The sequence below is a fragment of the Oryctolagus cuniculus genome, chromosome 11 (genome assembly GCF_051225735.1).
Source record: "Oryctolagus cuniculus isolate XC-2025 breed Fujian yellow rabbit chromosome 11, ASM5122573v1, whole genome shotgun sequence".
Lineage (NCBI taxonomy): Eukaryota > Metazoa > Chordata > Mammalia > Lagomorpha > Leporidae > Oryctolagus > Oryctolagus cuniculus.
Window position 1 is genome coordinate 71,771,326 of NC_142877.1, and position 71,268 is coordinate 71,842,593.

General features: G+C 44.7%; 2 protein-coding genes and 1 pseudogene across 3 annotated transcripts; 2 read left to right on the top strand and 1 right to left on the bottom strand.

Moving 5' to 3' along the window:
* Positions 1–19,461: 19,461 nt before the first annotated feature.
* On the bottom strand, positions 19,462–49,282 carry LOC138844492 (uncharacterized). Its single transcript, XM_070053186.2, has 3 exons — positions 49,213–49,282; positions 47,685–48,958; positions 19,462–20,569 (listed from the first exon to the last, which is right to left on the bottom strand). The coding sequence occupies exons 1-2, from the start codon at positions 49,280–49,282 to the stop codon at positions 48,330–48,332; spliced, it is 699 nt and encodes a 232-aa protein (XP_069909287.2). The 3' UTR covers positions 19,462–20,569; positions 47,685–48,329.
* On the top strand, positions 34,317–40,714 carry LOC100341160 (lysozyme C). 2 transcript variants are annotated; one of them, XM_070052616.2, is made up of 4 exons: positions 34,317–34,480; positions 35,033–35,197; positions 37,780–37,858; positions 39,971–40,714. In XM_070052616.2, exons 1-4 carry the CDS (start codon positions 34,345–34,347, stop codon positions 40,035–40,037), a joined length of 447 nt encoding a protein of 148 aa, XP_069908717.1. In that variant the 5' UTR covers positions 34,317–34,344; the 3' UTR covers positions 40,038–40,714. The 2 variants fall into 2 exon arrangements, with proteins under 2 accessions (XP_069908717.1, XP_089164788.1); XM_089308662.1 differs by lacking the exon at positions 39,971–40,714 and adding an exon at positions 38,996–39,240.
* LOC138844501 (small nucleolar RNA SNORA40) lies at positions 41,096–41,206 on the top strand (annotated as a pseudogene).
* Positions 49,283–71,268: the final 21,986 nt, after the last annotated feature.

The window sequence follows — 71,268 nt, forward strand, 5'->3', positions numbered from 1 at the left end:
GTCTTTTGGGTTCCCTATTTATAGAATCAGGGTAGTTTTTCTTCTTCCTTCCTAATTTTTATCCCTTTGATTTCTTTTTCTTGCCTAATGGCTCTGGCTAAAACTTCCAAGACTGTATTGAATAGCAGTGGTGAGAGTGGGCATCCTTGTCTGGTTCTGGATCTTAGTGGGAGTGCTTCCAACTTTTCCCCATTCAGTAGGACACTGGCCATGGGTTTGTCATAAATTGCCTTGATTTTGTGTTGAGGAATGTTCCTTCTATACTCAATTTGCATAAAGTTTTTATCATGAAAGGATGTTGTATTTTGACAGATGTTTTCTCTGCATCTCTTGAGATAATCATGTGGTTTTTGTCCTTCAATTTGTTAATGTGATGTTAATTGATTTACAAATATTAAACCATCCTTGTGTACCAGGGGTAAATCCCAGTTGATCTGGGCGAATTATCTTTCTGATAGGTTGTTGGCTTCAGTTGGCTAGTATTTTGCTGAGGATTTTTGCATCTATGTTCATCAGGGTAATTGGCCTGTAGTTCTCTTTCTCTGTTGAATCTGTTTCAGTTTTCAGAATTAAGGTGATGCTGAAAGTTTAGGAGGATTCCTTTCCTGTCAATTGTTTGGAATAGCTTGAGAAGAATTGGAGCTAATTCTTCTTTCAATGTCTGGTAGTATTGAGCAGTGAAGCCATCTGGTCCTGGGCTTTTCTTTGCTAGGAGGGTCTTTATTACTGATTCAGTTTCCATCTTGATTATTGTTCTGTTCAGGTTTTCTGTGTCTTCATGGTTCAATTTAGCTAGGTTATAAGTGTCCAGGAATCTGTCCATTTCTTCCAGGTGTCCTGAATTGTTGATACACAACTCTTTGTAGTAACTTCTGATTATTCTCTTTATTTCTGTGGTATCAGTTGTTACCTTGACTTTTTCATCTGTAATTTTATTGATTTAGGTCTTTGTCCTCTTTTTTTTTTTTTTTCATTTTTTTGGGCAGTGGTGTATCAGTTTTGTTTAAAAACCAGTTCTTCATTTTGCTGATCTTTTATTTTTTTGTTTCAGTTTTGCTTGTTCTCTAATTTTAGATATTTTTTCTCCAACTAATTTTGGGTTTAATTTCCTGTTTTTCTAGATCCTTGAGATGCATGGATAAATCAATTTTTTGTGCCTTTCCAGTTCCTTGATATAGGCCCCAATTACTATAAACTTTCCTCTTAACACTTCTTTTGCTGTATCTCATAAATTTTGATATGTTGTTGTTGTCTTCATTCATTTCCAGAATTTTTTTTATTTCTCTTTTGATTTCTTCTGTGAGCCACTTTCTTTCAGGAGCATGTTGTTCAGTCTCCATGAGTTTGCATATGTTCCAGAGATTCTTTTTTATTATTATTATTGATAATCTGTGTCTGTCTTTAAGTTGGTCTGGAATCATTTTGTGTCAAATTAGAATGTTTGGCATGGGGTTAAGTTCCTTTTCTTTTTTTAAAAAACAGGCAGAGTTAGACAATGAGAGAGAGACAGAGAGAAAGGTTTTCCTTCCGTTGGTTCACCCCCAAAATGGCCGCTATGGGCAGCGCACTGCGCCGATCCGAAGCCAGGAACCAGGTGCTTCCTCCTGGTCCCCCATGCAGGTGCAGGGCCCAAGCACTTGGGCCATCCTCCACTGCCCTCCTGAGCCACAGCAGAGAGCTGGACTGGAAGAGGAGCAACCGGGACAGAACCGGCGCCCCAACTGGGACTAGAACCCGGGGAGCTGGCACTGCAGGTGGAGGCTTAGCCAAGTGAGCTGTTGCCCTGGCCCCAGAGATTCTTGAGTTGTTGATTTCCAGTTTCATTCCTTTTGGTTAGAGAAGATGCATGGTATAATTTTGATTTTTTTTGAATTTGCTGAGACTTTCTTTATGGTCTAGCATATGTTCTATCCTAGAGAAAGTTCCATGTGCTTGTAAGAAGAATGTTTATTCTGTGACTGTAGGATGAAAGTTCAGTAAATATCTGTTAGGTCCATTTGGTCTATAGTGTCAATTAACTTGTTTCCTTGCTGATTTTCTGTCTGGTTGATCTATCTGTTGTTGAAAGTGGGGTATTGAAGTCCACCGTTACTATTGTGTTGGAGTCTTTGTCTCCCTTTAGATCCATTAGCATTTCTTTTAAATAGCCAGGTGCCCTGTAATTAGGTACATATATGTTTATAGTCACATCTTCCTGATGAATTGATCCCTTTAATCATTACGTAGTACCCTTCTTTGTCTGTTTTAAAGTTTTTGTGTTAAAGTCTATTTTGTCTGATATTGGGATGGCTACACTGGCTTTTTTTTTTAATTTTTAAAACAAAAGCATCATAAGTAATTATAGCCTTATGTTCATGGGTACTCATAGAAACACATGATTTGTGTCATCAGTAACAAAGTGAAGAGTGGGCAGAGGTATAAGGGAGTGGTTTTATACACAAATGAAGTTTAAATTGCTACCAGTTTAATATTGATTTGTTATAACTTTAAGATGCTTAATGTAATTGCAGTGGTAACTGCAGAATAAGGAAAGGAAAATTAATGGGAAACCAAAGCATGGCTTCTGTTGTGTTTTGTGTAGTGACAGCAAGGGAAGAAAGGAGGAACACAAAAGCTACCACACATACAGAACAGAACAAAATTGCAATAGTCCACTGTCAGTATTTTAAATGTACATGGTTTATGTGAACCAACTGGAACTCAAAAATTGGTTAATGAAAAAAAATCTGAGTATTCATAATTGCGTGCCTGGGGGATAAGTTTTGAGAAATACATCATTAGGCGGTTTTGTAGTTGTGCAAACATAGAGTATGTTCATGAATTAAGGTACAGTATAACTAAGTGATAGAAATAATCTTATGAGACTACTGTCACTTATGCATTTGTTAACCAAAACATTATGTAGGGGGCCAGTGCTATGGCTCACTTGGTTAATCCTCCACCTGCAGCGCTAGCATCCCAAATGGGCACCGGGTTCTAGTCCCGGTTGCTCCTCTTCCAGTCCAGCTCTCTGCTGTGGCCCGGGAGGGCAGTGGAGGATGGCCTAAGTGCTTGGTCCCTGCACCTGCATGGAAGACCAGGAGGAAGCACCTGGCTCCCATCTTTAGATAGGCGCATCGCCAGCTGTAGCGGCCATTTGGGGGGTGAACCAACGGAAGGAAAACCTTTCTCTCTGTCTCTCTCCCTCTCACTGTCTCTCTCCCACTCACTGTAGCTTTACCTGTCAAATAAAAAAAAATCTGTTAAAAAAAAAAAGCATTATGTAGTGGATGACTAAATATGCTGTCTAGAAGACCACCTGTATCTAAGGACATAATTAAGCTAATTGTGAGAAGTTGGAAAAACAGGCCATGTAAATGGAAACCTAAATAAAGCAAGAGTGGCCGTTCTTAATATCAGATACAATAGAATTTAAGACTGCAACTGACATTATGTAATGATAAAAGGGCCAATTCACTAGAAACACGTTTAGCAATTATATATGCACTTAGCATTAGAGCTCTCAAACATATAAAGGAAATGAAATCAGAAATTAGCTGCAACACCATTGTAGGAGGCATCAGTGCTCCTCTGGGTGTGTACAGAACCAGACAGGATCATTAAGGAATAGAGGACTCCATATGGACCAGTTGGCCATAACAAGCATTTTCACACACACAACACTGCACCTAACAACAGCAGAATCCACATACTGCATATGGAGCATTCTCCAAGATAGACCACGTGTTAGGCCATAAGGAAAGGCCTCACAAATTTAAGAAGATTGAAATCAGAATTTTAGCAGCCAGGACTCAAACTGGTGCCCATATGGCATGCCAACACTGAAGACTGCGGCTTTACTCATTATGCCACTGTGCCAGCCCCTAAACAGTGCACTTTTTTTTTTTTAATTTATTTGACAGGTAGAGTTATAGAGGGAGAGAGAGAGAGAGAAAGGTCTTCCTGCCGTTGGTTCACTCCCCAAATGGCCGCCACGGCCAGTGCTGCGCCAATCCGAAGAGGGGACCTGGTGCTTCCTCCTGGTCTCCTATGCAGGTACAGGGGCCCAAGCACTTGGGCCATCCTCCACTGCCCTCCTGGGCCACAGCAGAGCTGGACTGGAAGAGCAGCAACCGGGACTAGAACCCGGCGTTCATATGGGATGCTGGCGCCACAGGTGGAGGATTAACCAAGTGAGCCATGGTGTCGGCCCAGCAGTGCCCTTTTAAACAACCAATGAGTCAAAGGAAAAACCACAAAAGAGAATTGAGAAAATACCTGGAAACAAAAGAAAATAGAACCACAACATACCAAACTTGTGGAATGCATTGAAAGTACAATTCAGGGGGATGTTAATTTAAATAAAAGTTGTTTTTTTTTTTTTTTTCAAATCAGCAACCTAGCTTCACACCTCAAAGAACTAGAAAAGAACAAACCACACTCAACTTCTGAACTAGCTCCTACTATGCCCTGGGAGGCAGCAGATGATGGTTCAAATAGTTGAGTCCCTGTCATATCCTTGGGAGACTTGGATTGAGTTCTTGTCTCCAGGCTTTGGCTTGACCTAGCCCTGGCTATTGCAGGTGTTTAGGGAGTGAAATGCAGATGAAAGATTCTTTCTCTTCGTCTGTGTTTGACTTTCAAATAAAATTAGTAAGACTCCTCCTCAGACTTTTTCACAGAATTGCAGAGGAGGAAACACTACCAAGTGCATTTTACGAGGCCAGCATTACCCTGATCCAAAACCGAAAACATAAGAAAACTATAGACCAGTCTCTCTGATGAATATGGATGCAACAAATTGGGTATTTGAGGGATTTACTCTAACATAATAAGGGTCAGAACAGTAGAATCATAATCGCGAATAATATACAGTTGTGTATACAAGTGGGTATACGGTTTCAGTTTTGCAAGATAAATGTTTTAGAGATCTATTTCACAACTATGTGAATATACTTAACACTACTGAGCAGTTAAAATTGATTCAGATGATAAAATGCGTTGTGTTCTTACCTGAATGATACGAGTATTATTGTAAAGAAAAACAAGATCAGACGGGGATGTCCCTGTTAAACAATGGATGTTTGGGACATTGCACAAGCCAGCTGTCATGATGTTGTAGTCAGAATGACTAAGCCACATTTCAAAGGCCATCTTCCCACCTTTACTGATACAAAGTTGAAGCCCTAGGTGGTCATTTGGCCTAGTGGTTACAATGCCTGTGTCCCATATCGTAGTACCCTGAGTTTGATTCCCAGCTCTGCCTCCAAATTCCAGACACTGCAGATGCAGACCCTGGGAAGCAGTGGTGACGGCCCAGGCGACTGGGTACCTGCCATCTAGGTGGGAGATCTGGAATTAGGTCTCATCTCCAAGGTCCAGCCTCCAAAGCTTTGCAGGCATTTGAGCAAATGAGCTTGCCAAATTACCTCTGTGTTTCAAATTTTAAAAAACTGAAGCCTCAAAAAGTACATATCATTAAAAGATGTTCATCCTCCAGTGAGCCCTTTAGGCAGGGAATTGTAAAAATATAGAGAGTTCTGGAATAGTGACTACATTGAGGTCTTCATGCTTAACAATGTAGAGCCCCATTTTTGTGATACAGTCAGTTTGTGTCCTCATATGGAAAGGGAAGGTGTAATGAACTTTTACTATAGCTTGGTATGTATCTGTTTACAGTGCCCATTTCTAAGATGCAAACAGACTCACAGTAACTCAAAGGCTGTATATATTGAAGAAACAGTGGTGATTTGGAGACATTCATTTGGCCGCTTGTGTGAAAATACTCTTTGAATATACTTATCTGTTCGGAATCCTTTGTGTGCAGATGGAATCCTTTGTGTGCAGATGAAATGGAAACCTGTTCCTTATGCGCAATCATGTAGGCGATTCCACTGATAGAATTCTGTTGTCAACATGGGAAATAGTGAACAGTGTGAACTTGGTGAGTGTTCAGATCCAAGGTCTCACCTCCCAGAAACCGCATGAAAGCAATAAGGACAGTAAAACACCTTGTAGATTAGTTTCCTAGTGCTGCCATAACAAAGTACCCCCCCCACACAACAAGAAGTCCTGGTTTCTCAGATCTGGGACCTAGAAGTTCAAAATCAATATATAAGCAGCAGGTGTTCCCTGTGAAAACTGTAATGAAGTCCTTCCTGTCCTCTTCCTATCTTCGAATGATTGGCTGGCAGTCTTCATATTCTTTGGCTTGAAGTCACCCAATTCCAGTTCTGCCTTTGTCATCAAATGCCCCTCTTGGTCTGTCTCTGACTTCCCATGACTACTACTTAGAAGGACACTATTCGTACAGCATGAGGGTCCCAGTCCAGTATGACCTCATCCTAAACCAGTTACATCCGCCATGAACCTGGTTCCAAATAAGAGATACTAGGTGGTTAGGATGTGAACATGTCTTCCATAGAACTCAAACAAGATTAGGTTTCAAATCAAAATCCTCAAGTGCCCAGATATGTGAGTAGTGTGGAAACCAGGTGTGGACAGAGAGCTGCTGGAGCTGTAGGGAAGGAGAGTTGGGTAGCCGTTCCTGGAAAGACTGTATGGTCTGAAATGCACTGTACCTATACAAAGGCACCAAAGGAAATATGTGTAAGAGCAGTAAAACTTGACATCAAAGTAACCAGAAAAACATTTCGCAGGAAAGATGAGAAGTGTAAGCAAATATCAATGCCCCCTTTTGACCCAGACAAAATGGGGAACTGCTCTGGGTTCTATATTTCAGAGGGATCCAGCTGTGTATTACAAACATAGAAACTGATTAACGAGGACTTAGGTGATTCTGTCACTTCTGATCTGCTGTTCAGTGCCAGCACAGGGCAAGTCATAGCTGTAAACGTCTGTCGTAACACCATTCAGGCCCAGGGAAATCCTCCTTAAATCCTTTGTGTGTCTTCAGAATGAAGGGTAATTATGTCCCAATACCACTCAGCTTTGTAGGTGGTACTTTCACTGACTCAATGTTATGTTTGAGTAGAGCTTGTCTCCCTGAAACTCATGTGGATGTTTAATGTCTTAACAGTTGATAGGTGAAGAGTGGAGACTTGATCTAGTTACGGCATCTAAGAGGTGGCTCTGATGAGAGGCCTTTTGGTCACTGAGGTCGTACCTGCAGAGGGTGGTTCTCACAACAAGGCTGATGACTTGGGTTCAAGTCTAGTTGCTCGCTGGGCTTCCTGGCTCACCATGTCATCACTCCTCCACACTGCCATGGCTAGCTTCCACCAGAGATGCTCTATGGGACCACCCCGTCCTGACCTTAATATCCAAACTTGGCTGAAGTAAACCTTTTCCTTCCCAGGAAGCCCCTCTTGGGTATTTTAGGTAAAGTAGTGAAAAAAATGGATGAATACACATGGCTACATAGAGCAAGGAGAATTTAATCTTTATGTTTTAAGAAATGGAAATGGCATTAATTTTTTATTAATTTGAAAGGCTGAATTACAGAGGGAGGGAGAGGAAGGGAGAGAGGTGTCTGCCATCTGCTGGCAGAATAATACCAATTGCAAAAAAACCTTTTAGAGACTAGAATAGGGTTCCCTACCTCGCCTAAAGAAAATGTAGAGGAAGTCCACGCGGGAAGCTAGCCCAGCACGTGGTGGAAGGGTCCACACCTGGTGATGAGGCTGCCTTCACAGGACAGTCATACCAAAGCTGTCAGAGCCCAAAGGGGATGAGGAGGGTCCATGAGGAAGGGTAGCCTCGGCTGGGAGTGAAGTCAGAGTCCAAGTGGGCAGGAGCCCCCGGTATGGACGGAGAACTAGTCTTGTGGTGTAGTGCAGCCCACGTGTCTGGGATTGGGTGCAGGTTGGCATGGATGTCAGAGCCTGGGGAAGGGGAAGAATGAGTGTGAGTTGCCATAGTCTGTTGGGCAAGGAGGGCATCATTGCAGGGGGCTGGCCTGGTGTGGGCTGTTAGAGCCCAAGCACGGAGAGAAGGAAGATGATGGTGTTGCAAATGGAGATGACCAAATATGAAAGAGGAAAGTGGAAGTCTGGTTCCTCATTGCCTAACAATGAGAAAAATACAGAAAGGGTGGAAATTAGAATGAGCCCCATAGTTTGAGTTGGGGTTGTAGATATATCAGGGGGCTTCAAAAAGATCTGGAAATGTGTACTACAAAAACTGCACATGGCTTTAACATAATTGGCACCAAGATAAACTACCTTTAATTCCATTTTCCCATGAACTTCTTGGAGTATAATTTTGAAGATAATTTTCCATTTCTTTTTTTTAAAACGATTGATGTATTTATTTGAGAGGCAGCGTTACAGAGGGAGAGACAGCGATTTTTGCATCCGCTGGTTCTCTCCCCAAATGGCCGCAACGGCCACTACTGGGCCAATCTGAAGCCTGGAGCTGGGGGCTTCTTTGGGTCTTGCATGTGGGTGCAGGGACCCAAGAACTTCAGCCATCTTCTTCTGCTTTCCCAGGCCATCTGAAGTGGAGCAGCTGAGACATGAACCAGAGCCCACATGGGATGCCAGCACCACAGGTGGAGGCTTGACCTACTATCCCACAGCACTGGCCCTGATAATTTTCCATTTCTTTCCACTTAGACTTAAGGGACCAGTGAAATTTCAAAATCATGCATTTACCTAGCAACAGATCTTGGCTTCTTAATGTCATATCCACTAAAAGGAATCAGGGATCTCTAGAAAAATGGCTGGTTTTGAGGCTCCTTGAGGGAAAGTGAGGGATGAGAATGTAGCATCTTGTGCCAGAAGGCACAGAGTGGGGGAGCAACATCCACAGGACCAGAACTAGCCACATGGGTACTCCCCTAACCAAATTAAGGGTATTTAGCTAATAAAGATGTGATCACACACACATACCGATGGATCAGAATACACAGCCCCCAGAAAACCCTAGCAGACATGGGCAGATGATCTTCCACACTGCCTACACCAGCCTCTTCAACAAGTGGTGTTGGGAGGGGCCAGTGATCTTTGCAATGCTGGCATTCCCCATTGGAGCCCTGGTTCAAATCTCTGCTGCTCTGCTTTCAATCCAGCTTCCTGCTAATCAGCCTGAGAAGGCAGCAGAAGGTGTCCCAAGTGTTTGGGTCCTTTCTAGCCATCTGGGAGACCAGGATGGGGTTCCTGACTCCTGGATTCAGGCTGTCTCAGACCTGGCTATAACAGCCATTTAGGGAATGAACCAATGGTTGGAAGATTTCTCTCCCACTGTCACTCTGCCTTTCAAATAAGTAAATACCAAATGGTATTGGAAAGACAATATCCACATGCGAAAAATGAAGTTTGTTTCTTAACACCACATAGAAAAATTAATTCAAAAGATTAAAGGCCTGACTGTAAGAGGTAGATCTATAAAGTACCTAAAGAAAAATAGGAAGGAAAAGTTTCAGGACACTCAGCGTGGTAAAGACTTTTTGAATGTGGCAAAAGACTCGAACAGACATTATTCCCCAAGAAGGTATCCAAATGGCCAATAAGCACATGGAAAGATGTGCGACATCACCAATCATAAAAGAAATGTGGGTCAAATCCACGGTGAGATATCACCGCACAGCCATCAGCCATCAGTTTTATAAAATGAAGTGTTCTGGAGATGGATGGTGGTATGGTTGTACAATATTCGATACCAGCGAGCTGTGCACTTAAAAATGGTTAATTGGGGCCGGTGCTGAACTAGACAACTACTTTCATTTTTTAATTTTTATTTATTTGAAAGGTACAGAGACGGAGAGAACAGGCAGATGGAGAGAGGGCTTTACCCACAACAGCCAGAATTGGACCAGAGCTGAAGCAAGGAGCCAGAAACAAAGCCCAGGTTTCTCATTGGGTATCAAGAAACCAGTCACTTGGGTCATTGCTGTTGCTTCCTAGGGTCTACATAGGCAAGCAGCTGGACTCAGAAGCTGGAGCTAGGAATCAAACCCAGGTGAAGGCATCTTAACTGCAAGGCTAAGTACCCACTCCCTAAGAGACCTGCTGTATCTATTTACCAAGCATATACCAGTTATTCCTCTGATCTGCATATTGTACAGGAATAGAGTCAGGATATGTGGTCTTTTGTGACTGGCTTCTTTATCACTTAGCATAAGGTTTTCAAGGTTTATCTATCTATTTTTTTAAGAAACTTTTTTGACAGGCAGATATATATTTTAAGATTTACTTATTTATTTACTTATTTGAAATGCAGGGTGACAGAGAGATAGACATCTCCCATTTGCTGAATCACTCTCCAAATGGCCGCAACAGCTAAGGCTGTTTGTTCTAAACAAAACCAGTAGCCAAGAACTCCATCCTGGTCTCCCACCTGGGTGGCAGGGGTCCTAGTAGATTAGCAAGAAGCTGGCCTGGAAGTGGAGCACAGGATCTCAAGCTGGCACTCCTGTATGGGATGCCAGCATTGCAAGTGGCAGCTTCACCCACTGCACCACAAGGCTGGCCCTCAAGGTTTATAGCATGTATCAGCACTTAGTGATTTGTGTCTTCCCTCTTGCTCCTGATTAACCTAGTAGAGGTTTGTCGATCATAGGATCTTTTTCAAGACTAGGTTCTGTTTTCAGTGATTTCTCTCCACTGCTTCGCATTTCCAGTTTCATACATTTAGGCTCTTAGTTTTATTATTTCTTTTCTTCTATTTGCTTTCAACTTAAATTATTCCTGTTACTCTAGTTTCCAAAGGGGAAAGCTTAGATTCCTGATTTTAAAGCTTCTTTTCTTTGAATTTATATATTTAATGCTATGTATTTCTAAATACTGCTTTTGCTAACTCCCACAAAATTTGATGTCGATTTTTAATTTTCATGTCATTCAAAGTATTTTTTCATTGCTCTTGAGATATTATCTTTGATGCAAGTGTTCTGTAGAAGTGTGTTTCATGATCATCTTGAGAGACATTTTTCCAGGTATTGAGTACTAGGTTGGCAGGTTTTGCCTTTAAACATTTTAAAGATGTTGCTCCAGTGTCTTTATGTTTGTACTGTTTCTGAAAAGAATGCCACTGTCCTCTTTTGTTCCTCTGTATGCATTTTTCTTGGCTGTTTGGAAAAATGTAATAGCTTTATTGAAATTTAATTACTCTGTCACGCAATAGACCCACTTAAACTGTACAGCTCAGTAGAAGTTAATATCTACACAGATGGTAGGTGCAGCCATCACAACTTTAGAACATTTCATCACACTTTAGCAGCCCCTTCCCATTTCTCTCCAACATCCCTAATCTTGGGCAATCGCTAATGTATTTCTGTCCCTATAGAATTTCCTGTTTGGCAGGTCATATCAACAGAATCATACAATATGTGATATTTTGTGATTGGCTTCTGTAACTCAGCATAATGTTTCTTTATTTATTTGAAGGGCAGAGTTATAGAGCATCAGAGAGAGAGGGAGCGAGGTCTATCTTCCATCTGCTGGTTCACTCCTCAGATGACTGCAATAGCCGGAGCTGTGCCAATCTGAAGCCAGGAGCCAGGAGCTTCCTTTAGGTCTCCCACGTGGGTGCAGGGGCCTAAACATTTGGCCCATCCTCTACTGCCCTCCCAGGTTACTGCAGAGAGCTGGATCAGAAGTGGAGCAGCCGGGACTTGAACCGGTGCCCATATGGGATGCCGGCACTGCAGGCAGCAGCTTTACCCACTATGCCACAGCTCCAGCCCCCAGCATAATGTTTTCAAGCTTTTTTCACACATTGTAGCATGTATCAGTTCTTTGGTTTTTTAATTTTTTTTTTTTTTGACAGGCAGAGTGGACAGTGAGAGAGAGACAGAAAGGTCTTCCTTTGCCGTTGGTTCACCCTCCAATGGCCACCGTGGCCGGCGCGCTGCAACCAGCGCACCACGCTGATCCGATGGCAGGAGCCAGGAGCCAGGTGCTTTTCATGGTCTCCCATGGGGTGCAGGGCCCAAGCACCTGGGTCATCCTCCACTGCACTCCCTGGCCACGGCAGAGAGCTGGCCTGGAAGAGGGGCAACCGGGACAGAATCCGGCGCCCCGACCGGGACTAGAACCCGGTGTGCCAGCGCCGCTAGGCGGAGGATTAGCCTAGTGAGCCGCGGCGCCGGGCTGGTTTTTTAATTTTTAAGAGGTAAATAATCTTCCATTGTATGTATTCCATTAAATGCATATACAACATTTTATTTATCCATTTTATTTCCCTCTTAAATCCATTTTTGTTTTCAGTTGATGGATGTTTGAGTTGTTATGGATATTGCTTCTGTGAACATTTGTATGCAAGTTTTTGCGTGACTGTGTTTTCATTTCTCTTTTGAAGTAAAATTTCTGGATCAGGCAATAACTCAGGACCTGACTATTTTCTGAAATAACTGTACCATTGTACATGTGGCCCAGCAGCATACAAGATTCCAGTTTCTCTACACCCTTACCAGTGCTTGTTAATATCTTTTTAATTCTATGCATCCTAGCCAGTACCTTGATTACTGTTGCACTGTAGAAAGTTTTGAAATTGAGGAGTGTGAATCCTTCAACTTACTCTTTTCCAGGTCCTTTACAATTGCAGGTTCTTGACAATTCCTTCGGGTTTTAGAATTAGCTTGTCAGTTTCCACAAGGAAGCTAGCTGGGATTCTGATTGCAGTTTGGTTGAGTCTGTAGATCAGTTTGGAGAGTATTGCTATTTTTTAAAAAACATGTATTTATTTATTTGAGAGCAGAGTAACAGAGAGACCTTCCATCCACTGGTTCACTCCCCAAATGGCTGCAACAGCTGGAGCTGGGCCAGTCTGAAGCCAGGAGCCAGGAGCTTCTTCTGGGTCTCCCACATGGGTGCAGGGGCCTAAGCACATGGGCCATCTTCTGCTTTCCTAGAACATCAGCCGGGAGGTGGATCAGAAGTGGAGCAGTGGGACTTGAACTGGTGCCCATATGGGATGCTGGCACTGTAGGTGGAGGCTTAACCTGCTATGCCACAGCACCAGCCCTGAGAGAATATTGTTATCTTAATGATGGAAATGACCTATGAACATGTGACAATTTTTAACTATGTATTTTAATTCTACCTATTATGGGCCATTGATGTTTTGATATATATACACATTGTATAATGTTCAAATCAGGGTAAGTATATCTATCTAATCAAACTTTTATCACTTCTTTGTGGTGAAAACATTGAGAATCCAGCCTCCAGCCTCCTACTTTTTTTTTGCTCAAGACTGTTGGCTACTCAGAGTTTTTTGTTAGGTTTTGTTTTCTTTGGGGGGTGGCTTAGTGCTTTTTTTTTTTTTTTTTTTTTTTTTTTTTTTTTTTTTTTTAACAGACAGAGTGGACAGTGAGAGAGAGAGACAGAGAGAAAGCTCTTCCTTTTGCCGTTGGTTCACCCTCCAATGGCCGCCGTAGCTGGCGCTCTGCGGCTGGCGCACTGCAATGATCCGAAGCCAGGAGCCAGGTGCTTCTCCTGGTCTCCCATGCGGGTGCAGGGCCCAAGCACTTGGGCCATCCTCCACTGCACTCCCGGGCCACAGCAGAGAGCTGGACTGGAAGAGGGGCAACCAGGACAGAATCCGGCGCCCCGACCGGGACCAGAACCCGGTGTGCCGTCACTGCAAGGTGGAGGATTAGCCTATTGAGCCGCGGCGCTGGCTGCTTAGTGCTTTTTAAAAATGTATTTATTTACTTCTTTAAAAGACTGAGACAGATATTTCCCATTCACTGGTTTACTTCCCAAATGCCAACAAGAGTTAAGGCTGAGCCAAGCCAAATTCAGGAAGTCAAAACTCAAATCTGGGGGCTGGCACTGTGGCTTAGCAAGTAAGGCCACTGCCTGCAGTGCTGGCATCCCATGTGGGTGCCAGTTTAAGTCCCAGCTGCTCTACTTCCAAACCAGCTCTCTGCTATGGCCTGGGAAAGCAGTAGAAGATGGCTCAAGTGCATGGGCCCCTAGAGCCACATGGGAGACCTAGAGGAAGCGCCTGGCTCCTGGCTTCGGATTGGCACAGCTTCTACCATGTGGTCAATTGGGAAGTGAACCAGTGGATGGAGGACCCCTCTCTCCCTCTGCCTTTCCTTCTCTCTAAGTGTAACTCTGACTTCCAAATAAATGGGTAAATCTTAAAAAAAAAAAAAAAAAAACAAAAAAAAAACACCTCAGTCTGGTCTCCCACACTGGGGTATGGATCCAGCTACTTAACCGTCACCTGCTGCCAGCCAGAACAGAGTAGGAAGCTGCAATGGAGAGTGGATCAGGGACTTGAACCCAAGACTGCGCTATGGGATGTGGACGTCTCAAGCGGTTGCTTCAACCCACTGCAGCTAATGCCTGCCTCAGGGTAGTAGCATTTTTTCTACTCCTGTGAAGAATGTCATTGGGATTTGGATAAGGATTGTACTGAATGTGTAGATGGCTTGGCTTAGTATGGACATTTTTTTTATTTATTTTTTTACAGGCAGAGTGGACAGTGAGAGAAAGAGAGAGACAGAGAGAAAGGTCTTCCTTTACCGTTGGTTCACCCTCCAATGGCTGCCGCGGCCGGAGCGCTGCAGCCGGCACACCCCGCTGATCCGAAGCCAGGAGCCAGGTGCTTATCCTGGTCTCCCATGGTGTGCAGGGTCCAAGCACTTGGGCCATCCTCCACTGCACTCCCTGGCCATAGCAGAGAGTGGCCTGGAAGAGGGGCAACCGGGACAGAATCCGGCGCCCCAACCGGGACTAGAACCCCGTGTGCCGGTGCCTGTATTGAGCCGCGGCGCCGGCCCAGTATGGACATTTTAATATTGATTCTTCCAATATGTGACACACGATGTCTCCATTTTTGTGCTTTAATTTTTTTCAGCAATGTTTTAGAGTTTTCAGTTATTTAGATATTTAACTTATTTCAACAATAGTTGTAGTTTTCAGAGGGTAAGTTTTGAGCTTTTTTAAAAAAAATTATTTTTTTTTATTTGAAAGAATTACAGAGAGGGAGAGAGGAAGATATATATAGAGAGGTTTCCCATCCACTGGCAATGGGCAGGGCTGAGCCAGGCTGAAGCCAGGAGCCAGGAGCTTCTTCCAGGTCTCCCACACAGGTGGCAGGGCCCAAGCACTTGGGCCAACCTCCGCTGCTTTCCCAGGTACATTAGCAGGGAGGTGGATAAGAAGTGGAGTAGCCAGGACTTGAACTGTTCCAGTATGGGATGCTGGCATTGCAGGCAGCAGCTTTACCCACTGCACCAACAATGCAAACTCCTGAGCTTTTTTGGTTAACTTATTCCTAAGTGTTTTATTCTTTCTTGTGCTATTGTAAAAGGAATTATTTTCTCATATTTGCTTTTGAATTGCTCATTGGAAATGTATAGAATACAATTGAATTTTATATATTGATTCTGTGTGCTGCAACTTTGCTGAACTCATTTATAATTCCAAGAGTTTTAAGTGGAGTCTCCAGGATTTTCTTCTTTTGATTTTTTTGTTTGCTTTATAGATTTATTCATTTATTTTCAGAGTCAGAATTACAGAGACAGAAAGAGGTCTTCCATCTCTTGTTTACTCCCCCAGATGGCTGCAGTGGCCATGGCTGGGCCAGACCAGAGCCAGGAGCTTCATACAGGTCTCCCACATGAGTGCAAGGGCCCAAGCACTTGGACCTCGATCTGCTGCTTTCCCAGGCACATTAGCAGGGAGCTGGATCAGAAGTGGAGCAGCTGGGTCTTGAACCAGCACCCATATGGGAAGCCAGCATTCCAAGGGGCAACTTAACCCAATACGCCACAACGCTGGCCCCTAGAATTTTCTACATACAAAATCATGCCATTCACGGTTAGAGGTGGTTTTGCTTCTTTCTCTCTAATCTGGGTGCCTTTTCTTTCTTTCTCTTGCCTAATTGGCCTGGCTAGCACCTTAGTACAATACTGGCTAGAAGGGGTGAGAAGGAACATCCTTGTTCTGTTCCTGGTCTTGGGGGGAAGCATCTAGTCTTTCCTCATGAAGTGTGACAGTATCTGTGGGTTTTTGTGGGTGTCCTTTATCAGACTGAAGATGTTTCTTTCAATTCCTAGGAAAACCCTTGGATGTTTTCATCATGAAAGTGGTTTGGATTTTTTTTTTTAAATGCTTTTTCTGAATCTATGGCATTTACCATGTAATTTTAAAATCTGTACATTTTATTTATATTCTGATATTAACCCAAATTTACATTTCTAGGTTACATCTGACTGGGTCATAGTCTATATTTTTTTTAATTTTTGCATATTTGTTTGCATTGTATTTGAAAGATAGGCAGAGAAAGAAACAGACAGGTCTTTTATCTACTGGTTCACTACTCCATATGCTCACAACAGCTGTATCTGGGATGACAGGAAGACAAGTGCTTGAGCCGTCACCTACTGCCTCCCAGCGTGCCTTTTAGCAGCAAGCTGGAAGGACTAGCAGAGCCAGAACCTGACCTGGGCACTCCACTGTCGGATACGGGTGTCCCAAGCCGTGTCCTGACTGCTGCACCAAACACTGCCCTGTGATTATTCTCCTGTGTTGCTGCATTCAGTGTGCTGGTATTTTTTGAGGCTTTTTATATCAATTTCTATAAGAAATATTGGTCCGTGGCTTTCTTTTTTAAAAAAACTTTTATTTACTAAATATAAATTTCCAAAGTAATATTTATGGATTACAATGGCTTTTCACCCCCATAACTTCCCTCCCACCCAAACCCTCCCCTCTCCCGCTCCCTCTCCCATTCCATTCATGTCAAGATTCATTTTTTCTTTTTTTTTAAGATTCATTTTCAATTATCTTTATATACAGAAGATCAATTCAGGATATATTAAGTAAAGATTTCATCAGTTTGCACCCACACAGAACAAAAAGTGTAAAATACTGTTTCAGTACTATTTATAGCATTAATTCACATTGAACAACACATTAAGGACAGAGATCCTAATGAGGAGTAAGTGCACAGTGACTCCTGTTGTTGACTTAACAAGTTGACACTCTTGTTTATGACGTCAGTAATCTCCCTAGGCTCTAGTCATGAGTTGCCAAGGCTAAGGAAGCCTTTTGAGTTCCCTGACTCCAATCTTTGTTAGACAAGGTCCTAGTCAAAGTGGAAGTTCTCTCCTCCCTTCAGAGAAAGGTACCTCCTTCTTTGATGCCCCGTTCTTTACACTGGGATCTCACTCGCAGTGAGATCTTGCATTTAAGTTTTTTTGTTTGTTTGTTTTTTGCCAGAGTGTCTTGGCTTTCCATGCCTAAAATACTCTCATGGGCTCCTCAGCCAGATCCGAATGCCTTAAGGGCTGATTCTGAGGCCAGAGTGCTGTTTAGGACATCTGCCATTCTGTGAGTCTGCTGTGTATCCCGCTTCCCATGTTGGATCGTTCTCTCCCTTTTTGATTCTATCAGTCAGTATTAGCAGACACTAGTCTTGTTTTGTGATCCCTTTGACTCTCAGACCTATCAGTATGATCAGTTGTGAACTGAAATTGATCACTTAGACTAGTGAGAAGGCATTGGTACATGCAACCTTGATGGGATTGTATTGGAATCCCCTGGCACATTTCTAACTCCACCATTTGGGGCAAGTCCGATTGAGCATGTCCCAAATTGTACATCTCTTCCCTCTCCTATTCCCACTGTTATATTTAACAGGGATCACTTTTCAGTTAAATTTAAACACCTAAGAATAATTGTGTGTTAATTACAGAGTTCAACCAATAGTATTAACTAGAACAAAAAAAAATGCTAAAAGGGATAAAGTATTAAATTGTACATCAACAATCAGAACAAGGGCTGATCAAATCACTGTTTCTCATAGTGTCCATTTCACTTCAACAGGTTTCCCTTTTGGTGCTTGGTTAGTTGTCGCTGATCAGGGAGAACATACGATATTTGTCCCTTTGGACTGGCTTAATTCACTCAGCATGATGTTTTCCAGATTCCTCCGTTTTGTTGCAAATGACTGGATTTCAGTGTTTTTTTACTTTCTATAGTATTCTATAGAGTGCATGTCCCATAATTTCTTTATCCAGTCTACTGTTGATGGGCATTCTTACATAGCTCTGTCCCACCCCCACTTTGATTTGAGGTATTGTTATAATACATGTTACATCTGTCATTCAACCCTAATGATGCATAACTAAAACTATTACTTTACTGTTGAACTTTTCCTTTGTTCAGTGAAACTTTGCTCCCACACTTCCTTTGCTGTGTAATATGTTTGGCAATTTTTTTGAAATGAGGCATTGTAGACTGTCTATTATACAGGCAGACCTCAGAGACATTGCAGATCTGGTTCCAGACCACTGCAGTGGAGTTAACATCACAATAAAGCAACTGACACAAATTGATTTCTCAAAACATGTAAAGTTACATTTAAATTATACCAAGGTCTACAGCATATGTAAGACCATGTGTGTCTTAATTTGAAAATATTTTATTGATTAAGGACGCTGGCATTCCTCAGAGCCTTCGGTGAGTTGTAATCTTGCTGGTGGAGGGTCTTGCTTTGATGGTGATGGATGTTGATTGATCAGAGTAGTATTGTTGAAGCTTGAAGTGGCTGCGACAATGTCTTAAAATAAGAGAGTGGCAGTTTGTGGAATTGATTGACTCTTCCCTTCATGAAGGATTTCTCTGTAGCATGTGATGCTGTTTGATAGCATCGTATCCAGAGTCGAACTTCTTTCAAAATTTGAGTCAGGAGTGAGCACAGCAGTTGTGATGCTGCTTGGAATGCCTGCATCCCAAATTAGAGACTGCTCTTTTCTAAGATTTTATTTATTTATTTGAGAGGTAGAGTTACAGACAGTGAAAGGGAGAGGAGACAGAGAGAGGTCTTCTTTCTGCTGGTTCATGCCCCAAATGGCTGCAACAGCCAGAGCTGGACTGATCCAAACCAAGGAGTCAGGAGCTTCTTCCAGGTCTCCCACGTGGGTGCAGGGGCCCAAGCACTTGGGCCATCTTCTACTGCTTTCCCAGGCCATAGCAGAAAGCTGGATTGGAAGAGGAGCAACTGGGACTCAAACCAGTGCCCATATGGGATGCCAGTGCCACAGGCAGAGGATTAACCTGCACCACAATGCCGGCCTCGACACTGCTCTTTAAATGTATATAATGTTCTAAATACTTTGTTGTCATTTCAGCAATATTTGCAGCATCTACACCAGTAGATTCCATTTCAAGAAACGACTTTTTTGCTCATTCATAAGAAGCAACTCCTCATTAAGGTTTTAATCATCAGATTGAAAGTCAAACTTACTCTTTGACCCGTGGACTACAGAATGGGTGTTGTATTAACAACCATGAAAACAATATTGATCTTGTTATACATCTATAACAATTCTTAAGTAACCAGGTACATTATCAAGGACTAGTAATATTTTGGAAGGAATGTTTTTTTTTCTCAGCAATAAGTCCCAACAGTAGAGTTAAAATATTCAGGCATCCATGTTGTATACCAGGGGCGGGGGATGTGTAGCCCACAGAATGTATAAGGCCTGAGAAATCATTTGGACTGTGTCTCCCAAAGCAACCACAGGTGTAACTCAAAATTCAATAAATCTGAGCAGGCTAATTTTAAAGATTTATTTATTTACTTGAAAGTCAGAATTACACACAGAGAGAGAATGAGAGGGAGAGAAAGAGAGAGAGCGTCCTCCATCCTCTGGTTCACTCCCTAGTCGGCTACAATGGCTGGAGCTGTGCCAATCTGAAGCCAGGAGCCATGAGCCTCTTTCGGGTCTCCGACGTGGGTGCAGGGGCTCAAGGGCTTGGGCCACCCTCCACTGCTTTCCCAGGCCATAGCAGAGAGCTGAATGGGAAGTGGAGCAGCCGGGAATCCAACCGGTGCCTATGTGGGATGCCAGCCCTGCAGGCGGCAGCCTTAACCACTACGCCACAGTGCTGGACCCCAAGCACGCTAATTTTCAAGTTGATAATTTTATATGGCCCACGACTAATGTTATAAATATGCAAATTGTCCCTGGCGGTCAAAAGGTTCCTCACCTCTGTAAGTAAATGTGCTGTCATACAGGCTGTGTTGTTCCATTTGTATAGCATGAGAATAGAGTTACTGTAATTCTTAAGGACTCTATGACATCTGTAATGGTAGGTGAACATTGACTTTAAGCTAAAGTCACCAACTGCTTTAGCCCCTAACAAGAGAGTCAGTCTGTCCTTGGGAGCCTCCAAGCCAGGTCTGACTTCTCTCCAGCCATGAAAGTCCTAGGTGGCATCTTCTTCCAGTAGAAGGCTGTTTCATCAACACTGAGATCTGTTTAAAGCAACCGCTGCCATCAGGGATCTTAGCAAGATCTTGTGCATAACCTGCTGCCTGTGGTACATCAGCACTTGCTGCTTCACTTTGCACTTTGAAGTTGTGAGATGGTATCTTTTCTTAAACCTCATGATTCAAGCTCTGCTAACTTCAGACTTTTCTTCTGCAGCTACCCCCACCTGTCTCAGTCCCCATGAAATTAAGGACAGTCCAAGCCTTGCTCTGGAATAAGCTTTGACTTTAAGGAATGTTGTGGTTGGACTGATTGTCTGTCTAGACCACTAAGACTTTCTTCATATCAGCAGTATGCTTTCATAAGTATGATGCTTTCTTATCATTCCTGTGTTCACTGGGATGGCATCTTTAATTTCTTGAAGAACTTTTCCTTTGCATTGAAAGCTTGCTGTTTGGAACAAGAGGCATAGATTTTAGTCTGTATCAGCTTTCAACATGACTTCTTCACTAAATTTAATCCTTTTTTTAAAAGATTCATTTTATTCAGAAGCAAAATTACCAAAAGAAAGAGAGATGTATTCCATCCTCTGGTTCACCCCCCAAAAAGCTAGACCCCTCCATGCTACTACTTCCTAATTCTGCCCCTGCCACAGCAGAATCTGGAAGGTCTCCCTCCTAATGGCGCTGAGCCTTTCCCAGGTAAGGTCCACTAGGATGTCGCTATGGTTGAGAGAAACCAAGGCCTGGATTACTCACTCAAAAAGATAAGAGAAAAATCTTCCAGGAGCTGCTGATGTGAGAATGGGATTGACAAATGCTGGATTATGATAGAAACCACCAATCTGGAAGACACAAGAGAGCTGAAGATGCGAAGAAACCTAGGAAGAAAGGAACCACAAACTCTGGACAGTAATGAGCCCTTTCTGGGAGAGAATTGCCTCACAGCTGTTCTCATCACTCACGAAATAGCAGGAGAAAGAAATAATAGATGGACAAAGAGAAATTGGCCAAGTTTTCATCGACAGTTCGTGGCCACACATGGGTTAGTGTGATGGAATGCATGCCAGGGACACCCAGCCACAGGGCAGAACTGGTGCCCATATGGGATGCCAGCACTTCAGGCCAGGGCGTTAACCCACCATTCCACAGCCCTGGCCTGGATGCACAGCACTGGATGCACAAGTCTGCATCCATTCGTTCACTGTCCCAGGGGTGAAGTGGTTTACTCAGGGAGAGTGAACAAAGAAATTGGGAAGAGAAGGAAAAAGCTGGGAGCGATGCCTCCTGAAGTGTGTGGCACCTCAGGTTTGTAGCACTCTCTGGAGGCAGGAGCAACAGACCAGAACATCCGAGGCCCTCCATGGTCCCACTGTCCTAGCTGGAAGTGGATCAGGAGCCAGGTGCTTCTCCTGGTCTCCCATGCGGGTGCAGGGCCCAAGCACTTGGGCCATCCTCCACTGCACTCCCGGGCCACAGCAGAGAGCTGGCCTGGAAAAGGGGCAACCGGGACAGATTCCGGCGACCCGACCAGAACTAGAACCCGGTGTGCCGGCGCCGCAAGGTGGAGGATTAGCCTAGTGAGCCACGGCACCGGAGGACTGAAGAGTAAAGTAGTGTAGCTGCCGAGGCCAGCGCTGTGTTGCAGCAGGTTAAGCTACTGTCTGCAATGCCAGCTTCCCATGTGAGTGATAGTTGGAATCCCAGCTGCTCTGCTTCTGACCCAGCTTCTGGCTAATGCACCTGGGAAAGCAGCAAAAGATGGTTCAAGTGCTTGGCTCTTGCCACCCATATGGGAGGCCAAATGGAGCTCCTGGCTTTGGCCTGGCCCATCCCTGGCCGTTGCCGCCATTTGGGGAGTGAGCCAGCACATGGAAGATCCTTTCCATCTCTCTTCTCTTGTAATTCTGCTTTTCAAATAAATGAGGTAAATCTTTTTTTTTTTTTTTTTAAGATTTATGTATTTATTTGAGAGGCAGAGTTACAGACAGGGAGAGACAGTCAACCATCTGCTGGTTGACTCCCCAAATGGCTGCAATGGCCAGAGCTGGATGGATCCCAAGCCAGGAGCTTCTTCCAGGTCTCCAAAGCACTTGTGCCATCTTGCATGCTTTCCTAGGCCATTAACAGAGAGCTCGATCAGAAGAGGAGCAGCCAGGACGCAAACCAGCACCCACATGGGATGCTGGCATTACAGGTGGAGGCTTATCCTACTATGCCATAGTGCTGGTCCCCCCGCCATTTTTTTTTTTAAATAATGTAGCTGCATCCAGAATAACTTAGAGTGATGCCAAAAGAGGGAACAGCATCATTTTCAATTTAATGTACATATAAATTGTTAACAATACAGTAAGCATTTTATCTGATTGGCTTCTAAGAGTTACAATAAAATGCTTGTTTGTCAAGGGAGGGAAAAATACAACCCAGTTTATGAGCCCACTCCCCTTTCTTGGTGACAATTCTTCCCTCTTCCTCCAACATTTTACAGTGGTACCAGAGCTCATTTATGGGTTTAATTCTAGATGTCTGGCTTAGTGAGAGGGAATTTCATGAAAATCTGGTTGCACTGACATGAGTCAAAGTATGGAACCTAAACCCAAAGATCACACTTAATACAGAAATGAAATCAGAATGTTCTTCTGGGGAGAGGAACAAAATGGGAACATATGCATGTCTTTGCAAACCAGGCTGCATGTCATCACATATTTGAAAAAACAGTTAACAATTTCATTATAATTTCTCAATGCTGAATGTTCAGTTATTGTGCAAATGAAGAAAAGCATTTTGTAACTTGAGCAAAGTGGGAAGGAAAGTGTTTATTTATAAGGTGGAAAATGGGAAGTGAAATCCAGCCAAAGTTGTAGTTGCTTTGGCCCTGGATTCCTAAAGATTACAGAAACAAGAGTGTTGAAGAAATGGAAAGGCCTCCAGAATTATTTTGACATGTGTTCAACCTCTAGGAAATTAATTTTAAAGTAGCCTCTAGGTGTTCAACAGCACTGCCTGGTGTTAGACAAACCTCGGAGACAAAACTCACACTTTCGAAGTAAACTTGTAAAATGGGTTTGCACAACGACATCAGGAACTGCAGTCAGGCAAGGGGGAGGCAAAGAAGTTCGAGTGTGCTGGTGAGAATTTATTCCCTTCCTACTTCAGTCCTTCCCTGGTGGTGTAGTCGATTGAAAAGAGGCTAGAACTGACCTGAATCCAGGTCCCAGCGCTACGACTTATTTCCTGGGGCAAATGACTTTACACCTCTGGGATGCATATTACTCATCTATAAAATGGAAATAATGCTTAAATGGAAGGCCACTATAAGAGTCAGAGGTAATGTTTATTCAGCAACTCTCATACTGTCAGCATTTGAGAAATAAAAACTAGTATCATTTCTTTTTCCTTTTTTCTTTACCTCCAAATAGTCTGGGTAGACACCACGTCTGAGCTTTTTTAGCCTCCTGAGTATTTCCTGATGCCTCTTGGTTCTTACCACTTCCCACCTTCCCCTGCCATCTGGATTCTCAGGTCTCCAGCAGCTCTTCCTGCATCCCATTTAGGGTTTTGTTTTTTTTTTTTTTTTTTTTTTTTTTTTTTTTAAGATTTGATCCTGTTACTTTTCAATTTAAATATTCAGGAATAGTCTCCCTTTGTCTCCATCCTAAAGCTCCCAAGCATCAGGGTCTGGCCCTACCCATCCCCTCGTTTTCTTTGCCTTTTTTTTTTTTTTTTTTTTTTTTTTGACAGGCAGAGTGGACAGTGAGAGAGAGAGACAGAGAGAAAGGTCTTCTTTTGCCGTTGGTTCACCCTCCAATGGCCGCCGCGGCCGGCGCACCGCGCTGATCCGATGGCAGGAGCCAGGAGCCAGGTGCTTTTCCTGGTCTCCCATGGGGTGCAGGGCCCAAGCACCTGGGCCATCCTCCACTGCACTCCCGGGCCACAGCAGAGAGCTGGCCTGGAAGAGGGGCAGCCGGGACAGAATCCGGCGCCCCGACTGGGATTAGAACCCCGTGTGCCGGCGCCGCTAGGCGGAGGATTAGCCTAGTGAGCCGCGGCGCCGGCCACTATTTTTTTTTTTTTTCACCAGACATCCTAGCTGTTCTTTCAGTGTCTACATCGACTCTTCCTGCCTCGTGGCCTCTGAGTTTTCAAACCTGCTGTTTCAGCCTCTCTCTCCCCCAGTTTCCTTACTCTTATTTGGAGAACCATAGCTCATTCATTCAAGTCTCAGCTGGAAACTTCTACACAAGTTTCTCTCTGCTGAGTTCTCCCATACCACTGCATTCTCCAGTCTGTCATGCCTGTCACACTTAAAATTATGTGCTGTCAATCAGCATGGCTTACTATGCCATAAATTCTCTGTGGGCAAGGATGAGATCTTCATAGTTCCTCTAACGGCCTAAGTTCTGGTGTTTGCTTAGCAGACAGTAAAAACAGCTCTAAAGAATACTGTCAATCAGTGTTTCTCACTCAGCTTGACACCTGGCAAAGACAACCACAATAAAAGACATGCGGAAAGAAACACAGGAACTGTGAAGTCACGGTAGCTTTTGCTAAACTGTGTCTACACTTCAAGCACACCTCCACGAGTCTTAACTTTACAGAAGTGTTCTCTTTCAAAACTACCTTCAGTGACTTCTCCAGGTGAGGCCCACTCCCCGTGCTCCCTGCCTTTGCTCATCCTGCCTCCATCTAGGACACTGCCCACCTACCCTCAACGCCCTCCAGGCCTCTGGTTTTCTTTGCACTAACTTTTCAACTACTTAAATGGGCCTGACTCTCATCCAGGACTGCCCCGTCTTCCTTGCTCCCTCTGAGGTCTTAGAACCCCCTGCACCTGGCACAGAATGGTCTAGTCAGTGCTTAGTTTTTGTTGAGAAGTGAATGAAGTCAGGATTGGCGAAACACTGAGTCCTCCCTGTTAGGGGATTTGTGCTCTGATGATGAAAATAAGACCTATGATTGCAGTTGTGAGATAGAGTGTTATCCACAGCTTACATTTCCTTACACCTCCAATTCAGCCATGGTAGTCACTCTGATAAGTGCTTATTAGAGACCTACCATGTGCCAAGTACAGGGTTAGGTGTCATGGGAAAGGGAGATACATAAAAAGATCTTCAAGTCTAGTAAGAGAGGGAATTAGGTAACCAACTATATGAGACTTCCAGAAAATGCTGTTTAAAATAAAAAGGATGGGCACCAGGTTCTAGTTCCGGTTGCTCCTCTTCCAGTCCAGCTCTCTGCTATGGCCTGGGAAGGCAGTGGAGGATGGCCCAAGTGCTTGGGCCCCTGCACCCGCATGGGAGACCAGGAGGAAGCACCTGCCTCCTGGCTTCAGATCGGCGCAGCGCCAGCTGTAGCGGCCCTTTGGGGGGTGAACCAACGGAAGGAAAACCTTTCTCTCTGTCTCTCTCAATGTCTGTGACTCCACCTGTCAAATTAAAATAAAATAAAATAAAAAAATTTTAAAATGAAAGAATAATTGATCCTGATGGAATTTAGTTGAACTTTATAGAATTGGCAGGGTTTCCCTAGGCAGAGTAGATGAGAGAAGAGCATGCAGACTGAAGAAACAGGAGACAAGGCAGAGGAGAGAGCAAGTGCACAACAAACACCAGGAACAGTGTGTTTTCCTCAGTGGCTGGAGGGAACGCGCACAGCTGGGTCTTACTAGCTAGAGTGTGTGTCAGGCTAAATGAGCAGGTGGTGGGTTTCAAGCTCAGGAGCTTGTGGCTCTTGGTAGAGGCTATTTTAGCAGAGTATTGGCACTATGTCAGCAATAATTCCTGTTCTCGGTCCTTTGGGTATGTTGAATAGCATTAGTTTCTCCCAGCATTAACTAGTAATTTGGCTCAAAATTCAACAACAGCAAGACCATAGCATAAATCAAAGTTAGGTGAGTGTTTGAGGTGAGCATGGTGGTGCAGTGGGTTGAGCTGCATTCCATATTGAGTGACAGTTCAACTTATGCATCCTGGGAAGCAGCAGACAATGACTCAAGTATCTAGGTCCCTGCCACCCACATGTGAGACCTGGCCCAATCCTGAATGTTGCAGGAATTTGGGGAAATGAACCAGAGGATGGATGGTCTCTGCGTGTATGTGTGTTTATGTCTTACTCTTTCAAATAGATGAAAATAAACTACATGCACACACACATTTATATATATGATTTTTGGAGTTTTGATGGCATCAGAGAACTCAGGAAAATAATCTACCTTGGTTGATCTGTTTTGCAATGAGCAAGAACATAAATTATGAAGATGTTGAGCACTAAAAGAACAGAAAGTGATCACTCATCCTTGGAAAGAAAATGCACTGGTCTGGATTAAACACACTCAAATCATTTGCATTTTTTCCTGGTGACCAGTGCACCTCAGGGGCCAAGCCCTGCTCCTGAGGCAAGGAAGGTCCCTACAAGAAACCACCCCGACCCTCCGCCAGGCTGCTGCCCTTGCAGGAAGCGGCTGCTTGGGGGGCTGGTTCTGTTCCCAGCCAGGACACAGCCAGGCAAAGGCAGCAGCACCACCTGGCTTCACCTTCAGCTTTCAGCCTGAGGGTGTTGTCCGTCCCCAGTCCCAGCATCCATGCTGCTGCAGTGAGACAAGTCTAGGTCCTGTGCACCCACGAGCCAAACCCGGCAGGGCAGCATGAGCTGAGTAAGGAGTCAGGTGCAGCTGGCCTGACTGGGCTTCTAAGGTCCCCAACAGCATCAGGGGGTAGTGCTGCTTCACAGGCAAGTGAGGACTTGGACCCTTTGACAAAAACACATGCACCGCTTCCTTCCCTGAATGTGAGCACTGTTTGCCTCCGTCAGTGGTTTTCTGAGGCATTTTTTTTACAGCGTTTCATGTTTCTCTCCCAGTGGCACAAACAGACGGTAATTATTGAACACCAATAGAGAAAATAGAAATGCAGGAACAACAGCAGCAGCAGCAAAGACACCAAAGTAGTAGTGCTGTAAATTACAGTGAAACAGAATTATGAAAGCAGAGGGGACTGTCCCAACAGTCTGAGTCACTGAAAATCAGAATAGCTGGGACTGCCTGTGGGGTTGATGGTGACCCCATTCATGGGAACACAGAGCCATTTTCAGGACAAGAGTTAAGCCCTAGGGATCCTAGGAGCCCTCTCGTTGTCCACTCTGCAGTCTTATGCTACTCAGACCAAGCAAGTCAAGATACTGTGCTGTAGTGGGTATAAATTGGCTCTACCAAAAATGGTTGCAAGAAACATCACTGCTTTTTTCTTTTTTTTTTTAAGATTTTATTTACTTATTTGAGAAGTAGAGTTACAGACAGTGAGAGGGACAGACAGAGAGAAAGGTCTTCCTTCCATTGGTTCACTCCCCAAATGGCTGCAACCCTGTGACCTCATTAGAGGTGTCTAGTACTGTTATTGTCTTAGTTTGTATCGTTAACGTTTCTTCACGCCAAGCCATTCTTTTTTTTTTTTTTCCAAGATTTAGCAAGAGATAGCACATGCTCAGGTGTGAGTCCGGGCAACCTCTAGGAGGAGGGTAGGGCTGCTGCCCCCACCAGCAGGTCATCCTTTTATAGGCTAGGGGATGGTGCCCAGGGTAGGGCAGTATTCAATGGTGGTGGTGCTGGATGGGACTTGAACACCACTAGCTTTGATGTTACTTTGTTGGGGACCTCAGAAGTATCATGGTGTCTCCATGCAGGGCTGGAGCACACACTGCTTTCTCTAGGAAGGCGTCATGGCAGCTTATGCACCATGGGAAGTGAGGCTCCAGTGCATGATGGGGAATGGGTGTACTGAACCTGCAGTCACGCTGATACTTCCAGCCTGCCAAGTGTCACTCACAAAAGGAGACGGGGTTTGAGCTGCTCACGTGTGCAGTCCTCAGCTTCTCATTCCCTAGCTACCGGCCTGTCCACATCATAACTGTTGGCTACCATAACTAACAGGCTTGTCCTAGGGCAGGGGCCTATGTCAAGACTTCTTGAGAGTAATTACTTTGAGAAGTAATTTTAAATTCTTTTGTAGATCATAGTATGTCTTGCATTGGATCATGTAATCCTGAGACTAAGGCTTTTAACTCTTTTTGTCCAGGGAACATACGTAGTATGTAGTTCCCCACATCCAGTGGGTTTGGTTCTAAAAGATGCAGTTACAAGATTTGTCCCTTCATGTAGGGTTTCCTTCCTTTGATTAATTACAGGCAAAGGTTCAGCTGTGGGGAGGTGAGGAAAGTTGAGATCCAGTGTATTAGGAAACTAGGGGGAGGAAGGACAGGGAGGAACTGCATGTAGAACAAGTGGGTGTGCAGATTCAATATGGTTGGTTTTCCTGTTGCAGCTCCAGTGGCCCTTTTAAGTTCTGTGACAGTCCAAAAATTTTCTTACTTGCTTCATGTATTGAGATGAATTTATCATCCTCTTTTTTTTACGCTTCAAAGTACCAGTCAAAATAGCTTTCTTATTCTATAGATTATGTTCAAGAGTCTACCCTTTCTAATTTTTTAAGAAAAGATTTATTTATTTGAAAGGCAAATTGCTGGGTGGGGTTCAAGAGGGAGAAAAAGATCTTCCATCTGTTGGTTCATTCTCCAAACGCCTATAACAACCAAGGTTAGGCCAGAATTAAGCCAGGAATTCCATCCAGGTATCCCACATGGGCACCTGGGACCCAAGTACTGGAGCTGTCATCCACTGCCTCCCAGGGGCATTAGCAAGAAGCTGGATTTAAATAAGAAGCATGGAGTAGCTGGGACGCAGACTGGGCATGCCCACATGGGGTGCAGTCATCCCAAGTGCCTTTCCAATGTTTACCAAAGAAAAACTAATTTCACAATATTAAACATTTCCCATTTTGGAAATGTAAGACTTAAATCACCTTTAATAAAATGTTTTTATTTACTCAAATATTTCCATGCACACCAGAAAGAAGTTGATCTCCTTGTTGTTTAGTTTTTGAAATAGCCAATAGGTAGGATCAAGAAGGAGAGGCCTCTTACATGTGTGACTTAAGGTACTGAAAAATGCTCTGAGCAAGAAGGACAAAAACAAAAAGGGGAAAATGGGCCAGGAATAAACCCAGGACATCAATGACCAGAAGGGATGTCTGGAGGCCCAGGAGTAGTTAGCATTCCACCCAGGGGAGAAGCTTAGGTCAGAGGGGCGCAGCGTCCCATGTTGGTACCAAGTGCTAATCTGGACCTCCAGGGGTCCTGAGTCTTCTCTGGGTCCCACATTGGGCACCAAAATACTGTTGATGGAAATAAGCAAGATCTGTAAAAGGACACATTTAAGGTGTATTCGGGGCAGAAGCCCAGTGACTTTCAACGAGACTTGGGAAGTGTTCTGAATGGTCAGTTCTTGCAAGAATTTATGATTCATGGATCACACAGTGAGCACACATTGGCTTGGCCTAAAAAGATGGGACTTAGGTAAAGGGGGAAGAATAAATTTCTTACTGGTTGAGGATTGTTTTCTTCATCTTCAGGGACAAGGAGAGTTGGAAAGCAGCTATTGAAAAGGTTACTGATTAACATTAGGGAGAATATTTCTGAGAATAAAGAAGAAATGTTTCAACAAAGAACAAAGGGTAGCTCAGGGTTGCTCCAGATGTGCACATCACCCACACCAAACTAAGCTAATCAATAGGGTAATAGCTCAGTGCCGCCACTCAGATAAGTCTAGTGGGTGTTTCTCTTCTATGGTGTTCACACCTTTTAGAGGCCCTATGTTCTCAGAGTTAAAGGGACTAAAAACACCTCTTTAAATAGTTACATATTATGCTCTCAGTTTCCAAATATTTGTTTATTCCACTTTAAGAAATTTGACTATAACTCTCCAAACATTTGAAAAGAAGAGCGAATCTCATTGTCAGAGGCTGAAACCAGCTTAGGTAATAACTGGATGTTCTTTGCCCTTGAGTTTAGAAGAATATATAAGAGACTAGAGATGAACTCTTTTAGCTCCTTTTTTGTCTCTTTGTGTCCAGAAAAATCTGTCTCAGTGTTTCAAAATTAGGCCTGACCTAATACATAGAGTTATACTTGGTTTTTGGACAGGGTCCAGCAGTCATAGCCAATACTGACAGTCTGTAAAGGCCAAAGAGAAAGAGACTGTCGCTGATGAAAAATAAGGATAGCTACAAAGTGAAGATATTCTTGTGTGGCTCAGAATCTGTCTTCATAGGTTGATCTGGAAGGACAGTTCCTCTGGAGTGCTGATTGCATCGCTTTTAAAAATGTGCAGAAGGAGCACTACTTGCTGCAAGCACAGGTGGTAGAGGCCGGGGCCTGGGCTTAGGAGGCAGCATGTTTCTTGGTGCTGGGGTCGGGGAGCTGGCATGTCCTCCTGCTGGAGAACACTGATAGGCAAGTGTAGGGACTGAAGGAGCGCTAGGTTCTCAGGCAATGCTTTGTTGCAAAATCCTCTTCCTGTCTTCCATGCAAATACTGTATGATTGCATTTGTTTTGGAACTTGACCAGGATTTCAGCAGTAGCTCATTGTAAAACTTGGCACCCTCTTTCAAAATAGCTATTGCTCTGGCTCCTGTGGGAACTGTGATCTTGCACCAGCTCTTGCGGAAACCCCTGGCTCAGCCCCTCCTCCACAGGCCCAGCATCCACTGCATCCAGGATATCCTGGATGTTGCCAAACTTCCATGCCCATGGACTATAATCTTTTCACCCACAGCAGGTATAACGTGCTGTTTCCTCCAGTGTATCACCCAGGACCCCAGCAACCTTCATGTCCCTTCCCTGAGCCCCCACAGCAGTCTTACTCTCCATAGCAGCAATCTGTCTGCTCAGAAGCTCAACTGGTTCAGTTTAGAGGGAAAGATACAGCAACAATGCATTAAGTTTACTAAACTCCTTGCGCTTGTTAATATAGTGTACTCTACTGTACTGAATGTGGTATATAATTTCTGTATGTGGCTAAAAGCTAAAAGCTGTGCCCTTGTTCCATGTGAAATCTGCTGCTGTTGCAATTTAAACACTAAGTGTAATGGGATTTGAAGTAAATTATATTACACTTCCTAAAATTTGAAAACTAGGAACTAAGCCTGGAAGTGAAACATGTGAGATTACTCTTCTTTCGACATGAGACATGGTTGGATGTCAGATACTTATAAAGATGGCTTCAGTACTGATAGTCAAAAAACTAAACTTTCTTTTGTCTGTTGATGTGCTCTGATTTCCAATATGCTATTTTGAGTAATCAAATCATTATAAATCTTTTTTTTTTTTTTTTTGACAGGCAGAGTTAGACAGTGAGAGAGAGAGAGAGAAAAAAAAGGTCTTCCTTCCGTTGGTTCACCCCCAAATGGCCACTACGGCCGGCGCTGTGCCAATCCGAAGCCAGGAGCCAGGTTCTTCCTCCTGGTCTCCCATGCGGGTGCAGGACCCAAGCACTTGGACCATCCTCCACTGCCTTCCCTGGCCACAGCAGAGAGCTGGACTGGAAGAGGAGCAACCGGGACTAGAACCAGGGGTGCCGGCGCCGCAAGCGGAGGACTAGCCTAGTGTTCTGTGGCACCAGCCTGCAAAACTTATAATTTAAAAATAAATTGCTTACAAGCTGGGGCTGGCACCATGGCACAGTAGGTTAATCCTCCACCTGTGGCACCAGCATCCCATATGGGCACCGGTTCTGGTCCCAGCTGCTCCACTTCCAATCTTGCTCTCTGCTGTGGCCTGGGAAAGCAGTAGAAGATGGTCCAAGTGCTTGGGCCCCTGCACCCACGTGGGAGACTTGGAAGAGGCAACTGGCTCCTGGCTTTGGATTGGCACAGCTCCAGCCATTGCGGCTACTTAGGGAGTGAAGCAACGGAAGGAAGACCTTTCTCTCTCTCTCCCTCTCACTGTCTGTAACTCTGCTTCTGAAATAAATACCATATGTTCTCCCTGATTGGTGACAACTGACTGAACACCAAAAAGGAAACCTGTTGAAGTGGAATGGACACTATGGGAAACGGTGACTTGATCAGCATAGCCCTGACTGTTAATGAACAACTTAATACATTATCCCTCTTAGTAGTTTTTTTGTCTGTTCTACTTAATATGACTGGTTTAATTCTGTAATTAATACACAGTTATTCTTAAGTGTTGAAATTTAACTGAAATGTGATCCCTGTTAAACACAAGAGTAGGAATAAGAGAGGGAAGAGATGTATAATTTGGGACATGCTCAAGCTGACTTGCCCCAAATGGTAGAGTTAGAAACATACCAGGGTACTCCAATTTAATCCCATCAAGGTGGCATGTACCAATGCCATCTCACTAGTCCAAGTGATCAATTTCAGTTCACAATTGATCATAATGAAAGGACTAAGAGTCAAAGGGAGCACATAAGCAAGTCTAGTACCTGCTAACACTAACCGATAGAATAAATTAATAAAATCTTTAAAAAAATTACTTAGAAGCCAAAAAAGATGTGCAAAGCCTCCTCAGATGGGTATTTTAAAAGGTAACACGTAGTTGAATAAAATCCTATTGCCTTAAAATGACCTCTTTGGGGGCCAGTGCAGCGGTGTAGCAAGGAAAGCTGCAGCCTGCAGTGCCGGCATCCCATATGGGCACTGGTTCGGGTCCTGACTGCTGCACTTCTGATCCAGCTCTCTGCTATGGCCTGGGAAAGCAGTGGAAGATGGCCCAAGTCCTCGGGTCTTTTTGCCCATGTGGGAGACCTGGAAGAAGCTCCTGGTTCCTGTATTTGGATCTACCTAGCCTGGCCATTGCAGCCATCTGGAGAGTGAACCACCAACTGGAAAACCTCTTTCTCTCTCTCTGCTTTTGCCTCTCTGTAACTCTGCCTTTCACCTAAATAAATGAATCTTTTTAAAAAAAGTGACCTATTCCATTCTGACATAAAACTGGGAGGCCAGTCACTATGGAAAAGGAGTTAGGAAAGTTGTTCTCATGACCTTTGTTTGTAACTGTAAAACACTGTTTTATAATAATAAAATATATACAACCAGTCTAAAGTAGAAAACCAGCTGAACATTGGGATGCCATGATTGGACTGGGCTCTCCCTGCCTGCCCCCACAAAAAAAAAAAAAAGCTTTGAGTGCAGAGGCTAGATACCATCAGGCCTCAGTCCTCTAGAAACGCTGTCTTGGCTTTACTCACTGAATTGAGAGAGTGGCACAGCTGGCCCTCCAAGATTCCGGTCTCTAAGCTCATGAGGTCATCTAAGCTCATGAGGTCATTTGCTTCTTCAGTGGGTAACATGTGGGTGGCCAGTATTTTCTCCAGGGGTTCCATTAGGGGAAATCCCGGATCCGTGCCGGGGAATCCCAGGTCGGGGCACAAAATAACTACCTGCATGTAGCCCCCAGGCTGATTAAAGGCCACTTGACTGCCCTACCAGCAGAGCATCTGGGTGATGCATCGGGCTGGACTCCTGGCTTCCCACTCACCGCTGTCTGAAGCACACATTGCTTTTTTTCCTTACCTCAGTTTCTTCTACAGACAACCAGACAACCAGAGCATTAAACACAAAAGGAGTGTGCAGGCCTTGGTGCCTGGCCAGTGGGCCAACATGCAGCTGGCCCTTTCCTTTGTCCCTCTTATTCCTGACTCCCCTGTAGTTCTTTAAAAGCTCTAAACCCTCTGAAGGAGGGTGGTGGTTGTGGAGACCCTGGGGTCTGCCATGCTTTCATCTGTCAGCAGATTAAATGTTCTCTTCCCTTCATCCCAAACCTCGGCCTCATTATTTTGATTGGCACTGGGGTTAGGGACTGAGTTCTTGCTTGATAACAGGTTATGTACCCATGAGACAAGAGGTCCAAGTGCCATGTCCATTCTCTAGAAAAGTATATACAAAATAATTCTAAGTGGAGATGAATACAAAATAGGGAATTTACACAGACCATTTAATGAAAGTGAAAATATTAGGCAAAAAATCACAGCTCATTTTAAGTTACAGTTCTTTTTTTCCTTCACATTGGCTTAAATCCTAACAAAATAGAAGAAAACTTCTATTTTGGAAAAGTGCTACTTCCCAATTTTTCCTGAACAAATCTTTAAGCAATGTCTTTTCATCATTTTACTGAGATTAATGCTTAGGACATCAGACAGTTTCTCTTCACACATTTAAAAAAAGCCTTTCAAGTCAGTGAATCAGAAAAACAAGCATGCTTTCCACACAAAGGGTGGAGCCCTCACGCCACCTGGGGAAGAAGGAAGTTGAAAGAGGTTAAATACTGGGGCTGCCTCTGTCCTGTCAGCATAGAGGTCTTGCTTCCCAGTCAACATGAAGGCACTCCTGATCCTGGGGCTTCTCCTCCTTTCCACCACTGTCCAGGGCAAGATCTATGAAAGGTGTGAGTTGGCCAGAACTCTGAAAAAACTTGGATTGGATGGCTACAAGGGAGTCAGCTTGGCGAACTGTAAGTCTCCACTCTTTCCAACTTCCCGAGACCATACCCGGCCCATTCCCCAATGCCTTTGATAGAGATCATGTTGGGCCCCAAAATCTCTCCCCTGGCCTGTGAAGAGAGACCAGGAATCATGAAGACTCAAACAGCCCATATTAGCACAGTTAGCATCTTAATGGTAGATTTTACAGTGACTCACAGGCCCACAACAAAGAAAGGAACATCCGATTTGCTGTTAGACTCAGATAGACCTGAGCCTATCAACTCTTGATTTTTCTATTCAAGGCTGCATGTTGCCTGAGCCATGGGAGCAGGGAAAGGGTAAAAGCAAAGAAGAAACTGTTATTTTAATATTTTTAAAGCACCTTCTCTTGCTGCAGTAATTTCAGAAGTTGGTTTGCATTACAAAAATGGTTCTCTTAAGGGCCTTTCTTCACTAAAGTGTTCAGTTATAAGTTAAACACATCAAGTTGTTGGTAAAACAGAGTTAGACACATGGATTGCTTTTTGTTTACACTGTAAGTCATTTTATGTTGCTGTTCATTACAAAAATTACTTTTTCAGGGATGTGTTTGGCCAAATGGGAGAGCAGTTATAACACACGAGCTACAAACTACAACCCTGGAGACAAAAGCACCGATTATGGAATATTTCAGATCAATAGCCGCTACTGGTGTAACGATGGCAAAACCCCACGAGCAGTTAACGCCTGCCATATACCCTGCAGTGGTAAGACAGGATAATACTTGAGTGATAGCACAGGACCCCTCTGGGTATCTTGTAAGAGTAGAGATTCAAGACAAATTCATGAGGGACCTAGGAAAACTCCCATCACAGCTTCCAGAAAGTTTTGTTATCCTCCTCCTAATTCCCCAAGTAAGAAAGTAAAGAGCTGGTATTATGAAAGGTTGGTGCTCTTTCATATGCACATGTTTCTGGAATGATCTGTTAACTGATTGTAAATGGCCTCACTGATGCTTTCCTCCTGCTGACTCAGGGGAGGAGAGGAGTAATTTTCTTGGTTCCTTTTTTGATTGTATATATATTACTATGAAATGTTCTGCATACACAGAAAATTGGAGGTAGTAGTTTAACAAACATCCATAAATGCAGCTTTTTATTTATTTATTATCTTTATTTGAAAGATAGAGTTATGCAGAGAGAGGGAGAGACAGAGAGGTCTTCCATCTGCTGTTTCACTCCCTAAATGACTGCAACAGCTGGGGCTGGGCATGCCAGAGCCAAGAGCCAGGAGCTTCATCCAGGTGGGTGTAGGGGCTCAAGCACATGACCATCTTCTGCTGCTTTCCCAGGTGCATTAGCAGGGAGCTGGATCAGAAGTAGAGCAGCCACAAATTGAGTAGCAACCATATGGGATCCCAGCATCACAGGCGAGCAGCATAACCAATTAACTGCACCATATTCCAGCCCCCATAAGTCCAACTTCATACTTTATTTATTTATTTATTTTAAATACAGAAGGACAGACACACAGATCTCATATCTACTTCTTATTCCCTAAATACCCACAACAGCTGGGTGTGGGCCAGGCAAAAGCTAGGATCCCAGAACTCAATCTCAGCCTGCCATGTGTGTGGCAGGGACCCAGCTACCGGAGCCATCACCTGCTCCATCTCCGGATAGCAGGGAGCTAGGATTGGGAGCAGAGTGAGGACTCTGAACCCAGGCAATCCAGTATGGGATGCAGGCTTCCAAGCGGCATCTTTCTTGCTCTGCCTAATGACTGCCCTCAGATATCTGACTTTTAAATTCTTAACTTTTTGCAGTAGTTGCTTCTTCTCTATGTATTTTTTGTTGAAGGATTTTGAAATGAATTAAAAACATTATATCTTTCATTTCTAAATTCTTTACTTTGTATTTCTAAAAACCGCACTTCATACATAATCATTATACAAGAGTCAGCACTTGGCCAGGCCAAAGCCAGGAGCCAGGAACTCCATTTGGTCTCCCAAATGGGTGGTAGGAACCCACATATTTAGGCCTCTGTCTGCTGCCTTCCCGGGCACATTGATAGGGAACTGGGTCAGAATGAAGCAGCCAGGACCTAAACAAGTTCTCTAAAAGGGGATGTTGGTGTCTCAAGCAGCAGTTTGACCTGCTGTACCACACAACACCCACATCAAGAAGATTAATTTTAGCATATTCTTTTATAATCTTGTTAATTTACTTTCAAATGTATTTTGCATTGTATAATAGCATGTAGTCATTAAATAAAAATTAGAAAATACAAATTGGAAAAAAATAGCAACTGTAACCTTACTACCAGAGATGTCTGACCATTGTCACTTTTGGTATATATTCTTCCAGAATGTACATCAATCATGGACATGCAAGTAAAATTACAGGGACTGGCACTGCGGTGTAGTAGGTAAAGCCATCGTCTGCCGTGATGGCATCCCATATGGATGCTGGTTCAAGTCCCAGCTGTTCCACTTCTGATCCAGCTCCCTGCTGATGTGCTGGGAAAGCAGCAGAAGATGGCCCTAGTGCTTGGGCCCTTGCACCCAAGTGGGAGACCTGGAATTAGCTTCTGGCTCCTGGCTTTGGATTGGCCCAGCTTTGGCTTTTGCGACCATTTGGGGAGTGAACCAGTGGATGGAAGCTATCTCTGTCTCTCCCTCTTTCTCTGTCTGTAACTCTGCCTTTCAAATAAAAAATAAACCTTAAAACAAAATTATATCATGTATATATGCATATATAAACATGACAGCAATGTAAATTTTTACAAAAATTAAATTGTATTATAAGACTGCTATACGGTTTACTTCTCACACAAAATTATGTCCGTATCAACAAATACAAATCTCTATTGTCATTTTAAAGGATGAGTAGAATTCCACTCTATGAATATTCTGTAATGTGTTTATCTACTTCTTACTATTAAGCACTTAGGTTGTTTCCAGTTTTTCACTTAATAATTGCTGTGAACATCTTCCTGCAAACACTTTTGGATATATGTCTTATTAGTTCTTTATGAGGAAGTTGCAATAGTAGAATTGCCGAGTAAAAAATTACTAGGCATGCTTTTTCTTACAGTGTCTAGTATGCAGCGGACCTTCCATATCGTGGTAATTCCAGAGCTTGCATTGTAAATGAGACAAAATGCTTTACTTGCTGCCAGATGGAAAAGGGTGAAGAGAGTTTTTCCCCACCATTACTGCCTAATGGACTCTTGAAAAATAATTTCTTAATATTCTTTCCTCAGCCCAACAGAATAAAACTGGCTAACCCTAAATGTAAAAGGAAATCGCTGTGCAATTTGTTTTCATTTCTCACCACCTCTTTTTCAGATTTATTGAAAGATGACATCACTCAAGCTGTAGCTTGTGCAAAGAGGGTCGTCAGCGATCCACAAGGCATCAGAGCATGGTATGTGTTTCATATATATGTGAGAGAAGACTTTCTAAGCCCAAAATATGCTGCTGAGAACTGGATATGGTAGTTTTGAGTCTGTGCTACAGTGTATTGCCTAAATCCTTGAAGAAACAATGTACTTTAATGGCCTCAGAATCTCATTCTTTTATTCTTCCTTTTGGGGGATTTCTAGGGTTTCTAAGACTGTCCGCACTCTGCCAGCTCCTTGCCGTGTCTTGAGATTAGGTTTAGAATAAGCGAATGTGGAACGTGCTTTGTGTCTGCTGTTGCACAGAGCACCTCACTCAGTGTTTGCACTTGGCATCCTGTGCTCTCCTGAGGGCAGAAGGGAGGCTGAAATGCTTTGTGTGCATATTTCCTTTAGCAAGTAGCAATGCCTCAGTCTGTCTGTGGTCTTCACTTTATTTGTCTATTTTCTTTTATCAAAACTGAACTAGATAGTGTAAAATGTCATAATGTGAGATGGAACTGCATAAAACATTTTGGCTTCCTTTTCTTCAGAGAAGGTTTATTTGGAAACTTTCCCATGCCCCACCCCATGCCCATTCTTCTAAACCCAAAGTCAAAGGCGGGTTATCTTACCGGATCCATCACATCTTCTGAATTGTAAAACCACTAATCCTACTTTTTACAAAACTTTATTGAGGTACTAGATTTAAGGGACAGAGAGACAAAGACAGAAAAGATCTTCTATGCACTGATTCAGTCTGACATGGCCACAATAGCCAGGGCTGGGCCAGGCCAAAGCCAGGAGGCCAGAACACAGTCTTAGTTTCCCACATGGGTGGCAGAGATGAAAGTACTTGAGCCATCAGCTTCTGCCTCCCAGGGTGCGCATTAGCAGGCAGCTGGCATCAGAAGGGAAGACCCAGATTCTCACACCAGCACCATGGTGGATGCAGACATCTGGACAAGCATCTTCATGGCTGCGCTGAAGCCTGCCCCCCCACCCCAGCTTAGGCCACTTTTCTCTCATCTTCAGCAACCCAGAAACTTGTGCTGTGCCGTAGAAGATGCCACAAAAAGCATGGTGCACTTTGTAACATAGCAGCCTCCCATCCTAGGGAGGTGAATAGGCCTCCACCCCAGACACAGAACTCTCTTGTTTTCTTTCCATGTCCTTTTGACTAGACCCAAGCATGCATTCATTGAGCTAGCTGCAGCACAATCTGGTCCCTCCTTAGAGAAATGAAAAACACAAAATACCAGCCATCCAATGACTTCTGAGAAGGAAGTCAGCAAGCTGGAAGAAAAATTCCTCTTTTCAACCAAAAATGTGGATCTACCCAGGTAAATATACATATTTGACAAGAAACTGAAGATTTATTCACATACAAAATTAACCGTGATTTCTTGTCTTTATGCTTTTTTGTCACATCAAAGGTTTAATTGTAACATTGGACCTCAGTTCTTATTCAGTAAATCTGTGTCTCAGGAGGAGTCAAGATTGAAGACATCAATATGTGTCACTTTTTAGCATCTCTCCTCATTTCAAATTAGAACATGTATTTGAAATGTAGTGCCGTGGTCTCAGCTGTGCTGTTGATAGTGGCTGAAACCGGAAGACATTTTTTAAAAGCCCTTAGGTCATCCATCCTTGCTATTTATGTCGCCTTCTTGTTTGGAACAAGAAGCAAAGAATTCACAGACACCTGTCTCAAACTCACAGGTCTTCAGCTTGCAAAGCCATTTCTTCATAGTGAATCAAACTTGAGGAGAAGGCCCGCTTCAGCTGTTTCTTTCTTCCTAGAGAAGTAGGCAGGATAGCTGCATCCCAAGGGCAAAAGCAGAGTGTCCGTTTGCATTCCAAATCCTGGAAGTATGTGGAGAAAACCCCCAGCTTTGCAGAACAGGGAAAGAGACTGGATAGGATCAGAATTGTGTCTTCAAGATGAACACAAAAGCATGCAGAGGTCAAGGCTAATGTTCTTCCCTTGTTGTAGAAGCTCCCACGTTGCAACAGTAGCATTTGGCAATCCCCTTTCCTTTTATATGATGTTTTCGTTCTTGAGGTGTTTTGTTCTCCCAAAATGTTTGACGTCTGTACTTGTATTTTTCTATGAAAACATATTTCAACCCCTTCACTTGTTTTGCCTTTCTCTACAGGGTGGCGTGGAGAAATCATTGTCAAAACCAAGATCTCACTCCGTATATTCGGGGCTGTGGAGTGTAACTGCAGTTTTTCCTTCTTCCGCTCATCTTGTCTCTTTTTCAGTAGCCAGCATTGCCTTTTCAAACAAACTAACATTGTCCCAGAAGCAGGAGCAAAATATGGCCTTTCTTCTTAGCTACCAAATACATCGCCAGTGCACTCAGTTCTTAAACAGAAATAACCCAGACTTACTCTTCCTCAGTTTTGGATGAAAACATTAAAGAGGACAGTCTCATAACACATGTGTCTAGGGCAGAATTCCAGCTGCGTGGGCCCCGATGCCTCCTGTCAGGCACCTCCAACACAGGGACAGTGACCCCTCTTCAGTGGGTGATACACAGCTGTTAAAGGAGCAGTTGTACTGCCTGCGTTAAGAATTTTGTTTTCATAAGGTGTATGTGACCTTTGGTTTGCATATTTTCTGGGAAAGACTTCATTTATACATCTTTACAAAAAGAACGTCCAGTTAAATATCGATCTGTTTTAGCCCCTTAAAGAACATTTGGATGCATCTTGCTATTGTGGAGGGGTTAGATGAGCAGTTGCTGTTTCTTAACTTTATTAATTTAGATTTGTGCATTATAACTAAATCTGAGTCAGGTGAGCTCACAGGTATTGAAATGATTGCTGATTAACCACAGGTGTGAGATTATGCATGTTGTAAAAAAGTATATTATCATTAAAGGCTTTGCAGTGCATACCTTTGTCTTTCTTCCTTAAAAAATATTTATTTGCTTATTTTATTTGAAAGGAAAGGGGCAGAGATAGATGAACACACAGAGGTCTCCCAACCACCAGTTCACTCCTCAGATGCCTACAACCACTGGGGTAGGAGCAGGCCAAAGTCGGGAAGCAGTAACTCAGTCCAGGTCTGCATTGTGGGTGGCAGGGACCCAACCACTTGAACCATGACCTGCTGCATCCTAGGATGTGCATACAGGAAGCTAGAACTGGGAGTGGGGCTGGGTCTCAAACCCAGGCACGCCACTGTGGCATAAAGGGATTAGAACCGGGATCCACATGGGATGCCAGCGCTGCAAGCTGGGGCTTTAACCCACTGCGCAACAGCCCTGGCCCCTTACACAGTGTGTGTTTCAACTAGTGGCATACAGGTGCAAAAAATAAATCCTGCTTTGCAACCCAGAACTCATTGATCAGTATGAGTTTTGATATATACAAGCATTTATAAAATGAAAAAAAAAAAAAAAAAGATGGAACAGATAGAAGTTCACTCCCCAACCCTGAGGGCAACAGGTACTGGGTAGCATTGAACAGGGGCCTTCAAATTCCACCAGGCATTTGCCCTGGCCAGGAATCAGCAGTTGGTCTAACAGGGGTAAGCTGTTCCTTAAGGACCAGGTCAAGGAGAAAGAAGGACTGACAGTGATCGGGGTCTAACAGCAGCTATGGGTTCACCCAGACAAGCTGCCACTACATATCGTGCCACACTCTGAAGATTGGCTCCCAGTGATCAGAGGAAAAGTCCCTGTAGGTGCCATCAAAATGTTGCAGGATGTGACTGATTGAGGCCAGCACCATGGGTGTTCAAACAGTTCACCAGAGCAGTCAAATAGAATGGAGAGAGTTAAATTCATTGAAGCTGAATGAGAACAACAGGCAGGCAGGCAGGCAGGCAGGCAGAGGCTAATGGCTGCAACTGGATCATCATCTGAGGTATATACTTGTAATAGCAGTCTCTTCATAGGGAGAGTTTTCTTGTGGTCCAGCAGGTTTTTCCAGGTAGGTAATTTGCATTACCCTTAGCTAGGGATTTTCCCAGTCTGACAAGTGCCCTGGGACAATCCTCCATGCCAGAGGCATTAGCAGTGATGTGGGTGAGTGAGAGATTTTTTATTTTTTTACTCCAGGTCCTTGCCATGCACAAAGATATGCATTCTAAGTACTGACTCAATAAGGTAAATTTTATTCAAAAGGTGAGAAAGCCACCACACACACACATTAGCATGTGGTGCACCACACAGAAAAACACCCACTGTGGGTAGGCAATGAGCCGAAAGATTTGCCCAAAAGGAGAAGGGGTGGGGACAGAAAGGGCACCTGCCAGTCCCTGCAGTCATGGTCTGCAGTGGAAGAGAGACCCTCTGCCAGTTGTTGGTCTCCTTTATCAGCCTCTCCGTGTGGAGCTCCTGGGAATTATATGTTACCTCCACAAGCTTCCCGTGGAGTTCATATCCATATTTTCATGGCATCATCCCCCCTGGTCCCAGATAAATCAGATGCATCCTGGGAAAGGGGGCATTTTGATTGACAAGTAGGCGGATAGAATCACACATGGGCACAGGGTATGGTGGCTTGCTGGTACCTCTAGCTCAGCAGACCTACCTGTCTGCCTGACTAGCCAGTAACAGCAGGAAACTGGATCAGAACCACTGAGTACCCAGAACTTGAACCAGGCACTCTGACATGGGATAGGGTTGCTCTAAGTGCCTTTCCCAATTTCAACCTAAGAAAAACTAGTTTCAGAGTATCGAATGTTCCCTGTTCTGGAAATATAAAACTTAAATCATCTTTTCTAAGACTTTCCCATTTACTCGAATAACTGCAAGGAAAAAATGCCACAGTTATTAAACATAAAGCCAGCTGATGCACCAGAAAGAAGTTTATCTCCTTGTTTTTTTTTTTTTTTTTTTCCTTGTTCTTTAGTATTTGAAATAGGCAGTGGGTAGGATCAAGGAGGAGAGGCCTCTTAAAGGCACAACACCAGGTGCTGAAAAATGTTTTCCTCAAATGTTCTCAGCAAGAAAGACCAGAAAAATGGGCCAAGAATAAACCTGGGGATCCACTGACCCAACAAGAAATTCTGGAGACCCAGGAGGGCTTAGCATCCCATTCAGGGGAGGATTTCAGGGTTGGAGGACCATAACGGGCTGAGGCTCATACCAAGAGCCAATCTGAGTAAGGCCTCCAAGGATTCGTGAGTGTTCGCTGAGCCCCACATTTGGTTGGTGGAAACAAACAGGATCTGTAGAAAGGTTACTTTTAAGTTTATTCAGGGCAGAAGATGAGTGACATAAGCCTGGGAGACACAGGCCCAGTGACTTTCAAGGAGTCAGTTCTAGTCAGCATTTACCTATGTCACAGTGAGCACACACTGGCTTTACCCAAGAGGTAGGACTCACTAAGTGCTGAGGGACACAGTTCTTACTGGTTGTAGATCACTTCCCTTACAAACCCCTTCAGAGAGGGACCGGCACTGTGGCGCAGCAGGTTACACCCTGGCCTGCAGTGCTGGTATCCTATACAGGTGCCAGTTCAAGTCCTGGTTGTTCCTCTTCTGATTCAGCTCTCTGTTATGGCCTGGGAAAGCAGTAAAAGATGGCCCAAGTCTTTGGCCCCTGCATCCGCGTGGGAGACCCAGAAGAAGCTCCTGGCTCCTGGCTTCAGATCAGTGCATCTCCCACCATTGCAGCCATCTGGGGAGTGAACCAGCAGATGGAAGACCTATCTCTCTATCTCTCTCTCTCTATCTCTCTCTGTAACCCTTTCAAAGAAACAAAATAAATCTTTCCAAAAAATCATGTGTTGTATTTGATTGCCATATTTTTTAGTCTCTTTCATTCTGGGTCATTTCCTAATGATTATTTCTTTCTTTGCTTTTATGACCTAGACATTCTTGAAGACCACAGACCAGTTATACTGCAGAATTTCTCTAAGGTGCTTCTGATATTCTCTTAATTAGAGTAGGTTTTGCAACTTTGGCGGGAATACCACAGAAGTGATTCCCTTCTCATTGCCTTAAGTGGCATGCAGTTTTGATTTGATGATGTTCACTCAGATTACTTGATTTAAATGAGGTTGTAAGTCATGTCCATTGTAAAGTTTCTGGTAAGGGAGGTACTAGGAGACTGTTGCTCATCAAGTTTCCAGCTTCATTTATGAGATCACTGTGGACCCATGGTTTCTGTCTTAGTCAAATTATAATGAGTTATAATTCATTACCACCATTTACTTTGCTGTCCACACTGTGCCCTATTTAGCCAGTGAGCCCCTGCAAGCTGACTTCTGTTTCATTTTGACTTGTCTATAATTTTTTGAGAACTTAGTTTTTTCCTGGCACAAGGTACTCTAAGATTTGCCTTGTTCTTTCCTTGCTCCAGCCCTGGAATAGCCGTTTATTCAAGAAACTCTAATTTATTACAGTGGTTAATAATATTTTAAAAACACGATCTGGACATTAGGGTGTTCCTAGGAGACAGTGTCAGTCGAAAGAGCTAGAGAATATATATATATATATACACACACACACACACACACAACACACCATGTTTTTTAATTTAAACAATGTTTAAAGTTTTGGGGTTTTTTAAAAAGATTTATTTTATTTGATAGGCAGAGTAAACAGAGGGAGGGAGAGACAGATCTTCTATACACTGGTTCACTCCCCAAATAGCTGCAACAGTCAGAGCTGGGGTGATCTGAAGCTAGGAGCCAGGAGCTTCCCTTGGGTCTCCCAAGTGGGTGCAGGGACCCAAGGCTTTGGGCTACTTTGTGCTGTTTTCCCAGGCTCATTAGCAGAGAGCTGGGTAAGAAGTGAAGCAGCTAGAACTCGAATTGGCACCCAAAACGGATGCAGGTGTTGCAGGCAGTGGCAAGACTTATTTACCTGAAAGATTACACAGAGAGAGAAGGGGGCGGGGGCAGGGGCAGGGGCGAGGGCGAGGGAGGTCTTCCATCCTCTGGTTCACTCCCCAATTGGCTTCATGGCCAGAGATGGGCCAATGAGGAGCCTGGCACTTTCTCCAAGTCTCCTGCGTGGGAACAGCGGCCCAAGGACTTGGGCCATCTTCTACTGCTTTCCCAGGCCATAGCAGGGAGCTGGATCAGACATGAGGCTGGGACACAAACTGGCACCCATATGGGTTGCTGGCAATGCAGGTGGTGGCTTTACCCACACTATGCCACAGTGCCAGCCCCATCCTCTTGGGTTTTTAAAGATTTTATTTATTTATTTGAGAGGTAGAGTTACAGACAGAAGGAGGGAGAGACAGAGTAAGAGCTATTCCTTCTGCAGGGTCATTCCCCAAATGGCTGCAACAGAGGAAGGTGAGCCAATCAGAAGCTAGGAGCTTCTTCAAGTCTCCCACATGGCTGCAGAGGCCCAAGCACTTGGGCCATCTTCTACTGCTTTCCCAGGCCAAAACAGAGAACTGGATCAGAAGTGGAGCATCCAGGACATGAACTGGCAACCCATATGGGATGCTGGTACCACAGGCAGCAGCTTAATTTACTATGCCACAGCGCTGGCGCCCTCTTGAGGTTTATTAAAGAACATTTTTGTACTTTTTTTTTTTTTTTTTGTGACAGGCAGAGTGGACAGAGAGAGAGAGTAAGGTCTTCCTTTTCCATAGGTTCACCCCTCAATGGCCGCTGTGGCCCGTGCACCACGCTGATCCGAAGCCAGGAGCCAGGTGGTTCCCCTGGTCTCCCACGCGGGTGCAGGGCCCAAGCACTTGGGCCATCCTCCACTGCACTCCCAGGCCACAGCAGAGAGCTGGACTGGAAGGGGAGCAACCGGGACAGAATCCGAGGCCCGACAGGCACTAGAACTCGGGGTGCCTGCACCGCAGGCAGTGGATTAGCCTGTTGAGCCGCGGCACCGGCCCCATTTTTGTATTTTTATTTCTTTGAAAGACAGAGAAACAGAGGGCAGGCAGACACAGAGACTCAGAAAAGAGATACAGAGAGATCGATCTTCGGTCTGCTGGTTCCTTCCCAAATGCCCATAACAGCCAAGCCTGGGCCAGGCCAAAGGCAGGAGCCTGGATTTCAATCTAGGTCTCCCATATGAGTGTTAGGGACCCAACTCCTTGAGCCATTGCCTGCTGCCTCTAAGGGTGCACATTATCAGGAAGCTGGATGGGAAGCAGAGCTGAAACTCGAATTCAGGCACTCCAATATGGGATATGAGTATGCCAAGTGGTATTTCAACTGCTGTGCCAAATGCTCGCCCCAATTATATTTCCCCTATATCTTTATATTTATATCAAAATTCATTAATTCACACCAATACCTGCAATTCTAATCTTACACCATGCCATGGGGTTTGAATTTCTCCTTTTTCATGTTTTATGCTCGATTGTCTGACAGTGAGAAACATATATCCACCGTGCTTAATAAATAGCCTCAAAATATATCAATCAATCTCTCAACACAGGCACACCATGTAACAGGTGCCTCCACTAAGGCTCTGAAGCCCCTCGGGGGGCTGCTCCTTCTCCCCACTGGATGCTCTCTATCTTGTCACATCTCTGACACACCATGCAGAGCCACTGTCCTGATAGGTAAGAGAGACGTGTTTGGCTCTTGGTCACCTCCTTATTTCAAACACCTAGAGCAGTGATTGGAATGAACATAAGTCGATTGAATAGCCATATTGCTCATGTAGTACATTCCTTCTGTGTTGAGCACTCTGAGATTTTCCTTACTCTTTAACCCACAGGATTCCCACGCAATAGTTTCTGCAATCCAGTTTGAACTGTTTATGTAAGTGTAGTTCATAGATCGGCCATGAGAGGGCAGCAGAGGGCCTTTACGCTGGTGTGTGCTTAGGCTTCAATTCTCGTGCCACTCTGATGCCAATATACTCAGAAAGAATTTGAGTTAATTCAGATCAGTATAGCCCAACTTATACAAGAATGGGTCAGAGTAGAGTACTGAGACTTGGAGAATGACAGTTCATAAACAAAGATGGGGCCTATATGATAGCCCAATAACGGGCTGACTGGAGAAATGGCCAGAGATCAACAAAAGTCGACTGAAGAAGGCAGGCTGGGGCCCGCCTGTGGGCAGTACGTTAAGCCACTACCTGCCACGCCAGCTTCCATATGGGTGCTGGTTCATGCCCCCACTGTTCCACTTCCGATCCAGCTCTGTTGCCAGTGCGCCTGGGAAAACAGTGGAAGATGCACTGCAGCCATGTGGGAGACCTGGAAGAAACTCCTGGCCCCTGGCTGCAGCCTGGCTCAGTCCTGGCTGTTGTGGCCTTAGGGGAGTGAACCAGGAGATGGAAGCTCTCTCTCTCTCTGTCTCTTCTCTCTCTTTGTAACTATGCCCTTCAAATGAATAAATAAATCTTTTTTTAAAATTTGCTGGGATTTCTAAAAATTATCAGTTGTGATTTTCCTCTCTTTTAGCTTACCATGAGGAGTGTTGTAGTTACTTTCATGCCATTATATATTAGGTTTGGGGGCAGCGCTGTGGTGTAGTGGGTTAAGCCACCGGCTGTGGCGTTGGCATGCCATAAGGTGCCGGTTCTAGTCCTGGCTACTCTGCTTCCCATCCAGCTCTCTGCTATGGCCTGGGAAAGCAGTGGAGGATGGCCCAAGTCCTTGGGCCCCTGCACCTGCATGGGAGACCTGAAGGAAGACCCTGGCTCCTGGATTCGGATCAGTCCAGCTCCAGCCACTGCGACCAATTGGGGAGTGAACCAATGGATGGAAGACCTCTCTCTCTCTCTCTCTCTCTCTCTCTCTCTGCCTCTCCTACGCTCTTTGTGTAACTCTGACTTTCAAATAAATGAATAAATCTTTAAAAAATAAATATTAGGTTTATATTACTCCCCCCCCCCCCCGACACACACACATTTTAGGATATTGGTTTCTAAACCTATAGGAGTTAAAGATGAAGCTCTATACCCTCCTCTCCTACCTTCATCATGTAGATCACTCTCTCCAAAGCCCGGCCTTCCACGCGTGGGGTTAAATCAATACTCAGTAGTCATAAATACAGCTCCTTCTGTTGCACAGATCTTGTTTTCCCTGAAGCTAGTACCTGCATGATCCTTGAATCTCTTTGGGTTTCTGTGTATCCGTTCAACTCCCAGACTCTAGGTTGAACATTAAATCTCTTCAGGTTCAGGTGCAGCCGGAGTGCTGTCAAATCCATCCTCTGACACAGAATTTCCCAGACATTTCTGACCAAAAGGAAATCTGGCCGGGGCAGCTGGCTGGCTGCCTGCGCACAGCTGGCATTGCGGGCTCTTTCAGCATCCTCTTGGCATTCACTATGCTCCCCTTACCTTTCGTATCTATTGTGTTTCCTGGGTTTCCCAATGTTCTCCTTCTTGGCTTATTCCCGCATTGTGATGGATCACATCTCTAGCATCTTCCTGAGAAAGGTGACTGAGAGGCACGTTTAGTTTAGATTGCGCATGTCTGAAACTTGGCGGATAGTCGTCCAAGTGTTGACAACTAAGTTGGAAGTAAGTTTCCTTCAGAAAATTGAGGGTAGCACTTCACTGCTTCCTAGACTGCTGCTACTGAGCAATCTGAAGCCGTTCTGATTCCAGAATCTTCATAACTGGCCATGTGGAGGGTCCCCGATGCTCTGCAAAGTTCGCCAGGTGGGTCTGTCTGCATCTTGGCACAGGGTGGACCCTTCCAGTGTGGAAACTCCTATCCTTAAGTTCCGGCAAGCCCTCTGAAACCGTGTATTAATTACGCCCCCCCTCCCACTGTGTTCTCTGAGCGGCCCTCCGGTGTCGGCAGGGCCGCGCTCAGGCGCGTGCGCGGTGTGCCCGGCGTGCGCGCGCCACCCCGGCGCGCCTGCGTTCTGCGTCGCCGCCGCCCCTCCTCCCGCTCTGCCCTCCTCCCGTGCCGGGGCTGAATGGCCTTCAGGGACGGCGTCCGCCTGGAAGGGTTGGCGGCAGCTGCGCGCCTCGAGCCGCTGTGACTCGCCTTCCCTTAGCCGGAAAGCCTCCGCCTGCGCCCGCGCGGGAGGAGCGGGCCCTCTGAGGGCAGCGGCGACCCCGCCGGCCCCAGTCTCTTTCCCTGGCGGCGGCGGCGGCGGCTTCTTCCGGGGGACAATATGTTCAAGAGAATGGCCGAATTTGGGCCTGACTCCGGCGGGAGAGTAAAGGTCAGTGCCGGCCCGCGCCGCCCTGCCGGGGGTGGCGCTCTCTCCCGCGTGTTTCCCCTTCGCGCCTTCTCCCCGGGGATTTGAACCGCGAATTCAAGGCGGAGAGCGAGCCAAAGGCGGAGAGCGAAAAAGCAGTGTCTGTTGGTCCCCAGCTTCGGCGCGTCACCGCCCCCACCCACCCCCACCCCCGCCAGAACACAGACACGACCAGCGGGGACTTGGGGAGCCCCGACGCTGCTGCCCGCCCAGGTCCCCGGTAGGCGGGTGCCCCGCGGAGGCACCCAGGCGTAGGAAGTTCAGGAAATTGGCCGTGGTTCACGAGACGCCAAGGCGGCCGGCAAGAGACGACTGGATGCGTGCGAGGAACAACACTTGTGCCTGCCCGGCATCTAGGAAGCGGTGGACGGCGGCTGCTCCTGATGCTGAGAACCTGTTCCTACCCCCTCCTGGTTCTTAGCGCAGAAAGGAGATTTTTCTCTAAAAAAGAAATCGACCACTTTAAAAAAAAAACTTCTTTACATTTTAAAGACAAGCACAGTCATCTCCCATGTATTGGTTCACTCCCCCCAATACCCGTAAGGGCCAGGCTGGAGCCAAGGACCTGCAACTCCATCCAGGTCTCGCATGTGGGTGGCAGGGACGCAAGTGCTTGAATCATGGCTTGTGCTGCCCCCAGTGTGTGTATTAGCAGGAAGCTGGGTGGGAATCGGAGGAGCTGTGTTGATTCATGCACTTGGCTGTGGGTTCTACAACTCAGCTTAACTGCTGAGCCAAACGCCCACTTGTGCACCAATCTAGTTAGTCTGTAGTTCTTTCTGAGTCCTCCTTGTCATGTTATGTTTTACATTATCTTAATTATAGTGTGTCTAAAATGATTACATTGTGTTTTTTAAAAAGATTTATTTATTTGAAAAGCAGAGTCACAGAGAGGCATAGGCAGAGAGAGGTCTTCCATCCACTGGTTCACCCCCCTGGTGGCCGCATGGGCCGGTGCTGCACTGATCCAAAGCCAGGAGCAAGGAGCCAGGAGCCAGGAGCTTTTTGCATGTCTCCCAGGCGGGTGCAGCAGCCCAAGGACTTGGGCCAACTTGTACTGCTTTCCCAGGCCGTTGCAGAGAGCTGGATCGAAAGTAGAGTAGCCAGGATCTAACCAGCGTCCATATGGAATGCTGGCACTGCAGGCAGCTTTTTAACCTGCTTCGCCACAGCACCGGCCCCTAGATGCTGTATAAAAATAAATTATTTGAGTTTTTTATATTCAGGTTATGACTGGGTATGGTCAGTCTAGGTGGGAAAAGTTTAAGAGTGTAAGTGTGCTTTTGGTTAACTTTTTCATGAAACTTTGCATACACCTTCACTATAAGACTACACTTTATATTAATTGCCGGTGTCACATTGTGTTTTAATATCCACACACGGTGGAAATTCTCTAAAAATCAAAAACTACTGAAATATCCTAGAAGTGGAAAGAGCCAGTTCACTATCTCAGCTTCATAACATAAACATAAGCTCCATAAACATACATTTTGGGGGCCGGTGCTGTGGCGCAGTGGGTTAACACCCTGGCCTGAAGTGCTGACATCCCATATGGGCACCAGTTCGAGTCCCGGCTGCTGGACTTCCCATTCAGCTCTCTGCTGTGGCCTGGGAAAGCAGTGGAGGATGGCCCAAGTCCTTGGGCCCCTGCACTCACGTGGGAGACCCGGAAGAAGCTCCTGGCTCCTGGCTTCGGCCTTCCTGGCTTGCAGCCAACTGGGGAGTGAACCAGCAGATGGAAGACCTCTCTCTCTCTCTCTCTCTCTGCCTCTCCTCTCTCTGTGTAACTCTGACTTTCAAGTAAAATAAATCTTTGAAAAAAAAACATACATTTTGCCCAGCCTTCTGGGGCAGGGTTTGGACTGATAGGAAGCTGCTATCGGACAAAGGGTTAAAACATTAGATTTAGGAGAAAAAGTTAGAGAACTTTCTCTAGATGAAATTGTGTTGGGTTCTAAAAGTTTCTAGGTTTCAGTCCAGAGTGATTTGAGAAGGTAAATTTTACAGTCTGCAAATGCTTTTTCACCAATAATAATGACTAATGACATGAAGCTTCAAAGTTAGGGGATTTATTACTCTTCCTCACTGATTACTGTGGGGAGCAACTGGGAGCAACTCGGACTAGACTAAGTTACTGGAATTAAGACTTATTCTATGCATCTGCTCTCCCACAATATGGCACTGGGAGAGGAGGAAACAGCTTCTACACAGCTGCCTCCAGTTCAACCAACAAGCTGCAGGACCTGCTCCTGATTGGAGGAGAGCAGCGTACTCGGCGTGTGGGTAGCAGAGTTGGGATTGGTGGAAGAGGACTATAAAGGAGGAGAGAGACAACATACACCAGGAACATCCATCTAAAGGGAACACCTGAGCAGCCCCCGAGAGAGCCGGCCGGCGGTGTGCCGCTCCCCCGCGGAAGTGGGGAAAGTGGCAGGGGGAACCGCCCTTCCACGGAGGTGGAAGGGACGGTAGCCAACCCGGGAAGAACCAGCAGCAAACCCGGGGAGGGCCGAGCAGACAAAAGAACAACGCAGGGTCCTGTGTCGTTCCTCCACGAAGACGGGGAGCGACAATTACTATGTGCTCTTTCAGGCATCTTTTTCCCATTTAGATAAATTTCTTCCAGGTAGCCTCTGGGTGAGCGTTCTCTTCACTGAACTGCAAGTTCCTAGCAACACCGTAGCAGCTATGGGGTCTGTTACGCACTCACCACATCAGGGTGCTTGTACTCAGTCAGGCCTTGAACCTGCGTTCCTATCTGCTCGCCATAAAAATGTCAGCAGTAGAATTTACTATGATTATTTAACTTTTTATTCAAACTGCTTGCCTTTTTTTTTTTTTTTTTTTTTTTGACAGGTAGAGTTATAGACAGTGAGAGAAAGAGAGAGAGAAAGGTCTTCCTTCTGTCAGTTTACTCCCCAAATGGCCACCACAGCCGGCGCTGCGCCGATCCGAAGCCAGGAGCCGGGTACTTCCTCTCAGTCTCCCATGTGGGTGGAAGGACCCAAGCACTTGGGCCATCCTCCACTGCCCTCCTGGGCCCCAGCAGAGAGCTGACCTGGAAGAGGGGCAACCGGGACAGAATCCGGTGCCCCAACCAGGACTAAAACCCGGTGTGCCGGTGATGCAAGGCGGAGGATTAGCCTAGTGAGCCGCGGCGCTGGCCCCAATGTTGGATTTCATTGTAAATTATCCAACTACAATTAAGTTTTTCCCTTTTATTCTTTTTCCTTGTGTTTTTCTAATTTTGTTGGTTGTTTTCCACATGGTATAGCTTGCTCTTTCCTACTGTTGAACAATTGGTCTTACATTCACGTGGAACTGTCACTGTTTTCATTTAAAAATGTTAAACCCTCCATCTGACTGTGTCAACACTCAACTTCCTTTATAGTTGTCAAATGTGATGAGAAACAAGCATCTGCATTTCAGAGCTGAGCACAAATGGAGCAGACATGCATCAGCCGGTGCTGACCAGGCTGCATTACACAGCACCACTTTACTGTATTTGCCCTGGCTGAATCTTACTGTAACATTTATTGTGACACCTTTAAATTGATCCAGTTTTCCAAAGCTTCTTCCTTAAGCACTAATATTTTAGAAATTGTGGATTTGAAATTCTAGTTACAATTATGATCTTTCTCATACTGATTAAAGTAAACACAAAGTAATAAAGTGAAAAATGTTCGCCCTTACTCTATCTAAAATCCTCTCACAAACTGCTTTTGATATTTGCCCCATGCTTTGGGAACACTGCCATAGACTAAGGATATTGTCATCAGGGGATGCCAGTCAAAATTGGTGATTTTTATATCAATACCCAGGGCTTTTTGTGTTCCCTTTAACAAAACTGTCAAAATGGTTTATGTAGCAATTTAAATAACATTTTCAAAGTGGAAACGTTGTAATTAATCTGATGTTACTATAAAATAATGGTAACTGTCTGAAATTCATTTAAGAGAAATCCATGTTATAACAACTCTAGATTGTTAGACTGGGATTCTTTAATAAGCTTTCAGTATTTTCAGCCTTTCTATTTAGGTAATGGAAAAGCTTATGAAAAAAACTTAATGGTTTTTAAATTATTTTCTTTTAGGGAGTAACTATTGTTAAACCAATAGTTTATGGTAATGTCGCTCGATATTTTGGAAAGAAAAGAGAAGAAGATGGGCACACACATCAGTGGAGGTATATGTAAAGCCCTATAGAAATGAGGTAGGCACTCATTTTTCCTATAACTTTGTTTTTGAAGCTATAATTTGTTTTGCTTGAAAACAAATTCTGTTTTTGTTTAATTAAAAAGATGTCTATTTTCATCTACTTAAAAGGCAGAGTGACAGGGAGAGCTCTTCCATCCACTGGTTCACTCCCAGGATGTGTACAACAGCTAGGGCTGGGCCAGGCCAAAACTGGGAGCCCAAACACTGGAGCCATCATCTTCCTTCCAGGATACATTAGCAGGAAGCTGGATTGGAAGTAGAGTAGCTGGGACTTAGACACTGATGTTGATTGCAAGCTTAGTAGCAGCTTAAAGTGCTGTACCACAACGCCCGCCCGCCCTCCATTTTTTTCCTGGGAAGGAAATGGTTTATTTTGACTTATAGTTAGGAGATTCACAGTTCAAGAATGGGGACCGCATTGCTCTGGTGTCTTATAGAGGCTGGCAGTGGCAGAGTTGGGTGCAGAGGAATAATCATGTGGTGATGCAAAAAACAAGAACTGTACTATTCTTTTTTTTTTTTTTTAAGATTTATTTATTTATTTGAAAGTGAGAGTTGCAGAGAGAGAGGAAAGGCAGAGAGAGAGAGTCTTCCATCCGGTGGTTCACTCCCCAGATGGCCGCAACAGCCAGAGCTGTGCCGATCTGAAGCCAGGAGACAGGTGCTTCCTACGGGTCTCCCACGCGGGTGCAGGAGTCAAGGATCTGGGCCATGTTCTGCTTTCCTAGGCCACCGCAGAGAGCTGGATGGGAAGAGGAGCAGCCGAGACTAGAACCAGTGCCCATATGGGATGCTGGTGCTTCAGGCCAGGGTGTTAACCCACTGGGCCACAGTGCTGGCCCCTGTACTACTCTTTTAAAGTAATTTGCTGAGTATAAAATAGGCCCTTTGTAAAAATTTTGCCAAATAAGTTTGAAAGAATAAACTAAGAACTGTCATTATCGTATAATTATTAGTAGAAATCAATTTCCAAGAAATGTTTTCTAATTAAAATCAGGAAACAAGAACTAGTGTGCTATAAATAGACACATAGGTATACCTTCCAAACATCACATCTCAAGTTAACATAGTATTGAATCAAATGTTTCAGGAATAGCAGCTGATACTTCAAGTGAGAATGCCAGACATCACACCTGAAAGTAGCAGGATTGAACCAGATATTTCAGGACTGGCAGCTCATACTTAAAATGACAGTATGGTTATAAGACCATCAGGGAATGTGAAAGATATGCTCTATGAGTTTAATCTGGTTGCTGTTAATTTTGTTTTGCTGCTAAATCTTCAGTGCCTGGAACATAGCCAGTAAGCAGTAGGTATTCAACAGGTAGTTATTGAATGAAGAGCTCCTCTATTTAAAACCTCTCAAAGGGGCAGGCATTTGGCGCAGCACTTAAGGTGTCGTTTGGGACATCTGTATCCTGCATCACAGTGCCTGGGTTCAGATCCTCCCTGTGTTTCCTGCGAGTGCATCAGGTGATGGCTAAGTAGCTAAGTTATTGCTGCCCACATGAAAGACCCAGGTGGAGTTTCGAGTTCCTGGCTTTTGTCTGGTGCAGCTCAGAGCCAGCTGTGAAAGGCTTTTGGGGAGTGAAACAGCAGCTGGAAGAGACCCCCACCACAAGTAAATAAAAAATAAAACCTTCAAATTCCACACAAACACTTGTGCATGAGTGTTTATATCAGTATTATTCATAATAGCCAAAAATGGGGGAAAAAATCTCAAGCAATGACTGGATAAATAAAATGTGGCAGAATATTATTAGGCTATAAAAAGAAAGAGTGATACATGGTAGCACATGGATGAAACTTGGAAACATTTTGCTACATGAAAGAAACCAGACAAAAAGTAGACATAGTATATAATTTCATTCATTTGAAATATCCAGAATAGGTAAATCTATAGACATGGAAAATAAACTGGTGGTTGCCAATAGATGGGAGGTTGAGAGCGTCAAGATTGAATGTTCATAGGTATGGAGTTTCTTCTGGTGTGATAAACTTGTTCCAAAATTGATTGTGGTGGAGCCGGTGCTGTGGTGTAGCGAATAAAGCTGCTGCCTACAGTGCCTGCCATGTTCTTTCCCTCTCCTACCTCACAGCTTTTTCGCTTACCTGTGCCTCATCATTTCTTCCTACTCTACATTCTATTAATATTAAATTACTCTCAAATTAACTAGTCTCAAAGGGACTCTTAAACTCCTTAACGCATTCCTCCCCAAACACACTATCTGTTTTTATCCCCAAATGGCTGTAGTGGCCGGAGCTAAGCCAAAGAAACCAGGAGCCAGGAGCTTCCTCTGGGTCTCCCACGTGGGTACAGGGGCCCAAGCACTTGGGCCATCTTCTGCTGCTTTCCTAGGTGCATTAGCAGAGAGCTGGATCAGAAGTGAAACAGCGGGACCAGGTACCAATATGGGATGCTGGCATTGCAGGTGGTGGCTGTACCTGCTACGCCATAGTGCTGGCCACTGGAATTCCTTTTTAACCACCATATCGGGTCCCAACTACGGACCTTGTCCCTGTAGTCCTCTTCATACTACATTGGGGGTCAGCACTCTGGCATAGAAGGTTAAGCCTCTGCCTGCAGAGCTGGCATCCATATGGGTGCTGGTTCAGGTCTCAACTACTCCACTTTTGATCCAGCTCCCTGCTTAGATGCCTGGGACAGAAGTAGATGGTTCAAGTGCTTGGACCCCTACACCAACATGGGAAACATAGAAGAAGCTCCTGGCTTTGGCTTGGCCCAGCCCTGGCCATTGCAACCATTTGGAGAGTGAACCAGTGGATGGGAGATCTTTCTCTCTCATTCCTTCTCTCCATTTCTTTGCCTTTCAAATAAATAAATAAATCGTAAAAAAAAAAAAAAAAACCAAAAAACACATATTAGACAGTGTCCCCTACTCCACAGTAAGTGCCTTGTACCTGAGGGCAAGACTCTACAATTACCATTGTTTACTTAGCTGGTATAGCAGTATTGGTGGTCACTTAAATATTTGTAAAAGAAATGAAGTATTCCCAAAAATAGTCTTCAAAGATGCATGTGAAAATCTACCTCAGAATAAATCATTATGATACAAGATTTTTTTTTAAAAGATATTTTATTTATTTGAAAGGCAGAGCCACAAAGAAGGAGAGAGAGGAAGAAACAGAGAGGTCTTACATCTGCTGGTTCACTCCCCAAATGACCACAACTGCCAGGGCTGGGCCATGCCAAAGCCAGGAGCTTCATGTGGGTCTCCCATGTGGGTGCAGGGCCCGACCACTTGGGCCATCCTCCACTGCTATCCCAGGTGCATTATCAGGGAGCTGGATTGGCAGTGGAGCAGCCAGGACTCGAACTGGCACACACATGGGATACTGCCACTGCAGGCAAAGGCTTAGCCTTCTATGCCATAGCGCTGGCCCCTACAAGCAAGATATTGAGACATCATTACAGTATAAAGCCAATTTTATTTTTTAAAAACTAAATATAGATAACAGCATATACATTTCTTTTTTTTTTAAAGATTTTTTAAACAATGTATTTGAAAGGCTGAGAGAGATCGATCTTCCATCTGCTGGTTCACTGCCCAGATGGCCACAGTGTCCTGTGCTGGGCCAGGCCGAAGCCAGCAGCCAGGGTATCTTCTTCTGGGTCTCCCAAATGGGTGCAGTGATCCAAGTACTTGGCCATCTGTTGCTGCTTTCTCAGGCGCATTAGCAGGCAGCTGGATCGGAAGTGCAGCAGCCAGGACTCGAACCAGCGCCCACATGGGATGCTGGCACCGCAGACGGAAGCTTAACATTCTAGGTCCCAGCAGTGGCCCCGGCACATAAATTCTTAAAATCAAATAAAAGGTTAATAAATATTACTGTGGTGGGGCCAGCGCTGTGGCACAGCGGGTTAACACCCTGGCCTGAAGCACCGGCATCCCATATGGGCGCTGGTTCAAGATCTGGCTGCTCCACTTCTGATCCAGCTCTCTGCTATGGCCTGGGAAAGCAGTAGGAGATGACCCAAGTCCTTGGGCCCCTCACCCACATGGGAGGCCCGGAAGAAGCTCCTGGCATCGGATCAGCTCAGCTGCGGCCGTTGTGGCCAATTGGGGAGTAAACCAGCAGATGGAAGACCTCTCTCTGTCTCTGTCTCTCTCTCTCTCTCTGCCTCTCCTCTCTCTGTGTATCTCTGACTTTCAAATGAATAAATAAGTAAATCTTTAAAAATAAAGAAATAAATATTACTGTTGATTGTGACTTATTCTGTCTTTCATTTTATTTTTCTAGAATACATTATGTTATCAAAAGCTACTTCATCAGAAGCCTCTTGTTTGCTAGAACTAATGGTTATGCTTCTGTGCTTCGAGATATAATTAATGAATGTCAGATTTTATATTCATTTTAGATTGTTTTAGATTTTTTGTTCTCTTTTAATATTTATATGTTTGAAAGCCAGAGTTACAGAGAAGCAGAGGCAGAGAGACAAAGAGAGAGAGAGAGACCTTCCATCCACTGGTTCACTCCCCAAATGGCTGTATTGGCTGGAGCAGGGCTGATCCGAAGCTAGGAGCTTCTCCCAGGTCTCCCACACAGATGCAGAGGCCCATGCACTTAGGCCATCTTCCACTGCCTTCTCAGGCCATGGCAAAGAGCCGGATCAGAAATGGAGCAGCCGGGTTTAGAACTGTGCTCATATGGGATGCTGGCACTCTAGGCGGTAGCTTTACCTGCTACGCCACAGCACTGGCCCTAGATTTTTTGTTTTTAGCATTATTATAGTGTTTGTTTCTTGGTGATTATAGATATGCCTTGATTTATATGATTTTTTTTTTAAAATACTAGAAATGTACTGTTAGTGGAAAAATCAAAATTGATTTACAGTATTGTTTATTGTGGTATCTAAAAGCAGAATATTCAAAACAAGTGGATTAGGAACATAATTTGTTTTGTTTTTTTTTAAGATTTATTTATTTTTAACTTGAGAGAGTTACACAGAGAGAGGAGAGGCACAGAGAGAGTGAGAGAGGTCTTCCATCCATTGGTTCATTCCCCAATTGGCCACAACAGCTGTAATGATCTAAAGGCAGGGATCAAGAGCTTCTTCGGGTCTCCCACACGAGTGCAGGGGCCAAAGGACTTGGGCCATCTTCTACTGCTATCCCAGAGGCCATAGCAGAGAGCTGGATTGGAATTGGAGCAGCCGGGACTAGAACCGGTGGCCATATGGGATGCCGGCGCTTCAGGCCAGGGTGTTAACCCGCTGTGTCATAGCATTAGCCCCCATAATTTAGTTCTATTTACTATAAATTATGAGGGAATTCACAACAGGCTTCTTTTTTTAAAAAAGTTGCCTCTGATATAATTTTTTGTTAATATTGATAAATTTGAAAGGCAGAATTACAGAGAGGGTATAATTTGTATTTTTTTAAAGATTTATTTATTTATTTATTTGAATGACAGAATGACAGAGTTACAGAGAGAGGAGGAGAGACAGAGATCACCCATCCATTCATTATTTCACTCCCCACGTGTCCACAACAGCCAAGGCTGGATGAGGCTGGAGCCAGAAGCCAGGAACTTCTGGGTTTTCTTCATGGGTGCAGGGGCCCAAGCACTTGGACCATTTTTTGCTGCTTTCCCAGACACATTAGCAGGGGCCTGGATTAGAAGTGGAGCAGCCAGGACTTGAACTAGTGCCCATATGGGATGCTAGAGTTATAGGTGGAAGCTTTGCCCTCTAAGCCACAATGCTGGCCCGCATAATTTGTGCTTTTAAAAAAATGGGGTTGCATGGGGCTGGTGTTGTGGTCAGTGGGTTAAGCCACAGTTTGTATTGTTGTCATCCTATATTGGAGTGCCAGTTTCACATCCTGGCCTCTGCCTCTGATTCAGCTTTCTACTAAAGAGCCTGGGAAGTGAGCAGGAGGTAGCTCAAGTGTTTCACCCCTGGCACCCATGTGAGAGACCTAGCATGTGTGTCACCTAACATGACAGTGAAGCACTAGGTAACTCTCGGGTTAGTCTGAGGGGATCTGCACAGGTTCCGTTTACAATCTTGGCTCCACAGATTAGGTCTACTGGTATCACGGGTTTTGGAAAGATGTGGCAGCAGATTTTTTCTTAATCCCAAATGAGTATTATGTTACTATGCGGCTGGTAGGCACATGACTATTGTCAGCTGTTAGTGTGTTTTGCAGTGTTGGGAAGCTTGCTGTCCATGGTTTCAGTGGGAGCCACTGAGGTCACCCTCATGCAAGGGCATGTTCTTGACCTATAAAGTCTAATTGTTGTGAGGAACTCAGTCCCCAGCTGGGCTTGCTACAAGTTTTTGCTCCACGTGAGAAAAAAATTCAGGGAGCAGGGCCTAGCATTGTGGTACAGTGGGTTAAGCCACTGCCTGCAACACCAGCTTCCCATATGAAGTGACCCGAGTTCCATCTGCTCCACTTCTGATCCAGTTCCCTGCTAATGCACCAGGCAAACAGTGGAAGATGGCCCAGGTCCTAGGGCCCCTGCTACTCAAGTGGAAGTGGAAGCTCCTGGCTCCTGGTTTTGACTTGGCCCAGCCCTGGCCATTGTAGTCTTTTGGGGAGTGAACCAGTGGATGGACGATCTCTCTCTGCCACTTTCTTTCTCTCTCTCTCTCTGTCTCTGTAACTTTGTCTTTGAAATAAATAAAGAAATCTTTTAAAAAAAGAAAGAAAGAAAGAAATGGAAGAGGAGATGCAGTGGTATAGAAGAGAGCAGGATTTATTGAAAGAGATAGCACATGCTCAGATGTGAGTCCGGGCAACCTCTTTTAGGAGGAGGGAAGGGCTGCTGCCCCCATCAGCAGGTCATCCTTTTATAGGCTAGGGGATGATGCCCAGAGCAGGTCAATATTCAAAGGTGGTGGAGTTTGGGCGGGACTTGAGCACCACTAGCTTTGATGTCGCTTTATTGGGGATCTCAGAAGCATCATGGTGTCTCCATGCAGGACTGGAGCACACTGTGCTCCTCTCTAGGAAGGCGTCTTGACAGCTTATGCACCATAGGAAGCAAGTTGATCTCCTTGTTCTTTAGTTTTTGAAATAGCCAATAGATAGGATCAAGAAGGAGAGGCCTCTTAGATGTGTCACTTAAGGTCCTGAAAAATGTTCTGAGCAAGAAGGACAAAAAGAAAAAGGAAAAAATGGGCCAGGAATAAACCCAGGACATCAATGACCAGAAGGGATGTCTGGAGGCCCAGGAGTAGTTAGCATTCCATCCAGGGGAGAAGCTTAGGTCAGAGGGGCGCAGCGTCCCATGCTGGTACCAAGTGCGAATCTGGACCTCCAGGGGTCCTGAGTCTTCTCTGGGTCCCATGTTGGGCACCAAAATACTGTTGATGGAAATAAGCAAGATCTGTAAAAGGACGAATTTAAGGTGTATTCAGGGCAGAAGCCCAATGACTTTCAACGAGACTTGGGAAGTGTTCTGAATGGTCAGTTCTTGCAAGAATTTATGATTTATGTATCGCCCAGTGATCACACATTGGTTTGGCCTAAAAAGATGGGATTTAGGTAAAGGGGGGAAAATAAATTTCTTACTGCTTGAGAATTGTTTTCTTCATCTTCAGGAATAGGGAGAGTATTGTCTGTTGGAAAGCAGCTATTGAAAAGATTACAGATTAACATTAGGGAGAATATTTCTGAGAATAGATAAGAAATGTATCAGCAAAGGATAGCTCAGGGTTGCTCCAGATGTACACATCACCCACATCAAACTAACCTAATAAGAGTAATAGCTCAGTGCCGCCACTCAGATAAGTCTAGTGAGTGTTTCTCTTCCATGGGTTTCAGGCCATTTTAGGCCCTTTGATCTCAGAGTTAAAGGGACTAAAAACACCTCTTTGAATAGTTACATATTATTGTGCTCTCAGTTTCCAAATATTTGTTTATTCCATTCCAAGAAATTAGACTTTAACTGTCCAAACATTTGAAAAGAAGAGCGAATCTCATTGTCAGAGGCTGAAACCAGCATAGGTAATAACTGGATGTTCTTTGCCCTTGAGTTTAGAAAAATATATAAGAGACTAGAGATGAACTCTTTAGCTCCTTTTTTGTCTCTTTGCATCCTGAAAAATCTATCTCACTGTATCTAAATTAGGCCTGACCTAATATATAGAGTTATACTTGGTTTTTGGACAGGGTCCAGCAGTCATAGCCAATACTGACAGTCTGTAAAGGCCAAAGAGAGAGAGACTGTTGCTGATGCAAAACAAGGATATCTACAAAGTGATGGTATTCTTGTGTGGCTCAGAATCTGTCTTCAAAAAAAAAAAAAAAAAAAAGAAGAATCTGTCTTAATAGGTTAATCTGGAAACACAGTTCCTCTGGAGTGCTGATTGCATCATTTTTAAAAATGTACAGAAGGAGCACTACTTGCTGCAAGCACAGGTGGTAGAGGCTGGGGCCTGGGCTGAGGAGGCAGCATGTTCCTTGGTGCTGGGGTCGGGGAGCTGGCATGTCCTCCTGCTGGAGAACACTGATAGGCAAGTGTAGGGACTGAAGGAGCGCTAGGTTCTCAGGCAATGCTTTGTTGCAAATCCTTGAAGCGTTCCCCTCTTCCTGTCTTCCATGCAAATACTGTATGATTGCATTTGTTCTGGAACTTGACCAGGATTTCAGCAGTAGCTCATTGTAAAACTTGGCACCCTCTTTCAAAATAGCTATTGCTCTGGCTCCTGTGGGAACTGGAATCTTGCACCAGCTGTCACATAAACCCCTGGCTCAGCCCCTCCTCCACAGGCCCAGCATCCACCGCATCCAGGATATCCTGGATATTACCAAATGATCTGTTAACTGATTGTAAATGGCCTCACTGATGCTTTCCTCCTGCTGATGTAGGGGAGGAGAGGAGTAATTTGGTCTTGGTTCCTTTTTTAATTGTATATATATTACTATGAAATGTTCTGCATACACAGAAAATTGGAGGTAGTAGTATAACAAACAGCCATAAATGCAGCTTTTTATTTATTTATTATCTTTATTTGAAAGATAGAGTTATACAGAGAGAGGGAGAGACAGAGAGGTCTTCCATCTGCTGTTTCATTCCCTAAATGACTGCAACAGCAGGGGCTGGGCATGCCAGAGCCAGGAGCCAGGAGCTTCATCCAGGTGGGTGTAGGGGCTCAAGCACATGACCATCTTCTGCTGCTTTCCCAGGTACATTAGCAGGGAGCCACGACTTGAACCAGCCGCCATATGGGATCCCAGCATTGTAGGCAAGCAACATAACCCACTGCACCACATGCTGGCCCCCATAAGTCAACTTTGTACTTTATTTTAAATACAGAAGGACAGACACACAGATCTCCTATCTACTTCTCATTCCCTAAATACCCACAACAGCTGGGTGTGGGCCAGGCAGAAGCTAGGAGCCCAGAACTCAATCTCAGCCTGTCATGTGTGTGGCAGGGACCCAGCTACCGGAGCCATCACCTGCTCCATCTCCAGATAGCAGGGAGCTAGGATTGGGAGCAGAGTGAGGACTCTGAACCCAGGCAATCCAGTATGGGACGCAGGCTTCCAAGCAGCATCTTTCTTGCTTTGCCTAATGACTGACCTCAGATATCTGACTTTTAAGTTCTTAACTTTTTGCAGTAGTTGCTTCTTCTCTATGTATTTTTTGTTGAAGGATTTTAAAGTGAATTAAAAACATTATGTCTTTTATTTCTCTCTCTCTCTTTTTTTTTTTTTTTTTTTTTTTTTGACTGGCATAGTGGACAATGAGAGAGAGACAGACACAGAGAGAAAGGTCTTCCTTTACCGTTGATTCACCCTCCAATGGCCGCTGCGGCCGGCGCGCTGTGGCTGGTGCACTGCGCAGATACGAAGCAAGGAGCCAGGTGCTTCTTCTGGTCTCTCATATGGGTGCAGGGAAAGGACTTGGGCCATCCTCCTCTGCACTTCTGGGCCACAGCAGAGAGCTGGAATGGAAGAGGGACAACAGGGACAGAATCCGGCACCCTGACTGGGAGTAGAACCTGGAGTGCCGGTACGGCAAGGCGGAGTATTAGCCTATTGAGCTGCGGTGCTGGCCTCGTGTTCATCTTAAAGACAGAATTCTGACTCCTATCCAGTCTCTTTCTATGTTCTGGAAAGGTGGGGGTCTCTCCACATACTTCCAAGATTTGGAATGCAAATGGACACTCTGCTTTTGCCCTTGGGATGCAGCTATCCTGCCTACTTCTCCAGGAAGAAAGAAACAGCTGAAGCGGGCCCTCTCCTCAAACTTGCTTCACTATGAAGAAATGGCTTTGCAAGCTGAAGGCCTGTGAGTTTGAGACAGGTGTCTGTGAATTCTTTGCTTCTTGTTCCAAACAAGAAGGCGACATAAATAGCAAGGATGGATGACCTAAGGGCTTTTAAAAAATGTCTTCCGGTTTCAGCCACTATCAACAGCACAGCTGAGACCACGGCACTACATTTCAAATACATGTTCTAATTTGAAATGAGGAGAGATGCTAAAAAGTGACACATATTGATGTCTTCAATCTTGACTCCTCCTGAGACACAGATTTACTGAATAAGAACTGAGGTCCAATGTTACAATTAAACCTTTGATGTGACAAAAAAGCATAAAGATAAGAAATCACAGTTAATTTTGTATGTGAATAAATCTTCAGTTTCTTGTCAAATATGCATATTTACCTGGGTAAATCCACATTTTTGGTTGAAAAGAGGAATTTTTCTTCAAGCTGTTGCTGACTTCCTTCTCAGAAGTCATTGGATGGATTGTATTTTGTGTTTTTCCTTTCTCTAAGAAGGGACCAGATTGTGCCACAGCTAGCCCAATGAACGCATGCTTTGGTCTAGTCAAAAGGACATGGAGGGGCCGGCGCCATGGCTCACTTGGTTAATCCTAGGCTGTGGTGCCCGCATCCCCTATGGGTGCCGGGTTCTGCTCATAGTTGCTCCTCTTCCAGTCCAGCTATCTGCTGTGGCCCAGGAAGGCAGTGGAGGATGGCCCAAGTGTTTGGGCGCTTGCACACGCGTCGGAGGCCAGGAAGAAGTTCCTGGCTCCTGGCTTTGGATAGGTGTAGCTCCGGCCGTGGCAGCCGTTTAGGGGGTGAACCATCAGAAGGAAGACCTTTCTCCTCTCTGTCTCTCTCCCTCACTGTCTCACTCTGTCAAATAAATAATTAAAAACAAACAAACAAACAAACAAACAAAAAGGACATGGAAAGAAAGCAAGAGAGTTCTGTGTCCGGGGTAGAGGACTGTAAACCTCCCTAGGATGGGAGGCTGCTGTGTTACAAAGTGCACCATCCTTTTTGTGGAGTCTTCTGCGGCACAGCACAAGTTTTCTGGGTTGCTGAAGATGGGAGAAAGTGGCCTAAGCTGGGGTGGGCGGCAGGCTTCAGCGCAGCCATGAAGATGCTTGTCCAGATGTCTGCATCCACCATGGTGCTGGTGTGAGAATCCGGGTCTTCCCTTCTGATGCCAGCTGCCTGCTAATGCGCACCCTGGGAGGCAGAAGCTGATGGCTCAAGTACTTGCATGTCTGCCACCCATGTGGGAAACTAAGACTGTGTTCTGGCCTCCTGGCTTTGGCCTGGCCCAGCCCTGGCTATTGTGGCCATGTCAGACTGAATCAGTGCATAGAAGATCTTTTCTGTCTCTGTCTCTTTGCCCCTTAAATCTAGTACCTCAATAAAGTTTTGTAAATCGTGGGATGAGTGGTTTTACAGTTCAGAAGATGTGATGGATCCGGTAAGATAACCTGCCTTTGACTTTGGATATAGAATGGGCGTTGGGTGGATCAGATGGGAAAGTTTCCAAATAATACCTTTCTCCGAAGAAAAGGAAGCCAAACTGTTTTATGCAGTTCCATCTGACATTATGACATTTTACACTATCTAGTTCAGTTTTTATAAAAGAAAAGTAGACAAGTAAATAAATACAGTGAAGACCACAGACAGACTGAGGCATTGCTACTTGCTACAGGGAAATACGCACACAAAGCACCTCAGCCTCCCCTCTGCCCTCAGGAGAGCACAGGATGCCAAGTGCAAACACTGAGTGAGGTGCTCAGTGCAACAGCAGACACAAAGCACGTTCCACATTCGCTTATTCTAAACCTAATCTCAAGACACGGCAAGGAACTGGCAGAGTGCGGACAGTCTTAGAAACCCTAGAAATCCCCCAAAAGGGGGAATGAAAGAATGAGATTCTGAGTCCATTAAAATACATTGTTTCTTCAAGGATTTAGGCAATACACTGTAGCACAGACTCAAAACTACCATATTCACTTCTCAACAGCATATTTTGGGCTTAGAAAGTCTTCTCTCATGTACAATTTGGGACATGCTCAACTGGCTCAAACGTGCCAGGGGATTCCAATACATTCCCATCAAGGTGGCATGTACCAATGCCATCTCACTAGTCCAAGTGATCAGTTTCATTTCACAGTTGATCACACTGATAGGTCTAAGAGTCAAAGGGATCACACAAACAAGACTAGTGCCTGCTAATACTACCTGATACAGTCAAAATGGGAGAGAACGATCCAACATGGGAAGCGGGATACACAGCAGACTCAGAATGGCAGATGTCCTGAACAGCACTCTGGCCTCAAATCAGCCCTTAAGGCATGCGGATCCGGCTGAAGAGCCCATGAGAGTATTTTAGGCATGGAAAGCCAAGACACTCTGGGGGGGGGGGGGGAGACCTAAATGCATGATCTCTGCAAGTGAGATCCCAGTGGAAAGAACGGGGCATCAAAGAAGGAGGTACCTTTCTCTGAAGGGAGGAGAGAACTTCCACTTTGACTGTGATGCTGTCGGAATAAGATCGAAGTCGGCGAACTCAAAAGGCTTCCATAGCCTTGGCAACTCATGACTAGAGCCTAGGGAGATTACTGACGCCATAAACAAGAGTGTCAACTTGTTAATTCAACAACAGGAGTCACTGTGTACTTCTCATGTGGGATCTATCCTTAATGTGTTGTCCAATGTGAAGTAATGCTATAACTAGTACTGAAACAGTATTTTACACTTTGTGTTTCTGTGTGGGTACAAACTGATGAAATCTTTACTTAATATATCCTGAATTGATCTTCTGTATATAAAGATAATTGAAAATGAATCTTGATGTGAATGGAATGGGAGAGGGAGCGGGAGATGGGGTGGTGCGAGTGGGAGGGAAATTAAGGGGGGGAAGCCATTGTAATCCATAAGCTGTACTTTGGAAATTTATACTTACTAAATAAAAATTAAAAAAAGAGAGTCTCCTCTCACGTCATATATGAAACACATACCATGCTCTGATGCCATGTGGATCACTGAGGACCCTCTTTGCACAAGCTACAGCTTGAGTGATGTCATCTTGCAACAAATCTGAAAAAGAGGTGGTAAGAAATGAAAACAACTTGCACAGCGATTTTATTTTACATTTAGGGTTAGCCATGGCCGGTGCCGCGGCTCACTTGGCTAATCCTCTGCCTGTGGCGCCGGCACCCGGGTTCTAGTCCCATTTTAAAGTTGCTTTTTTTGTTGTTTAAAGATGTATTTGAAAGTTACGGAAAGAGGTAGTGTCTTCCATCTGCTGGTTCACTCCCCAAATTGCTGCAACGGCTGGAGCTGAGCCAGTCCAAAGTCAAGAGCCAGGAGCTCCTTCCAGGTCTCCCTCGTGGGTGCAAGGGATAAAGGACTTGGGCCATCTTTTACTGCTCTCCCAGGCCCTAACAGAGAGCTGGATCAGAAGTGGAGCAGGTGGGACGCAAACTGGAGCCCATATTGGATGCCGGCGCTTCAGGCCGGGGCTTTAACCCTCTGTGGCAGGCACACTGCCAGCCCCTTAAAGTTGCTTTTGTGTTTTTTACCCCTCTAGTTTCTTTGTCACCCTATAAAGTAGATTGGATAACATATTTTTAAAGATTTGTTTGTTTGAAAATCAGACTTTACACACACAGGGAAAGGCAGAGATCTTCCATCTGCTGGTTCACTCCCCAGATGGCTGTAACCAGCAGAGCTAGGCTAGGCCAAAGCCAGGAGCTTCATTCAGATCTCCCACGTGGGTGGCAGGGAACAAGGACTTGGGCCATCCTCTGTTGCTTTCACAGGCACATTAGCAGTGGAGCGGGCAGGACCTACATTGTGGGCAGCGACTCAACCTGCTGTGCCACAGCGAACGCTGGCCCTATAATATTCTGCTCTCCCATAGGAGGCTCTGAGAGGTGGTGGTCAGCAGAGTGGTGAGTAGAAGTTAGAATGATTTTATAATTGTAAATTTTCAGTTGTTTGCTGAATATGTCAAGCTAAACTTCCCCCCTTCCCACTGCTTGCTCCCTTAAGTGCTTTTTAAAGCTTAGTGATGTATGACCAGTAGGCATTTAGGAATGTATCACTTTAAAATGTTCCCTTCGGCCGGCGCCGCGGCTCACTAGGCTAATCCTCCGCCTAGCGGCGCCGGCACACCGGGTTCTAGTCCCGGTTGGGGCGCCGGATTCTGTCCCGGTTACCCCTCTTCCAGGCCAGCTCTCTGCTGTGGCCAGGGAGTGCAGTGGAGGATGGCCCAGGTGCTTGGGCCCTGCACCCCATGGGAGACCAGGAAAAGCACCTGGCTCCTGGCTCCTGCCATCGGATCAGCGCGGTGCGCCGGCCGCAGCGCGCTGGCCGCGGCGGCCATTGGAGGGTGAACCAACGGCAAAGGAAGACCTTTCTCTCTGTCTCTCTCTCTCACTGTCCACTCTGCCTGTCAAAAAAATAAAAAAATAAAAAAAATAAATAAATAAAAATAAAATGTTCCCTTCCACAGATGTTGAACACCTACCATTCAGGATACTTTTATGTAAGACAGGTCATAGCAGCATAGTGGTGTCCTGTTGTTTTTAAAAACTGATACAGGGTGGGGCTTTGTGGCACCGGAGGTTATGCTACTGCTTTGTATGCCTGCATCCCATATCAGAGTGCTGGGGGTTGAGTCCTGCCTCTACTTCCAACCCAGCTGCTTGCTAAGAGGCAGCAGATGATGGTTCAAGTACTTGGATCCCTACCACACATGTGGGAGAGTTCCTAGCTCCTAGCTTTGGCCTGGCCTGGCTGCAGTGTCTGGAAGACCTCTGTCACTTTGCCTTTCAAAATTAGGAAAGATGCTTAAGAAAAGTCCTATACATACTTGAACAGAGTCTATTTACATGGTTTCCTAGTTTTCCCCTTTGCTATTAGGCAGATTAGAGATTGGCCCTATCTTGTTAAGGTATACCAACTTGGGCTCAGTGTATCAGTGTATTGCACATCTAATTTATCCCAGGAACACTCGGTTAATTTAAAAGTGATTTGTAGAATTGTGAAGAACACCGAAGGTAACAGTTAAGTGAATTTAGTGATGGCTAGCTTTTCCCAGCTAATGGTTGGTCTTAGTTTAACTGGTGAACTGTTTCACATTCTCACAAATATATTAATGTGTGTGTGTGCCCGCTGAGAGACTACCTATAAACTGATAGAGCAGTATGTGTTCTGTTGTCTTTCATAAGTGAGAGTATGAATGGACACTGAAAGGCAGTGTCTTTTTTCCCTATTCAGAATACCTGGTGGTGGTTAAGAAATTCTTAACACACGTATCAAGGACAGAATATGCCCTCGCTAGACTTGGCCAAGACCAGTTGATCAGTTTGCAGAGTTAAATCAAGTGAAAGTTCATGTGAACAGGTATTTACACCCTTCTTAGTCTGTTTTGTTCTTTCTTTCCCATGACTTTGAGTTTGGTGCCCTCCTAGGGAGTTTAGTTTCCCTATACTCCAGTCTCAGGGCTGTAAGTAATATCTGTATGCTGTCAGTTTCCAAGTCTGTATCCCTGTTTAGACCAGTTATCCCCCGAACTGGAGAGTTTACTCTACCGGACATCTGCTGAATGTCTGATAGGCCTCTCAGGATGCCAAGGCTGAACTCTAAACTGTTCACCCTGCCTCCTCCCCAGCTCCTTCCTCAGTCAGCAGTCTTTTCCAGCAGCTAACCTTGTTTCAGTTGCCAGGCCCAAACTCAGATCATTCTTGTCGCCACACTCCACATCCAGCACATTGAAAAGTGTTTTGTCTCTACCATCACAGAATACCTAGGTCTGCTTAGTACAGTTTCCACTGCCTCTGCCCTTGGACTATACACAGTCTCAGCTGTCAAGGTTTTATCTGTTCAGAATCCTACAGTGGCTCTCCGTTTCTGTCAGTGAAACCGTGGTTCTTAGGAATTTGCCCACAGATGCCTCCTAGTAACTTCCCTGGTGCCCACTTCATTCCAGCTGCTCCACTCCCTTGCCTTTCAGACCGGCCTTACGTGCCTTGCCCTTGGCTCTGAGCCTTTTCGGTGACATTTCCCCTGCCCGAGATGCTGTGGACACCTGTGTTTGTGTCTCAGATTTATCCCCAATATTAAGCAGAACCTACTCCCTCCCTGTAGTCTGCTCTGCTGTGTATTTTTCTCAGTTATTTATTGCCTAACAATACTGTTATCCAAATATAAAGCCTCATGAAAGCAAAAGTCGTTTTATTTTGTTAAGTCCCGGGAGTCTACATCAGCGTCTGGCACACAGACTTTACATGATGCTTGAGTGAATGTCCTTTAAGTGTTTACCACGTAATCTTGTTAGCTTAAACATAGTCTAAGAACTACAAGTTTTCATTGTGAAACCTCATGAAACTTGCAGGTTGGGCTTTTTTTTTTTTTTTTTTTTTTGACAGAGTGGACAATGAGAGAGAGAGAAAGGTCTTCCTTTGCCAAGTTGGTTCACCCCCCAATGGCCGCTGCAGCCGGTGCACCGCGCTGATCTGAAGCCAGGAACCAGGTGCTTCTCTTGGTCTCCCATGCGGGTGCAGGGCCCAAGGACCTGGGCTATCCTCCACTGCACTCCCGGGCCACAGCAGAGAGCTGGCCTGGAAGAGGAGCAACCGGGACTGGAACCCCGGGGTGCCGGGACCGCAGGCGGAGGATTAGCCTATTGAGCCGCAGCGCCGGCCCCCGATTGGGCCATTTTTAAGTGCACAGTTGAAGAGCATTAAGTACATTGCCAGTATTGTACAGCCCTTGCCACTGTCCATTGCTTTAAGCTTGTCAACCTCTCAAACAAACTGCTCGGTAAACAAGAGCTCCCTATGCCCACCCTGGCCCTGCCTCTGGCAAGCACTGTTGCACTTCTGTCTCAGCTGGCTTTTTCTAGGGTCGTCATATAAATGGAGTCTAGAACAGTTGTCCGTTTGAGACCAGCTTATATCAAGGTTCATCCTTACCACAGCACATAGCAGAATTTCATTTTCTTTATAGCTAATACTTAGTTTACATTGAACCAAATCTTGCACTTACGTTCTGTTGGTTCACATAATATGAAGGTATGAAATCACTAAGTACTATTGATAGAGTTTAGAAACAGCTGCTTGAAGTCAATATAAGTGTAGTTTACTTATGTCGGTGAGTTTCTTAGTATTTACAGGTGGGTTATGTGGAGGACAGTTGAAGCTCCGTAGTCTTAAAAACTTGTGAAAATGTGGTCTAGGGACTATTGACATCACACTACAAGTGCAGACTGTGATGTCAGAATCTGCATTTGAACAAGGTCTCCAAGATATTTGTGTGCACATTAAAAATGAGCAAGTTGTATTTTTAACTTTTTAAATAACTACCTAGTATTTCAACTTTGGATATACTTAGGATATATTGAAATACCTGTTATTTCAACTTAGGATATACTTAGGATATTGAACATTCAAGTTACCTCACTAGAATTTTGACCAGCATAAGGAATATCTTTATAATTGTAACATAAATCTCGTTTTCCAAAAATGGGCTTCTTGTGGAGATATGTTAAATTGCTCCTCCATTACCTTTACCATGGCTGAATATGACAGTGCATAATTATGTACATCATTCTCAATAATGGATTTTTTAAAAATATATTTATTTGAAAGAGTTACAGAGAGGCTGAGCAAAGAAAGAGAGGTCTTCCATCTGCTGGTTCACTCCCCAGATGACCACAATGGCTGGAGCTGTGCTGATCTGAAGCTGGGAGCCTCTTCTGGGTCTCCCATGCAGGTGGAGGGGTCCAGGCACTTGGGCCATCTTCTGCTTTCCCAGGCCGTGGCAGAGAGCTGGATGGGAAGTGGAGCAACCGGGACTAGAACCGGTGCCCATATAG

Coding starts and splice junctions, on each gene's coding strand:
- LOC100341160 (XM_070052616.2), top strand. CDS start 34,345: ATGAAGGCACTCCTGATCCTGGGGCTTCTCCTCCTTTCCACCACTGTC. Junction 34,481..35,032: donor GGGAGTCAGCTTGGCGAACT/GTAAGTCTCCAC, acceptor TTACTTTTTCAG/GGATGTGTTTGGCCAAATGG. Junction 37,859..39,970: donor CCACAAGGCATCAGAGCATG/GTATGTGTTTCA, acceptor CTTTCTCTACAG/GGTGGCGTGGAGAAATCATT.
- LOC138844492 (XM_070053186.2), bottom strand. CDS start 49,282: ATGCCGGGCAGGCACAAGTGTTGTTCCTCGCACGCATCCAGTCGTCTC. Junction 48,959..49,212: donor GCCGGCCGCCTTGGCGTCTC/GTGAACCACGGC, acceptor CCCGGGGAGAAG/GCGCGAAGGGGAAACACGCG.